Source organism: Cyanistes caeruleus, chromosome 3 (assembly GCF_971803275.1).
Source record: "Cyanistes caeruleus chromosome 3, bCyaCae1.hap1.1, whole genome shotgun sequence".
Lineage (NCBI taxonomy): Eukaryota > Metazoa > Chordata > Aves > Passeriformes > Paridae > Cyanistes > Cyanistes caeruleus.
The window spans coordinates 24,127,504-24,181,599 of record NC_141703.1 but is presented as its reverse complement, the minus strand read 5'-3'; the positions used below and the strand labels follow the sequence as shown (position 1 = coordinate 24,181,599).

The 54,096-nt window shown below is 41.9% G+C and overlaps 1 protein-coding gene across 3 annotated transcripts; it reads left to right on the top strand.

Annotated features, from left to right (window-relative positions):
* The first annotated feature begins 4,014 nt into the window (after positions 1-4,014).
* IRS2 (insulin receptor substrate 2) lies at positions 4,015-33,012 on the top strand. 3 transcript variants are annotated; one of them, XM_086880168.1, is made up of 2 exons: positions 4,015-8,033; positions 30,571-33,012. In XM_086880168.1, exons 1-2 carry the CDS (start codon positions 4,529-4,531, stop codon positions 30,573-30,575), a joined length of 3,510 nt encoding a protein of 1,169 aa, XP_086736294.1. In that variant the 5' UTR covers positions 4,015-4,528; the 3' UTR covers positions 30,576-33,012. The 3 variants fall into 3 exon arrangements, with proteins under 3 accessions (XP_086736294.1, XP_023804294.2, XP_086736293.1); XM_023948526.2 differs by lacking the exon at positions 30,571-33,012 and adding an exon at positions 9,228-10,323 and having other exon boundaries at positions 4,095-8,033; XM_086880167.1 differs by lacking the exon at positions 30,571-33,012 and adding an exon at positions 9,944-10,154 and having other exon boundaries at positions 4,189-8,033.
* The last annotated feature ends 21,084 nt before the right edge of the window (positions 33,013-54,096 follow it).

Here is a 54,096-nt window from a genome sequence, read left to right as displayed (position 1 = left end):
GATGTTGAAAGACATTTCAAAATTATATTTAGAATAAGAACAAAGGAAAAATGTATTTTTAAAGGATGTCACAAATTTTGAAATTCAACCTACTCATGCATCCAGTCCTTCAGAAAGTGTATTTTGAGTAACTGGCAGTGACTTTGGGCAGTATTTAAATATAGCTACATATTCATAGGGCCTCATGGTTCAGTCCCCCTAATGGGAGGTGGAGGGGAGAGGGACAGGGAAAAAACAACCAAAAACCCCAAGTGGACCCTGTGTGTGCTGGGTTTGGAGAATCAAGCTTCCAGATGTAACTAAAACAAATTGCATGCACCTAGAAGTAATAAATTCTATAATTTAACTATTATTCAGAAAAACAGCCTTCCCAAGCAAAATTCACCAATGGCTTGAGAAGTTCATTGCCTACAAAACAGTGTTGTTGGCCAGTGTTGAGCTATATGCATGTAGTTCAGTAATGAAAACATGAAGTTTAAATACATTGATACATAAATGAAATCATCACAAATTTTTTTATTTTTTTTTTTTTATACAGCTAAGGAACCTCAAGTATTTGAAGCATGGAAATGTGCAATCAGTAGGGCTCTGCGCCGTCAAAACTGCTGTATCTAAACTTCATTGCCAAAAGCAGGGTCTATAATTTTCTAAGCATGCCTCTGTCATTTTAGGGTGGACATAACTGATAGCCAATGCCCCTCACATAGATAGTATATTTTGATAAATCTGACCATTACCCAACACAGTTTATTTTTCTTGGAGGAAAAAGGAGATGGCTGAAGCCTGGAATGCTGGCAAAAGCATAGTTTAGCAGGCAGGAAAGATGCTAATATTAGAACTATTTGGTCGGTGGTACTTAAATGTTAGCAAAGCATTCCCAGTCAAGGTCTCAAACTGGAAGGTGGATGTGGTGAAGTAGAGTTGGGGTAGGGTAATATGACAGAAGAAGAAGAATGGGAGGGTAAAACAGGATAATTTTTTCTTTCATGATGATGAAATTGTTCTATAGAGATGATTTAAGCACATCCTCTAGCAAATCTGTTGTGTTAGTAAAGATTCTGTCACCCCTATGTTGTGCCTGAAGTTGTTTGATGGAAAAAGGGTGCATGTGTTGTTCTTAACCATCCTAATTCACAGCCCTCTGTATCTCTGAAAACCCACTTATTTCAGAAATTAAACATTGCTACCCAATGCACAGGAATAGCTAAATCATAAGACATGCCAGCCTGTAGGACCAGTGAATTTTAGCTGTAAGGTGGAATGGACTAGTGGTACTAGTGCATTTATTTCAATTAAATATCCCGTAATTACATTGAAATGGCTGTGAAAATTTTTCAGAAGCAATATAGTGTTGAAAAACAATTCAGAGGAGTTCAGAGAAAACTCTGAATAAGGCAGATCATCTATGTAAACTAGGTTCATTTATTCCAGAGTGTTGGTCATTAAATAATTTACTTTTTAATATGAATTTTACACATGCCTGAGTCCCACTTCTTGTGTTCAGTACCCCAATTATGCACTAAAAAACAAACCCCAAACATAACTATGGAAAAATAATGTTTGTTATGAATCAACTACTGCTAAAAATGAGCTGCTAAATATATATCAATGCCAATATAGAAATAAAAACCGCATCCTTGGATTCTAGTTTATCCTAATGTTTATGTCACAGAAATTGTTTGCAAACAAAGCTGTGCTGCTATAGCCAGTATATTGAATGTCTATTTACCACATGGTCAAGAATGTCATATGTGACAATGTTGAAGAGATGAAATAATATTTATCGTTTTTACATTTCAGACCTAAGAATGCTTGCTCAAATTTACCAAAATATTTCATATATGTCTGGGGAAAATATTTTCAAATTCCCAAGGTATAGGCCCAGAACACCCAAAGCAAGAAACTTTTAGTTAGATAACTAATTCCTTTATATCTTTGGTAGTGTGGATACAGGACATAGCTTGACCTGCTACAATCATAGCTAGAAAATCAACTATTCCTGAGTTTTCATATGACGCTGTCCTTGCTGATATTTCTTATCCAATCATTACATATAACCTAAGTTTACAATTACCAATTCTGTGCATTTTTCCAGATACAGGAATCAAAGCACGTTGCCAGGACAGTAAAGATTGTCAGCATCATTTTCTGTGAAGGATCACACAGGTACAGAGAGGTCACAGGTACCCTGCCTAAGGTTACACTCTTTTCTTGCTTCTGTGGAGAGGTTGGTGCCTCTGATCTCAAATTACTTCTCTAACTCCGTTGAACCCCCCCCTAAAATTTAATAAACCTCGGTAACTAGTACCTAGTGTTAATGTTATTATTTTCCCATAAGATGATGGGAGAGGTCTTCCTTCATAAGATGCTTTACTGCAGCATACCGGTATTTACAGTGAGGTGGTCTTTTCCAACCACGCTCCCCTCCCCGCTGTTAGAGCTGAAAATTCTGAATGCGTTACTCTGACCCAAACGGGGGAGAATTTCGTGCAGGAGGGAGCTGAGCAGCAGCAGCAGCGGTTCATGCGGGCTGCGGGCTCCGTCGGGAGCACGGGGAGAGCTCGGCCACGGCCCCGCACGGCGGCAGCTGGAGGCGCCGCATCTCTTTCGCCTTTTTTTTCCCCCTCGCTTGTTTGTTTGCGGTGTTGTTTTTGTGGGTTTTTTTCCCCCTCGTCTTTACTCGCAAACCTGGCTGTTTCGGCGTAGGCCGACAAATGAAAGCGTGTCCGACGGCACTCCAGGAAGAATCGGGAAAACACGGAGGGATGTTTACGTGACCCCAGCCTCACTTTTCTCCCCGGGCATGTGCAAAGGGAGGCTTCCCCAGCCGCTCCCGAGGCGGGCGGAGATGCGGCTGAGGTTAGGACAGGCTGGACGGTGTCAGTACAGCCTCTTCCCTGCATCCCTCGACTTTTGCTATCGTCGCTGCTCTCCCCGCGCCACTCTCGGTGAGCGCCGCGACCGCCCTCATCGGGGGGCGAGAGCCCGGCATCCCCGCCAGGAAGCCCCCTCCTGGGCCCCTGCGCTCCCCCTTCCTTCCCCCGCTCCCGCCTCGCACAGGAAAATGCGGGCTGGACAGACCCCCGCCCCTCCTGCCGCCCACCCCGCCCGGGGCCCCTCCGCCGTTCACCTCCCTCCGGTGGCGGGGAGAGAAAGGCGCTCATTGATCCCGGGGCGCGGCCCGCCCGGTGACGAGCGTGCGGGTCCCTGTAAACAAGCTCGACACCTCGCACCCCCCGCCTCCGTCCTTCCCCGCCCCGCGGAGCCCCCGCACGGAGCCCCCGCTGAGGGAGCGGCAGCGGGAGGAGCAGGGAGGCGGGGGCCCCTGGGGAGGCGGTGGGCCCCGGGGACGCTCTGCCCCCGCCGCCGCTTGTTCCGTAATCCCCGCGCCGCGATCCCCCAGCGGGGCCGGGATCGTTTCCAGAGGAAACGCGGACGCTGCCCTTATTCGCCACTAAAGCGAAGCGCCCGGATACATTAATGCAGTTTAATTAAGACGGACTAACAGCGGCGGCCGCTGCCCCCCGGCCCTCCCGGGGTGGCATTTCCCGGCGCGGCGGGGAGCGGGCGCTGCGGGCGGGGGCGGCGTGGGCGCAGTGACACACCGGGCGGAGGAGCGCGGGGCCGCCGCGCGTGTGCGGGCACGGCTGACGCACGCGCGCGTGTGCGCGGGGGCGTGCGGGGGGCGCCCGGCGCTCACGCACGGCCGGAAGCTCCGCCCGGCGGGTCCGCAGCACCTGATATGGCCTCGGCGAGCTCCGCCGGCGCCCCGCCGTGTCCCGAGAGATGGCGAGGGGCAGCGCCGGGGCTCGCCGCATGTGCCGGGCGTCCCCGTCGTGCCCGCGTCCCCGGGCCGCTCCGCGCCGTGCGCGCCGAAGGCACCGGGAGCGGCGACTCCCGCTGCGCCCGAGGGGGGCCGGAGGCTGTGGGCGGGAACGCGGAGGGGCGGGAAGGGGGTGGGGGGCGAGGCTCCCGCCGTCCAACGGCGTCGCGCCGCCTCGCCTCCGAGAGCCCGCCCCGCAGCCCCATTGAGGGCCGCGGCCGTCCTTCGCGCTGCCCGGCGGCCAATGCGGGGCGGTGCCGGCGGCGGCGGCGCCCCGCCCCGTCTCGGTGTGTGAGCGCCTCGGTGAGGCGGCGGTCACGTGTTGTTTTGCTCTTTAGTTGGGGCACTCGGTGCGCGATGTGTTACTTACGGCGAAACTCCCGCCGGCGCCGGCAGCAGCAGCGGCAGCAGCAGCGGTCGGGGAGCCTTAGCGGCGTCGCCGGTGCTCAAGCCGGGGAGGACGCCGGGCGGCCGCCGGCAGCACCCGCTGCCTAGAGGTGACAGCGGAGGATCCCGCTGCGGCTCCGGGCACCGCGCTCTTCTACGAAGGAATAACTTTATTTTACCTGCTTCCCTCCATCCTTCCTTTTTTTTTCCTTTTTTTTTTTTTTTTTTTTCTCCCCGCGGCGCTCGGGCTCCGGATCCCCTCAGCGTCGGCGACAGCAGCGAGAGGAGCCGGGCGGCGCTCCCGCCGCGGGGCTGGGGATGGCGAGCCCCGCTGTGCTGGGGCTGCTGCCCCCCCTGAGCTCCCCGCCCGGCCCCAACCTCAACAACAACAACAACAACAACCAGGGCGTCAGGAAGTGCGGCTACCTGCGCAAGCAGAAGCACGGCCACAAGCGCTTCTTCGTGCTGCGCGGCCCGGGCGGCGGCGGGGAGGAGGCGGGGGGCGCCCGGCTGGAGTACTACGAGAGCGAGAAGAAATGGAGGAACAAGTCCGGGGCGCCCAAGCGGGTGATCGCCCTGGACTCCTGCCTCAACATCAACAAGCGGGCGGACGCCAAGCACAAGTACCTCATCGCCCTCTACACCAAGGACGAGTACTTCGCTGTGGCTGCCGAGAACGAGCAGGAGCAGGAGGGCTGGTACAGGGCTCTCACCGACCTGCTCAACGAGGGCAAGGCGGCCTGCCAGGGGTCCCCCTACCGCCACCTCGCCTCCCCCTTCTCCGCCTCCTGCGGCGCGGCCGCCGCCTCCCTGGCCGCCGCCGGCGAAGACCTTAACTACGGGCTGATCACGCCCGCCACCGCTGCCTACCGAGAGGTCTGGCAGGTGACGCTGAAGCCCAAGGGCTTGGGGCAGAGTAAAAACCTCACCGGCGTCCACCGGCTCTGCCTCTCGGCCCGCACCATTGGGTTCGTGCGCCTCAATTGCGAGCTGCCCTCGGTCACGCTGCAGCTGATGAACATCCGCCGCTGCGGCCACTCCGACAGCTTCTTCTTCATCGAGGTGGGGCGCTCGGCCGCCACCGGTCCCGGCGAGCTCTGGATGCAAGCGGACGACTCGGTGGTGGCCCAGAACATCCACGAGACCATCCTGGAGGCCATGAAGGCGCTGAAGGAGCTGTCCGAGTTCCGGCCCCGCAGCAAGAGCCAGTCCTCTTCCTCCTCTTCCTCCGGCGGGGCCGGCGGGCCCGGCGGCAGCGGCGCCTCCGCCACCCACCCCATCACCGTGCCCGGTCGCCGGCACCACCACCTGGTCAACCTGCCTCCCAGCCAGACCGGCCTCCTCCGCCGTTCCCGCACCGACAGCCTCGCCGCCGGCGCCGGCACCAAGTGCACGCCGTGCCGGGTGAGAACGGCCAGCGAGGGCGACGGCTGCCGGGTGGGCTCTGCGGCCGGCAGCCCCATGAGCCCGGGCCCCGTGCGGACCCCCCTGAGCCGCTCGCACACGCTCAGCGGCGGCGGGGGGCGGCAGGCGGGGAAGCTGCTCCCGGTTCTGGCCGGCGGTGGCGGGCTGCAGAGCAGCCGTTCCATGTCCATGCCCGCCTCCCACTCGCCCCCCTCCGCCACCAGCCCCATCAGCCTCTCCTCCAGTAGCGGCCTCGGCTCCGAGACTGCCCATCCGCATCACCCGCAGCGCCCGTCCAGCGGCAGCGCCTCCGTGTCCGGCTCCCCCAGCGACGCCGGCTTTATGTCCTTCGATGAGTACGGCTCCAGCCCAGGCGGCGACCTCCGGCCCTTCTCCTCCTCCTCCACTGCCAGCAATCGCAGCAACACCCCCGAGTCGGTGGCCGAGACTCCCCCGGTGCGGGACCCGGGGGGCGGCACCGACCTCTACGGCTACATGGCGATGGAGCGGCCCCCGAGTGGCCGCCTCTGCTACCGGCCCTGTCCCGACGCTGCCAGCGACAGGTGCCATCGGAAGCGGACCTACTCCCTGACCACGCCGTGCCGGCAGCGACCCGCCGCGCCGCAGGTTTCCTCCGCCTCCCTTGACGAGTACACGCTGATGCGCGCCACCTTCGCCGGCAGCGCCGGCCGCCTCTTCCCCTCCTGCCAAACAGGGGCTTCCCCCAAAGTGACCTACACCCCCTACCCCGAGGACTACGGGGACATCGAGATCGGGTCTCACCGCAGCTCCGGCAGCAGCAGCACCAATCTGGGCCCGCCGGCAGTGGGGGGAGGAGGGGGAGATGATGACGGCTACATGCCCATGACCCCCGGTGTGGCCGCGTCCTTAGGGCAGGGAAGCCGGGGCAGCGATGATTACATGCCCATGAGCCCCACCAGCGTGTCTGCCCCCAAGCAGATCCTGCAGCCCCGGGCAGGGGTGGGTAGTGGGTCCCCGGGGAACGGGAGCAGCTACAAGACCAGCTCGCCTGGGGAGAGCTCCCCTGACGATAGCGGGTACATGCGGATGTGGTGCGGCTCCAAGCTGTCAATGGAGAGCTCAGATGGAAGGCTGAGTAACGGCGACTATATCAATATGTCCCCTCGAGACCCCCAGAACGGGCCCCACGCTCCCTCCCTCACCCCCCCAGACTTCTTTTTTGCCCCTTCAGGGCACGGGTCCAGTGAGCCCCCAAAGCCCAGCTGCTATTCATACAGCTCCTTACCCCGCTCCTACAAGAGCCAGGGCTTGGCAAAGGACAGTGACCAGTATGTGTTCATGAACTCCCCGGGGAGGATGATCCCGGAGGAGGCGGTGTGTGGAGCGAGCCAGCTGCCTGCAGGCACCTTCGCCCCCTCCAGCCACACGGTGCCTTCGCCCCTGCGGCACAGCCGGACCGAGAGCTTCCTTAGCCAGCGGTGCCAGCGGGTGGCCCGGCCCAGCCGCCTTTCTTTGGAGACCTTGCGGACGATGCTGCCCAGCATGAACGAGCACCCTCTGCCGCCTGAGCCCAAGAGCCCTGGTGAATACATCAACATTGACTTCGGGGATGCTGCTGTGTATTCTCCCCCCTCGCTGCCTGCCGACAGCCCAGCCTCCTCCCTGGGCTCAGGCACGGGGCAGAGGCGCTCCCCTCTCTCCGACTACATGAACATTGACTTCGGGTCGCAGTCACCCTCCCAGTCGGGCACGGTCTCAGTGGGCTCCTTGGAAGCTCTCTCTCCGGGTTCTTCCTCCAGCACCAGCCAGCCCAATGGGTGCTACCTGAAGGCGGCTGTGGGGGTTGCTTGTTCGTCCAGCCCATCGGATGGTGGTGATTACACCGAGATGACCTTTGGCATGGCCACTACCCCACCTCAGCCCATCGTTCAGAAACCAGAAAGTGCCCGGGTCACCAGCCCCACATCCGGCGTGAAGAGGCTCACCCTTTCTGGGGTGGAGGCTTTCATTCTCTCCAGCCCTCCCCCAGACCCGAATCGGGGGGCCAAAGTAATCCGGGCAGATCCCCAGGGGCGGAGGAGGCACAGCTCAGAAACTTTCTCCTCCACCACCACTGTGACCCCAGTGTCCCCCTCCTTCGCACACAACCCCAAACGACACAACTCAGCCTCGGTGGAGAACGTGTCCCTCAGGAAAAGCGAAGGCCTGGAGGAGGAGCAGGGTAGCAGTCCCATGTGCCGGGAGACCTCGGCTGGCTTCCAGAATGGCCTCAACTACATCGCCATTGATGTGGTGGATGGGTCCCTGGCAAACTGTGACAAATCCAGGTTGAAAGCTAGGCACCTCCTGAATGGGGGCATCAATGGAGTAGAGATGAGCACCTATGCCAGCATAGACTTCCTGTCTCACAACCTGAAAGAAGCCAGTGCTGTGAAAGGTGAGTAGCTACATCTGACAGAGCCTGCTGTGTGTTTGTGCTTTGTGTGTTGTTGTGTAGAGCACTGTGTCTCTTCGCTTCCTTAAAAATCACTTTTACCCCTTTTTATGTAATAAGCAGTCTTGGAGGAACTTGGTGGCTCTTTGTATGAGGAAGAAGGTTGAATTTTTTCAGTACTTCTGTGTCGTTATTATGTGTTTATACTTCTGGGTACCGCACGAGAAGTTGCTGTTTACTCGGTTTCTATGTTTGGGCTGTATTCAAGAGTTTTCTTAAGTAAGATTTTGGAAAGTGTTTGGAAAATTTGACCTAAATAGTTTATGTTAATGCAACTTCTAGATGCTATTTAAAAGTGTAAAATGATTGAGTTAAGACCAAGATTGTTTGACTGGGAACATCAGATTACAGAAACAATCCTTGGCTCTCTAGCTGAGAAGGTCTGTAATATCAAATTGAGAAGGATAAAATTAATATCATGGTTTTGAAATACCTTATCTCTTGCAAAAGTTTGACAGTAAGCCATAGTGAGCATGGAATGTGAATTTAAAAATCGGTAATTCTTTCCAGAAGTCACTATGTGCTTGAGCTGCTGTGTGGCATATTTCACTTAAGCCTGTGTTGGTGTGTAACAATGTTCCGGTTGATGGCTCATGGGTTGCAAGTGTTGTGTGACAAACCGAAGAAGTCTGAAATTTAGGGTGAGAGAGAATTTTGCTTTTCAGTAGGTAGCTGTTCCTTTAATTAGGTGCTGGTTATGCTGAGAAAAAAAGGAAAGAAACAAATACCTTTCCTTCTTTCCCAAAACAGTACTCCCCCTTCTCTCAGTGAGCTAGGGCTTGTACACAGCTGGAGGCTGGTTGAGGAGGGCACGGAACACCCAGTCTGTCAAGGAGGAAAAGTCAATAATGAGATGCTTGTAAGGATGCTCTTGGATTTATGACAGACACGGTAGTCAAGCACTTATGCATAGATAGCTGTAATATGTGTTCATGGGTATAGCTGGGTGAAACGACAAGCCATGTAGTAGTTGCTTGGAGAAGAATAGGTATTGCTTCTCTATTCACAGTGCCGGTAGAGGCGTTGATAACAAGTGAGCAGCAAAAGCTTATTTGAGCTACTTGCAATTTTCTTTTTCCTTGTGTTTCCTTAGTAGCTAGTTGATTTTGAAGAAGAAAATATTTTCTCTTTTGATAGGAAGTACAGGAAGATGGAAAAGATGAGAGATCCACCGTTTGCAGAGCAAGCTTTGAACCTAATTAAGACGAGAGGATTGTTGAATGCAATGTCAGAGTTTGAAAAGACGAAGGCTTATTCTGAATGACTGGAAGGGTTGAGGGCCGAGCCTTATTTGTCTCTTTAATTCTAGTTTTGCTGGGGTCGCTTTCAGGACCCTTGTGTCTTGCCCGAGCCCGGTGCGGATGCTGCAGCCCCCGCTCTCCTTGCCCGGCCTTGGGGTGGCGGTCCTGGGCGCCAGCAGACGATCACGCCCCTTTGCTTTGCAAACGGATTTTTCGCAGAAACGAGGAACTTGTCTTGAGCCACCTCCAGCCCCAATTACAGATGAAGCCCGGTGTTGGGAAAGAGCTATTTCCACAGCATTCCCCAAACTGCTGACCCTGGGCTGGGAAAGGGGGGCTGGGGGGAGGGGTTACCGGGAAAACCCGGCACGGAGCGCGGCAGGCGGCACGCGGGAATGGGAGCGGTCAGATAAGGAGAGGGAAACGAGCGCTGGCCTTCCCATCCTGTAAACAAAAGGATAACGCGGAGAACGCAGCCGTGTTAGTGTTACAGCATTACAGCGGAGAGGGCTCGGCGCTGCTGCTGCGTGTGTTTGTCCAAGGACGGTTATAGGCTTGCCTTATTTTAATATTTAATCTGCATGTGTGTTTGTTTTTCCTCTTTCCCGTAAGCTTCTAAACGCAGATCACATGGAGGAATGGTGCGGGGAGGCTCGTTGGGATTGACCCTATCTGTAGGAGGTGGGCTGTCTTCTCCAGCACCTCGCTTCTCTGAGAAGGGTGCCAGCCTGTAGGGTGCACTCAGAGGTACGGGATGCAGGGATGGATGGATGGATGGATGGAACCAGAGTAAGGTCAAGGTAGTAAGGAAGAACTTCACACCACCAGCATCCTCAGCCAGCAGTGGGTTGGGTACCAAAAATGGGGTGGGCATCAGGTTAATTGCACTTGTGGCCTCCCAACTGGGGAAGTCACAGCATGGGGAAGGCAAAATACATCATAAAGGACTTCGTTGGTGTAAGTTTAATCAAATAATAAACTTCTGCAAATTTCCTAGTTTCCCTTCTGGTTTTCATTGGGATTTCACACTGAAGTTTGTTTATGGAAGGTCTTCTGCCGCTACTTAAAAAGATCACCCAAAATTTTGGTAATGTATTTGAGTTTCAAACATTGTGATTTGGGACACTACTAAGAATTTAATATTTTACTGAGAAACATATTCTGTTTAAAGAAAACTGTATTTTGCTCATAGACAAGATTATTTCAACAGTAGTAATTTTTGTAGATTTGAAAAAGGCTAATTGTGTAAAAATTACTGATTTGCACAAGGGAGAGATTATATAATCAGCCTTGTTTGTTTAGTTCACACTTCTTTCAAACTTAGATTTTAACTACATTAGAAAAGTGAGAAATTTTACTTCAAGAGTGGTTTCTAGTAATTCTAAAACGATGGAGAACCCACTTTTGTTTAATATTTAGAACAGGAGACTCTGAGATACAGAGTATACAAACAAGCTCCTTGTAATTACCTTCTCAGAAAATTAATATTTTGGTTAGTGCAAAATACATGTAAAAAAACATGTATTGAGTTCTTCTTTAAGGATTTTGATTAGTGCAAAATACATGTAAAAAATCAGTTTGAGTTCTTCCTTAAAGTCTATGGCAGCGGTTGTATTTTCATGTGGATAAATGTTTTAGGGGAAATTATTTATATAATTTAAAGGTGGCTGGATTTCACATGTAGTGTGTTTCTCTGCTGTCAGTAACTTGCCTCTGCTTTAGGGAGTGCTTTGCTTTTGGAAATCTCTGCCCATATTATCCTGTCATGGCAAGAGCAAGGAGTGCATCCACAGCTGCTGTCGAAACAGAACAGTTAAAAGGTTGCTTGAAATTATTGCTTCATTTAGTTTTACTGTGTTTTAAAAGTGTGCAAATATTTAGGAGTTGGGGAAACAATTGCCTTCATCCGATATGTAAATAAAATAATACTGTTTATTGGTGGGTTAAAATGTGTTGCTTGCTAATAACAAGCCTTTGTTCTTAAATTATGACCGCTTTTTTGCTTAGAAACATATGGACCGTGTATGGATTTCATTATTTATGGAGATGTTTACACTCATTTTTCTCATAAAGTGTGAATTATTTATTCCAGTATATTTATGACAGATTCCGCACAACAATGATGTGACTTTTTATGGTGGACCATAGTTCTGAAGTCAAAGTTGAAGTCAAATAGAAGTTTTGTTTCTGTCTCAATGGAGTTAAGATTTTACCCTTTGTGTGTAGTCCTGGACTTATTAATTAAGATTACCATTAAGTTTACTGGGTGTATAATAGGGAATTTTCCTTAATCTGAATCACCAGATTGGGTTATCTTTAATTTTGTTTTCTTTTCCATTCACAGAGTGCTCTGTAGTCCTAACTTGTAAATGTTTCTAGTAGTTGGTCTGGTTTTCTAAAATTGAACAGATGCTATGTGTAATAATGCAAAAAACCTTGAGGGTTCTTTCCCTCCTGTGTCAGTTTCTTTTGCCTTGATTTGTTTGGAGAAGCCATCAGCTGTAATGCATCTACTTAAAATCATAATAAGGTGATTTTTTGGTAATAGTGATCCACCCCTTGCACTCGCCTTGTCAATTAGCTTTTAGTTTTGTGAGGGTTTTATGTTTGCACCTAAACAATAAAAAAGCCTGTTTTAAGAAATCTCTTCCTCTGTCTTTCTAACGGCGTTTTAGATTGTGGAAGACATAAACTTTGTTTCCTTTTGCTTTGGGATTACTTTACACAATGAGTGATATTATTAAGTTGTTTTTTTTGACCTCCTCTTCATATGCCAACTACCAAAAAGTTTTGGTTCTCAGAGCAGCATGAGAATGTTTGTCTCTTTAAAAAAATTAGTGCTCATTTTAAAACGACTTATTTAAAGTATTAAAAGAACTGTATGATGTGTTAGAAGTCTATGCACTTCTAAAGTCTCTTTTGAATAAATCCATTGTAGTAGTTTATATTACTGTTAAGTTCTGTAAGAACATCAGACTAACAGCAGAAAGAACTGAGCTACTTTTAATAACTTATATAGCTTGAGTTTTTAACTCACACTTAGAATTAAAAATTTGAGGTTTTCTTTAGACATCTCAAAAATCATTTACTATCTTCAGATGGCACTTTGCAGGTGACCTAACGAAAATGGTTATATCTGAACCTAGCAGTGCCACTAATGAAACACAAAATGTAAACTGAAATTATCTAGGGTTAAATGAAGCTTTTAATATCTTAATTTGTGTTGATTGTAAGGCTGTCAGCTTGTTACAAGCAGATAGAATATCATGACATCTATTAGACTTTTTTTTTTTTCTTTAGATGATGTTTAGCTATATTGCTCAAAGAAAGAATGTCATGGTTACTTGGAGTCATTTAAGATAAATTGTTATAGACCAAATTGAATGGTGGGCTTGTTCTAAAATGAACCAGTACAGTCATTGCTCTAGGCAGAGGAAATGCTTAGGTTGATTATTGCTTCTGATTACTTGATTTCTTTCAAGATAGCTACATAGACTGACGTTTGTTTGCAAGTAAGAAGAATAAAGGAGTGTTTGAACAGAAAGAGTATTAGGGCATGTTTTATATGGTGGGGTTGGTTTGTCTTTTTTTTTTTTGTCTGTTTGTTTTTTGAAAGGAGAGACTAGCATGGGTTTCTTAACACTTGATTTGCTCTTATTTTTAAAATAGTGTTAATTACACTGGAATGCTGAAGTGGTTTATAAGCTAAAACACAGCAAGCATCCACTGAAAAATTTAGCCAGTTACTGTATGAAATCTAACTTCCCTACCTATTCATCAGTTAAATGGCAGCATAATTACATCCAGGTATTTTCTGTCTATAAGTTTTTCTCTGAAAGCACCATTAATATGTTTCTTGTTAAAGTAATAAACATCTAAAAAAAGAGTTTATATCTCTGTTTTTTTTCCTTCTGAATTTGTTGAAATATAGTATACTTTTTATACTGGTTGTCCATATGTTTTTTTTTCTTTTTGTCTGTGTTCATTGTGTTAGTCATGATGTAGCAAATTTTGTGGAAGTTTTAACATTAAGTTGATGCACTATGTGTAATAGCAATTTAAAGTGTGTATGTTGACTGATTTTTTTAAGTTAGGATGGGTAATTATGAGGGTTTCACAACTCTCTGGGTTTTTTTGTAGCTTCTTACAATATTTGCTTAGAAGTGATCTGTGTATGCATGGAAATTAGTATTATCCCTTGATTTTTTATATACTTGAGATGCTGTAGTGACCTCCAAGGTTCAGATGTGTTTTCTTTGTGTCTGTTGTCTGGCATGTAGTTATTTTTAAAGTTTTGTGTGTATGTGTGTAGGGGGTCAAGAGTGACAGCTTTGAAAAGCCAAGTTCAGCTCAATAGTCCCCTTATTGCCGGTTGTTGAAAATGCTGGCTCTCCTGCAGCAGAGTTCTCAAAGGAAAATTTGTTTGTTTGTTTTGTTGTTTTGGTTTTTTGTTTTTTTACACTTCTGTTTATGTCAACTGCCTTTAGCTATCTAGCATGTGGGCTTCTTGGATTAGTCAGTCTGCCAGGGCTCTAGAGAACCAGCAGCAGCAAACAGAACCAGCAAAGGTGACTGCTCCCATGGTCTTTTAAATGCCGGTTATAAAGTAGCATGCATTTTCCCCTGCATCTCTGTCAGCTTTGGAGGAAGCCAGGATTGCTGGTTTGGATTATATTTGCAGTTTCCACACTAATACAGGCAGAATGAATCCCTCAGTTGCAGAGCTGTGTTTGTAGTTAGCGCAAGCTTTTAAGTCTTGGGAATTACGAGCTTGATGCAAACCACAGAAAAATCAATGCAAAGATTGCTTACATCTTTACAGAGGGTCACCTAAAAGTATTTATTGGTGTTTTAAAGTGCTAACATGTCTAGTAACATTTGAAGCTGGCTCAGAGACAGCAGTAGTTCATAATCTCTGTGTAGTCAGTTAAACAGTAATGAGTAACTTTCCTGAAGAGTAGCTAAGTGCCTACTTATTTCCATGGAGTTATGCTATTGCTTGGTAGCTCAGGTGACAAATTCAATACTAAACTGGGACTGTTTAGGAAGGATTTTCAATTTGATCATGAGAAATCCCTTTAGAAATTAATTCAAAAGACCAAGTACAATATTTGGAGTTCTGTTACTATTCTTGCTTTAAAAAATACTTCAAAACATTTATCAATTTTTGACCACCCCAAATATATAGCTGTATCAAAAGTAGTAATTTTTAAAAAAATCAAGTTCTTGCTCACAGGGTAATTGGACTCTGGAAAGAAGCTTGTTACAAGTGAACAGTGGCGAGATACTTTCCAAAAGAAACGTCTTTGATGCTAGGGTGGTTTTTTTTTTGTTTGTTTTCAAATCTAGAATTGTCCATCTCAGTTAAATAAAAGTTACTTCAGAGTGTGTTCTTTGTCTCAGTATATCAATCACAAAAATAGTTTGGAAAAAACAACCCAAGTCACAAGCCTAAGCCCCCACCTCTGATGGTGACATCTACACTGCAGAAGAGTAATGTAATAGCTTTATTGCATAGATTAGGAATGATTCAGTGTTTTGTTTACATTATTTGTCAATCTCTTCAGCATCCTAGAGGAGAACACTTCCTTCCTGGCAGATGGCAGCCCCAGGGCCATGCACCTGCCATTACAAGCAGTACACAGTAGTAATCTACCCCAGCATTGCTGTTGACAAGAGGCTAATGATTGGAGACTGTCTGCCTGACAGCCTAAACAAAATGGGAACATATTTGTCCTTCAGCGAGGGTCTGAGAGATCTTAGGTAGGACAGTCAGAATAGTCTGCTGAAAAATTATAATGGGACTTAGTTCAGACCTCTTTGGTAGTGTTTGTAGTATGAGCCACTTGTAAGATAATGATGCTTCAAAAAGCAAACGGCGTCTCAAAGAAGGGATTTTCTGTTTCCCTGGCAGAGCGATAGCTGTATTAATAGCTCAGTGTCGATGGGAGGAAGGCTCGCGTGACTGCGCTGGCTGTGCCGCTGTCCTCTGCGGCCGCCTGCCCTCGCTGGGAGCAGCGGGTCGGATGCACTCGCGCTGGCAAATGGGGCCTTGAGCGCTGTTAGAAAGTCAGAATGCCTCTTTAATTGTTTGAGTGGTGTGTTTGGTGTTTACATAATGCATTCCCGTTTCAATAATTTGATTTGTGATTTTGTGTTTTCATTATGACATTGAACCACAGTCTCTTATTTTATTTTTTGTTCATTTCTCTTACGCATATGTGTGCGTTTGCTTTTCTTCTATGAAATTAGTGTGGGCGATGTTTCTAGGGGACACTACCCAAGGCAAGGGTATCTTTGAACTAGGCCAGGATGTTCTTTGCTAAATTTAAAAACTACCCAAATATTACCCAGAGTTTGTAGGGTATTAAGCAGGATTACATGACGCACGGATTAGACATTGTTGAGCAGCTTGTTTTTGTTTGAAGGGGTCAGAAATGGAGGCACTGGGGCTCTAGTGTGATGCCAAAATAGCAAACTTGCTGATAATCACAAACAGCAGAAGTTTCTTAGAAACAGTAGAGCACTTCACAGAATTTTCCAACTTATCTCCAAGTGATGCTTTAGTAAAATTTGTTTGATACGTGCTGTGATGATGAACGTAAGATAAAAAACTCACTGCTCTGTTGAGTTTCAATTTACAAGTCTGTTTAACAGATACTTTAAAGTAAGTACTAAGAACACCACTGTAAGTTCAACTCGAGGCAGAGGACTTTGATTCTCTTCAGTCAAAGACAAATCAATAAATCATTCCAGTAACAGTGGGGAAATCATGTCAATGAAACAAGATCTAAGCTGGTTTAGATTTGTCTCTTACATTGTGTCCTCTAAGGCAGTATAGTATTTTAAAAAGTGTTTATGACAGTCATGATGTCTACCTCATTAAATTGAGTGGCATTGTCAGGGTAAGGTAGAGAATCAGAATTATGAAGACATTTTTTCTGTTTTGGGTTAGGTTGGTTTGTTGGTATTTTTTTTATTGTTTGTGATTTTTTTTGTTCGTTGATTTGGTTTTGCTTTGAATCTAGGCTTTTTCCCACCAGAAATCACAATATTGATAGAACAAGACAACAGTCTTTTGGGGCCAGGTTAGGCTTAACTCTTATGTAGAAAGCAGAAGAAAGTGTTGAATAATTGCTCAAGAGCAAGAAAACAAAAATGTTCTTGGTTTAGTTTGCCTTTACTGATGGAGATGATTTAGGCTATAGAAACTTAAAATAACTGGCAATGTAACATTTTAGCATTATTTAAAAGAATAAGAGTAGAATTGACAAATGGATGATGCAAACCTCACCAGCTTTCCAGTTAATGCAAAACTTTTACAGCACCAAATTGACTGCATCAGATACTCTGGTCTCTCTCATGCTTGAATTACTGAGAATTTATGGAGTGAATTTCTTATGTAGTCTTTTTACTCATTCCTCTGGTAGTGATTTTTAAAAAAACTCCAGTGAGTTGTTTTTAGTTTACTTCAAAAGGCGAATGAAAATCAGGTGATGTGTCTGACCAAAATTTTCACTTATACCTAAAAAGACTTCTTGCGATAGAATAATGAGATTTGGAACTGGAAGGAGGAGCTAAAGTTCTTCTGAAAGTCAGTTGCACTCAGCTGTGTTGTAACATCATTTATTTTTACGTCATAAACATTTGGTAAAGTTTATAGGAGAGTGGACTTGCATCTTCTACAACAGCTTTCATTCCTGAGAAATTAGTTCTGCCAAAATTAATGAAATATAACTATAATACTACTTTAACATAACAAAAAGTTATACTTACATATACTTACAATCCTGTGCAGAAATGGTAAAGATTTGTTGTGGTGATTACAGTGAAAATTGTTTGTGAACTATGAAAAGTTACTTAGTTTAAAATTATTTGCAATTGGTTAGTTTTAGTCCAGCGTAAAAGGTCAAACATTTATGTTTGGAGTCAATCTTGTGTAACAATACAAAGTTACATAATTTTCTGAATGTTGAAGTTACAGAATTGGTGCTCATGACTTTATCAATAGTTATAGAAAATTAACTATGTGGAGGAACATTAGAAATATATATATATAATATATCTATATCTGACCCTGATGCACAGAATACTTGAAAGAATTGGCCATAAACTTTAAACTGTTAGTACTTACTGTTTTACAGTCCCAATACTCTAGCAGTTGCTGTCACAAATACAGGGGAGATTCTTAATATGCTCTAATGAGTGCTAGGATAGTATAGCTTTCTTTTGGATATCTATAGAAAGGTGACTTCTTACTCAGTTCTGGTTTAATCTTCAAATGTCAAATGCAAATTCAGTAAAAATGAGCTTTTAACTTTAACCTTGATTGATGTATTTTCATAGCAATGGTAGATTGTGTGGGTTCTAATAAATATATAAATTGATGATACTTGGATGTTGAATGTTAACCAATAGGATGATTTCCAGATACAAATTCACTGATGTATTTTAGCACTGTAAGTGGTTTCTAGTTTAGGCCCTCTCTTCCCTTGTATTAGTCCTTCCCTGCCATTAGTGTGACTATTCAAGGGACAGTAAACTGAAAGGTTTGTAAGACATGGTAACATGAGATAGTATATCTGCTATTAAAAAAAAAAATAAAATCAGAACTTGATAGTAGTGAAATATTATTGATTTTTAGGAGAAGTCAGATTCAGCCCTCAGGAAGGAAACTGATGGACATTTATTTTAGTACCTGTACACTTGACTGTGTGAGGAAGTTGAAACAACAGCTTAGGTCTTGCAGCTTGAGTGAGCACCATGGAACTGGTGTTCATCTCTGGAATGCAGAGAGCAGGACCGTGCTGTGAATGAACTGTGGAGAATGTTTGGATGCCAGGCTGCTGTTTGATGCAGCTGTTGTGAGGGGTCATTTAGAGAGTCTGAAATTATTCCTTAAATCTTGGGTCTGCTTCATCAGTCACAAACATGGCAAGCTTTAATTGCCATACTGGCCATGTGCATGCTATGCTGTCATATTAAGAGAAAATGCTGCAATATTTTTTCTTCCTCTCACTCCTCAGTAGATGTTATAAATTTTCTGTGTTCTCATACATTGGCTGTTGTCACTTTTACAGGGTGACAACATTTCAACCATACTTTTTTAAAAGCACATACTGAGGGTTATTTCCATAATACTTTGTGTCATGTAGATTTGGGCTGGTATTCACTTACTTTGCTTAAGTATTCTACTCTACTTTGCTAAAAAAGAGTATTGATTTAGTGCAGTTTATGCTGTATGCTTAATAAAGCATAGGAGAAACAGAATTAAGGGTTTATAATAAAAAAAAAGAAAAGAAGAAGAGGTGCTGGGACTTCAGAACATATTCATAGGAAATAGTGAATTATTTTGAGAAGTGATGCACAGGAGACATCTTTAAATCTGCCCCTACTGGAATGAAGTGTGTGCATCCTGTTCTTAGTTGGGTGTCTTAACCCCTTTATCAAGCACTCATTTTTGCCTGTCTTCATGAGGGATTTTCCAGTTTGTTTTCTGTGGGTTGCCTGAGCAGCTGACACTTCACTCTACTCTGAAGACAAAATTCTATTAAGTTCTGCTGAAGAAGTTAAAACTGTGGACAAAGAAGTTTTTTATTGAATCTGTATGTTAATTTTTTTTCAATCTTAATTTTATTTTTTACCACCTAAACCAACTGTTTTATTGGGCTGTTAAGTGGCTTTATCTTATTCATTAGTATAGCTATGTTGTGTTTGTGTATACTTGAATAAGATCTTGATTTTTCTTCTGTAGTTAAACATTTTGGTATGTCTCAAAATATATTAACTCATTATTTAAATCAGATACACATTATTTTCTTACTCAGTGTAAGAATTAGCTTTGTTTGTGCTTACATAAAAGCCTGTTGTCTCATATATGATAATTGTAAATCAATTCAGGAGCAAGAGGAACTTGTGTAAATTCTGTGATTTATTTTAGGAAAAACGTTGAAAATAAGTGGTATGGGATATAGTATACAGTGGCTATGACTGTAGTGGTTGGAATGAACAGCCTTACTGTCTGTCCTTTAAGTTTGAAATTCTGATTCTTCATCGAATCACGTGCTGCTGGAGGTTTTTTCCTAGTAGGTGTATTTTTCTTGGTGTATATGGTGACAATATTCTTCACCTTCCCTATTTCTGGAATGTGGTAACTTTTAATTTGGCAGAGATTTCCAAGATTTTTTTGTAGCAGTGGTGAGATATTAATAGGGAAGCTCAGAACCATTTCTCCTCTCTGTCGTGGATTGTCTCAGGTCCTTTTTTTTGGCCATTTGTAACCACATAATGTCTTTCTGGAATAGTAATAATTAATTGCTTCAATTAATTTTTCAAGGTATTTTAGCTAAAAATAGCTACTGGAGATAAGGACCTCTAATACAGTCCACAGACTATTTTGTACTGTAATTTGAAAAGCTTTGATGTAGAGAAACCAGTCATTTACAGCCTGCTCATTATGGGTTTATTTCATATATCTTTTTGTGGGCATGGTTCCATGATTTTGTCCAAGGCTTATTCCTGCTCTAAAGGAATGTGTATCTATGATCTCTTGTCTCAAATGTAGATTGAATCTGAATTTTTTTTTTTTTTTTTTTTTACGATGATTACTGGAGAGGCTGAGGCATCAAAACGAAAGACACTCAAAATTGCTGTATCTTTTATTAGAGCCTCAGGTTGCTTTATTTTTTCCAATTTGTAAACAAGCGTCTTGTGTTTGCTGTAGAAATGTTTTGGTAGGATTGTTTAGCCCCGATGGGATGGGATTATTTGCAAGCTGAGAGAGGATATTCCAGAGGAGGCAATTTATCTGTGCTTTTCTTAATAGGTTTTGTGAAATTCAGCTGTGCTGGGATCCTGTTTTGGTCTGATGGACATGACTCTAATTAAAAGAGAGAGGCTATAGGTTAACCACAGGACATGAGAATCTTAAAGGACCTTCAAGTATGTGTCATGTGTGAAGCTGCTTAGTGTCCTCTGTGTTGCAGATTGCAACTCAAGTGTCTCCAGCTTGTCCTAAGGGTCTGTGTTCCTGGTTTAGATTTCTAGGTATGTGGCGGTTCTTTTTCACCTAGCCAATGCTGTTGCACTTTGTGCACAACTGTAGTAATAACTGTGCAATCCCTACATTTGCACCTTAGGAGCCTACCAAAAGACTCCTCTTCAAAGAAGGATCTGTCTTCTGTAAGCAGTCATTAAAAGGATACAGGTGCCTTTTAAATATTGAAGATGCTAGTCAAAGCCAGACTTGGAGATGGCACAAAACCACCTCCCTTGACCATAGGGGCAGCCTATATGCTTGGCATTAATAGAACATCTAACTTCCAGAAATCTGCAGCTTGTGAAATCATCCTTGCTGTGATGAGTCTTATTTTATGCAGAAGGACTTGAAATGAGACTAATTTTTGTATGTGGATCAGCTGGCATAGTTACGTATTCCTGCTTGACCTGGACTGTGCTTTAGTTAGTTGATGATATATTGTACTTGTTCAGTAAATGTGAAATTAAAAGGGATTTGTGTTCTCTCTAGCTGTGCAGCTTCTGCACTGTTGTCTGAAGACTTTCCAATATATTTCCTGGTCAATCACAATATGTGACTTATACAACAGTATCAGGGCCTTAGCACTTGCAAGCAAACTTGGGCTTTAAAGGTGCAGATGCCTTGGGGGAAGTACTGGTGTTCTGCAAAGCATTTCTTCATGGCAGTGCCTGCCATCTTTCTGTTCTTCTAGAGCAGCATTGTAACTTTATAAAGTCTCAGCTACTGCATTGTATCCTACAGGAAGTCACAGTTCCTTAGTATGATATCTTGGGGTGTTCATCACACGTAATTGAGATGTCCTAAGCAGCTTTTAAAGAACTGGAATGCTGACAGTAGGAGAAAATTCATGCAGGTCTCGATGTGTTGGAAAACCTCCCTGAAATTTAGGGGATCTCTCTGCTAAGCATCTTGGGACTAAAGCCAAACTCTAAAGTATTCCATCTTAAGTGACAAAGGTGTGTATTATCTGTTTTATAGAAGCAATCCTGGCAACATAATACAATTTCAGAAAAATGAGAATGTCAGTTCTGTAGTTGTGTGGTCAGACATATTGCTATAAGTAAAATGTATTTCTAAAAAATGCTGTATTGGTACTGGTGAGCCTTTTTTAGAAAATTAAATGTAATTGGTTGCTTATAAATATATTTGTTGGCAACAAATACGGGGAGCCATAGAACAAAACAAAGACACCTGTGTAAGAGCACTTGGGAGAGGAGGAAAAAACTGGTGAAACAGTATAGTACACCTCTGTTTCTGTAAATATTTACTGAGAACTCTTATAATTATGGAAGAAAGTGCATCTTGCACTAGTAAGAGGGAGCTAGTAATGTTGAAAGTAATTGACACTAATTTTTTTGATCTTTTTAAAGAAATCCCTTTGAAGCTTTGAGAAAAGTGCTGTGAAAGCACAGTGTGCTCTGAGAGCATAGTATTTTTCATACTTTAATAGGTTGCACTTTTTTGGTTTTTTTCTTGTTTTTTCATGAGGGAGGTAATATTTCTACTGCACTCTCATGGCTGAAAAAACAAATGAAATAAGTGCTGTTTTCTAAACTGAGATAGATTCCTTGTCTCACAGTCTTGGTCCTGAGGGTGGATGAACTTGGTGCTTTGCATTCATCCTTATGTTTCTTAAAACAGCAAAGCTTTAGCATCTGTTTGGTTTTGTAGAGCAAATCATTCTGGGCTTGCTTCACTTTCTTTGAAGTAAACTATTAGATGGGGAGGATTCAGGATGCATCCAGTGGAGCTAGCAACAATTGCATTCATTCAGTATAATCTGTGTTTCTTGCTTGAGAGAGAAAGTAAAATATGAGTAAGAGAGAGGACATAATTATATGCTTTCTGCTTTCACAAATTACTTTATGACCAGCATCCAGTTTCGAAACTGGTGTTCTCAGAAGATAAGTTTTAAGCACCTAAATTATTTTTCTGAACAGTTCACTAAGCTTTTTGCCTCTGCTTTCCAACAGAGTATTAGTTAGCCTCTGGGAGTGATAAGTAGATGATATTTATCATGTCCATGTAACAAAAATACCTCTTTTCCTTTCATGTCTTAATACAATACCAGCTTCTGTTTGCAATAAAATCCATATCAACTGCAGAAAGAAATGCTAATTCGTCTCTAGATTAAAATCAGAGTAAGAAGTTACAGATCTCCCTGTTTGAAAAATGCAACGTAAAAATATTTTTTAATTTTTTCTAGCATTCGTTAGCAAAGTATGTGATACAAAGGAGAATAGAAGAAAAATTTTTAATAACAAATCCACAAGTACCATTCTTTGAGACATCATTTTGGTTTGAGTACTGAGACTGTTGAAGGAATAATGAGAAATGTCTGCTGGGGGATTGGGTTAGAGTGGCTGTTTTTGAGGCAACTTTGTGGTCTTCTGCAGAGTGAAAAGTATTAAGGCTGAAAGAGATGGAGGTGTTGAAATCAAAAGGGATGGGGCATCCTGCTAAATTTGTGATTCTGGCTTTCAGAAAGTATACACTGTGCCAAGGGCTGCTAGTCTACAATACCAAGAAACTAAGAAGAGCTTGTCTCATGGTCTTTAACAAGCTGGCTTATCCTTATAGGTAAATCATTTACAAGTAAAGAGAACTTTGGGTAGTATCTCCATTTGCAAAATCCGTATCTTGGATTTGTATGCAGCTGCTTTTGACCCACTGTCAGAGAGAGGAAACTGGATTAGGTGGCTATAACCTGATTCAGGGCAGCACTTCAGTACTGTATTGCTCACTTCACTAAATGGTTTCAGGGAGTGGTGATGTATTTTCATCACGGAACATGATGAAACTTCTTGCTTAGCTTCATCTTTTCCCCACTTCTCTCTTACAGATTGTGACAGATTCACATTGACAAAGGTGAGAAAGCTGTAGGGAGAAGGTTGCCTTCCTGTGCATGCCAGGTTGTTCCTCTTATGCCTCCCCTGCTTCCTTTTTCTCTCAGTTCTCTCCCTGTGTATCTCTTGTGCAAGATGATGTACTTCTCTGGATGTATCTCCTAACCTGAAAGTCCAAATTCTGCAACAGCCAGCTAACATCTAGCGTGTGACCATCCAGTGTGTTTAGGTGGCAGGTGCGATACCTTAGTGAATGTATGTCATGCCAGTTGTTTTTTGTCTCCTTGGTAAGCTGTCTGAACATCAGTTTACAAAACAGGAGGGTGGTGACTGTGAAAGTTGAGGAGAGCCTTGTGTTTTAAAACATGCTGCTCTCTGGAAGGTAAATGTCTTTCTCTAGGATGCTCTTGTAAATCCGAAGCCTCTTTTGACACTAGATGCCTAAGCCCATTTGGCAGTGATGGAGGCAGGGATTAGTCTTTGAAAGAGTGCCTGGATGTAGTGTTTCTGTTCCACTCTCCACAATATTTATGAGACAAGAGTACTTACCCAGGACTGACCAGTGTCCAGCACCCTTCTGGCTGAGAAAAGATCTCAGTCACCTTTTCCCCCTCACCAGCTTATGGCATGTCTTAACCATATATTGTTTTGTAGAGTTGTCTTGTTCTTTCTGACTGCATTTGTTTTCATGGAATACTTCGATACCCGCTGTAATGGAAAGGGGACTGAACTTGACTTCCCACAACGTACATGAGTCTTTATCCCTGTTTCTATGAATATTAAAGTTTCTAATGTATTTCTTCAGTTTAACCAGTGGAAAAGATTGTTTTTTATCCCAAGTAGGAGAGGGAAAAAACATACTTTTGAGCTCTTTGTGAACACTCTAATGTTGTGTTTTCAGGCATGTGTTTTCAGCCTAGTGGCTCAGGAGCAGTTCTTGAACTTAGGTATTTGTCCATTGTTACCTAGAATGGCAGTCAAGCGCTCACTTGTGGCTCTGAACCAGAAGTCCAGCTGTACTTTTTCTTTTTTCTTTTCCGCCTCACTATTACCTGCTGGAAATAGTACAACTAACTTTGATGGCATTTCATTTGGCAGTTGTGTGAGAATATCAAGCTCTGCTTCACAAGAGTTCTTCTTCCTTGTCAAAACTTACTGACCTTGTTAATGACTACTGATATAAATTAGAAGAGGCGCATATATGCCTTAGACATCCCAGCTGACCAAACTTCCCTGCAATTGTAAAGGTGTGTAAAATGATATCATCTCTGTTCCTAAAACGAATACCAAGTTGTGTACTTCACAGAGTTTGAGGTCTTTCAGAACTCTTGTTCATCAGAGCCCAATATAAAACAGGGCAGAAAAATTGTTGCTTAAAAGTCACTGTTTCTTTCCCTTGACTAAGGAGTTGGAATGGCTGGCTCCTCATAAGGTGAGTAGGTCAGAAATGCAGAGGTACACACAGGGTTTGGTAGAATTTAGCTGAGTATTGCCTAGTATGTGGTTTTGGGGCAGGCATGCTGATTCAGTTGTTGTTGTGTCTCTGGAGATGGGGTTGGTAGGTAGCTCAGTGTGTTAGTCACTGATCCCTTCCACCCTTGCTCTTCATCACTTGGAAGGGTGAGCACGTTGTTTTGCAAAAATTCTGTCTCTTAAGAAACTTCCAGTCTCACTTTGTGTGCAAAGTGGTATTGCTGGAGTTCCCACACTGCTGGCAGGCTGTACCTGGGAACAGCTGTGCTCTCTCTTTGCTGTAGTGAGCGGAGCTGTAAATTCATGCCAGCAGCCACACTGAGGACATGTGTGTGCTGTTGGGTCTTGAATCTGCACTAGTATGGGAATAGTGTGATGGTCATAAGGTGGGAGGCAATTTCACATGTGTGACAATGGTCATCAACCAGGAGCATGACTTCTTGTTCCATGTTGGTAAATGCTGTGTGTGTTCTGTGCAGTGCCTCTGACTGTCTGCCACAGAGAAATCTCTCCAGTGGCAAATTTTCTATGTATCTTCCACACCTGCTTCTGCCTATGTGTTTCTGTCCTTCTTACAAGCTCCCAGTGGAAAGGCAGAAGGACTAAACATTTTTGTTTTCTAGCATTTTGTTTACTCAGAGAAAGCTGCTTGATTTTGTTTCATGCAGTGCTTCTGAATGGTTGTATACCCGGCTTGCAAGAGAGAGGCTAATTGAAATGTTTCAGAGAGTACTGTGTTGAGGGGTTTCTGTCTAATTTATTTTATCCTTAAGAATGGGATTAAATCCCATCTATACAAACTTGTTTAATAGTACACATTGGCTCTAGCTCTGAAATTAAGAGATATAATTGCAGCTGTATTAAATTAATCCTGGGAAAAACAAGCATGTCTAGTTTTTTAATTTTAAATTAGAAATGCCTATATTTATTATAGTTGATATGGAAAATGTATTTCTGGACCAGCACTATAAATTCATTATAATTACATTTGTAAATTTAATCCTTTTATTTTCCACGTAATTACATTTTAATGTTTAGATATTAGTACTACAAAATGTATAAGAACCTTGACAAAATTACATGAAACACAAATGATATCAAATTCTGAGTCACCTAAGCATAGCCCACATTCTCATGTGTATTTCTTCTGTAGACTCAACTGTTTAAACTCCAGCGCAAGATCATAGGTAAAATAAGTATTTATCATGTAAATGTATGGCATCAAATACAAATAATTTTGTTTCTTAGTACCTTTGGTTAAAAGTTAATGCTCATTAGAAATTATGGGGGATTTGTGCATGACAGCAGATGAACATTGTAACCTCTTGACAGAATGCTTGGGCATATAAACCCAAAAGGTATTTGCAGGTACTGACATGCAACATCTTTTTCCAGATAATCTAGCAGGGTTTTTTTCCCACTTTAAAAGTTAATCTTTCCCCCTGGTTATATTAATGCACTTCAGAGTGATACTATTCTAACCATTTGACACAAGAGTTAAAAGTACTGTGAAGCTCATTTTAATATAGATTACTGTGGATGCAAAATCCCTACTTCACCACAGTAAAGAAATTTAATGATTTTTTTTTATCATTATTATTTGTCACGAAGGATCTATGTTGACCAGATGCTTGCTTTTTTAAATTCATAAAACAAGAGGCATATCTGAACATCATGTATTGTTTCTTAGTGGAATAACATATCATAAGAGCCTAGTTGCTTGGTGCAGGGTGTTTCCAATTACGATCAACCATGAATTGTTTAAAAAAGAAAAATAATGTGGCTTTTTCATTTCATGGTTTAACTTGTTTTTCTCATCAAATGTGGAAACATTTTAGTTAGGATGGATACTATTCATGAGCTTTGTAAACTTTTAGAGCACACTACTTCATGTTTTCCTGCAAAGTGTTGCTAAAGTGAGTATCTTAAGCTGATTGAAACCTATTCCTCTGACAGTGTCTGTGCTCAGATTTATTTGGTAAGAGTAGTCCTGCTAAGTGGAGCATAGGTTCCCTGGAATTCCTCGTGGAAGGCATAGCTCAGCACATGAGTTATTCTGTTATCTTTAGCAGGGTTACCTATGATGTTCAGTATTCATTGTATTGCCTAATGAGAGTTGGAGCCAGGTCAGGATTTGGTTCCTGACATGTGCACTTCCCGGTAACATCCTGGGCAGCAGTCAGGCTGCACCTGCATTTGGATGCTTGGCCAAGTTTGTGACCTTGTGATGCGTGTGCATCCTGTGATGCAGTAAGGAAGCCCTCGGCTTGGACCACTCTGGTTGCTGTCAGTGCCTGCTCAGCAGGAGTTTATCACCATCAGGCCTGTGCTGTTCCTTCCCACCCCCAGCCCCACTCCCTGCTCCACTTGCTGGCAGACACAGACTGCTGTGGGCGTGGGGACAGTGCTGCCAAGGCTCCAACCTGTGTGGGTTCCTTTGACCCATGTCCTGCCAGGAGCTCAGCCACCAATGCCCGGTGCTGGAGAAGGCTAAAGGGCTGGGAGGGCAGTGTAACCTGCTGGTGGAGGGTACACTGGCCCTTTCTGGGTGGCCAGCAGCTTTGCCCGGGGTCATACATCTCCCCTGAGGTGTCTGTGTACCAAAGATGCCTCTCTGTGAATGGGATTCAGTTCCTTGGGTTGTGCTGTCTAATGGCCTGGCCTGATGCCTGCAGATGTACGTGTTGGTAACCTCCAGTTCGGTTTTATCAATGGGATGGCTCTTCCAGGAAAAGTTAGTTAGCAGAATCACAGCCTTAATCGATTTGGCACACAACATGGGGAGGAGAAACAAAGGGATAAAACCACTGAGTGGTTTGCCTGGAGTCAGGGTAGAAGCCTGCAGCAGAGCTGGGGGTTCTGTGTCCGATGCCTGACGTGCTCTGGCAGTCACACTGCCAGTGGAATAAATTTACTGATTATGAATAACCAGCAACGTGTTTTGCCACAAGCCACATGAATAAATCTTTCTGCCTGCATGCTTGTTAGCGGATGAGAATTGTTTTTAGAAATTATTAAAAAATTGTATTTGATGCTTACTGACTTTGAAAATTAATAAGCAGAGTAGACCTTCTTTAATTGACTTACCACTGTATTCTCTTCACAGTATATTTAGCAAGTCTATGAGTGTTTGGTAGTTTCCTAGCAGTTTGTCTGTGTGTTCATTCTCTGATTTATTCCCCGAGAAGTGCTGGTAGAATCAGATGACTTAAGTAGTTTTGGAAACTCGGCAACGATTGTGGATGCTTTTCGTAATAAAGCCCAAAACCAAGAGGAAACCTCAGTATTGACACAGTGCTGGACTTTGTATTTTGATTAGTGCATGCCCATGGGGAATGGAGCTACCAAAGAATATGTTCCTGTTCTGTAAGAATTTTGACTTCCTGGGTAAAGGTGGTGTATACTGCTGTGGCTTTCTGTGTGAGTGGAATGTTGACGTGAGGCTTGAAATAAATAAAATATACTAATCACTGAGGTAAAAATAAACATGGTATTGATTTTTTGTTTGTTTGTTTGTTTGATTAGTTTTTGTTTTTGCTTTGGCATGGTACTTGGAAATTGAAATTTTTTTTCAGCTTCCTCTGAAGCTGACATTGCTATTACATGGGTCAAGTGGTAACAGTAGTTATTTTTTTCCTGTATTGATTCAAAGCTCATTCAAAACATGATTCAAAGCTTATTGAACTCAGAGGAAATAGTTTTGTTATTGAAGATTATGTTTGGGGTGTTTTTTTGAGTTATAGGTCATCATTATAGACTCATTGGATGATGTCTTTATTGCATCATGAAGTCTTAGGCTTGTGCCCACAACCATGTTATCTGCCTACAAAACCATGCAAACTAAGTCTGGAAGTGCTTTGAAGCATCAGCCACTTCACCTCCTCCAGTTTAATTCTGACTGCTGTACTGTAAGAAAAACATCAGGTATACTCAGTTGCTAATAATCTTCCCTCATATCTGCACTAGACTGTCATACTTCTGGAACCATACCTCTTTGCATTTTCCACCAATTTCTCTGTCTGAAGATGAGGATTTAATTTTTTTTAAAATTTATTTTATTTTTATTTTTTTAAAATATTTTATTTGGCTTTCATTTGCATTCTCACTTTGGGGAATGTAAATTTAGTTGTCATGTTAGTTTCCATTTGAAGGAGGAAAGCAATTACACAGAGTTAGCATGTACCTTTGAACGCTGGCTTGTTTGACTACGTGATGCATCTATGCTGCTTCCCTGAACAAAAATGGGAACAAAGTGGTTTAAGTGTTTCTTCCTCAAATGAGGAATTGCTGCTCCCATCTGAGAGCTGTCCATCCTGCCCCATGTTCAACCATACAGCCCTTCAGGATGGTGTTGGCAGCTTTGGAGCTCCCCCCCAGATGCATTCTAAGCCAGTTCAAGTTCTTATTTAAAACACCTGTCCAGAACAAACAATAAAAGCTCATTTACTGAAGATTGAATGGATAGATTTGACTTAGTTTCTGATCAGAAAAGTTGCAGCAAATAAGTGGCAGTGGGTGGGGTGAATGAGGCACTTTCCTTTTGGTCTTGCCAAACTATTAATTCATCTCAAGATGTAGCATGAAATAAAATCCCAAGTAATATCCTATGTATTTGATCATATAGTGGCTCCAGTAGGACTAATGCCGTAAGTAAACCTGAGCTGTCAGAGATTCAAAGCAATTTAGCAAGACTTAAATATATGCCAAGATGCATCAGACTTTGTTTTTGTGTAAACTTGAAGGAAAAGGCTTTGTGTTGTTTTATCAGAGGCTTGTATGGATTGAAACTTGCACAGATATGCACTGGGCTTACTTTGATATCCATGTTTTGTGTCTAATTTATTTTAGTTTTATGGCTCCAAAGGAATTAAAATAGGAATACTGACTTCTTGTATCAATACAGTCAAAGCTATAGACTTTTCTAAGTAACATTGTTCCCAAAATGTTCCAAATAACTTGTTTTTAGAGAAACTCATGTAATGCATCATCTAATTAAAATTTTCATTTTACTTGTAAACTTGGGGACAACATACAACAAAGGAAATTGGTATAAATATTAAATTCTGATTTTTAATGGCCATGTTATCAAATTATTTTAATGCTGTAAGTTAATAAATAATAATGTCCTTTTGTGGGGCAGGCACATGTTATCCAATAATTCTTTGCAGTGTAGAAACACTAAAGGAGTCAACTGCAGTCTTTAAAATAGAATGGGTCATTGTAATCAGTTTCTATTTTACTGCATAATTCACCTTGACTGTTTAAAGTATCTTTGTAGTCAGTAATTGGGAGAAGACTCCTTTTGCATACCTACTCATTTTTTTACTTCTGGAATAATAGTTGTTTAGTAAGTCAAATAACTAAATTACAAGAAGGTTCTTTCTACACTTTGCTTATGTTTTTAGTAGACTTCTTCCCTAAATAAGGTAACTTGTTTTTTCTCAAACTTGTTTTTAATGTCTGGAAATGGAAAGCTTTTTGTAATATCCAGCTGACAAAAAGAGAGTTAAGCTTTACCTATTTTCTCCAACGCCTTTTCCTTTCCATTGATGCAAGAAAACGGTCACGACTTGAGTGGGGGGATTTTACATCTGGTTTTCCAACCCATTCTGTGTCCTGCAGTTTGCTGACCTGAAGAGCTTTAGCTGAAAGGTTCTGAAAAAAGGGAGTGGTGTTGCATTGGGGAACACTCCCTTTTATTGCCTTTGCAATACCTTCTGGTGTATACAAATTTGAAAGCAATTATTGAACAGCTGCTTTTTTTTCCACATGAAAACCTATTCTGAATAATCTCTCTGTGGTATTTTTTGTGTTGTCTGTATCATATATGAATGAAAAATTTTTTGCAGCTTTGATTGACTTTCTTTCATTTTTCTTTTCAGAGTGAAGGAATTAGTTTTCTCGTCATGACCTCAAACAACAGAGTACAACATTCAAAGAAGCTGCTCGGCATATACCTTTTTGCTTATTTGGGTTTTTTTTGGGTTTTGTTTTTGGTAACTGAAGCTGCTTAACGTTTACTTTTTATTGTTGTTGTTTTTACTGTTGGTCCTAACAGTTGTTTAACTATTGTGGGCTAAACTGTACAACAAATCTGGGAGGAAGGGAAGGCAACCTGCCTAACTCATTACCTGTCCATGGCATCTATGTTATCATTTTGCTGCTGTTTCGACAGAAGTTGGAGATGCTCTTTAAATTGTAGGAACTGTTCTGCCGGCCTCTTTAACTAATGGCCAATGCCTTCATTTTCTTTTTCTTCAAAGACAAACTGTATTTATTCTCTGGCATATTAGGGGATTCTGTAACACCTGCTGAAGCAGCAAGATCTGGTATTTACTGGCATAATTTCAAGCCTACGACAGTACTACCTCAGTTCAAAGTAAAGCCGGATTTGCAGCGTTGGTGTACGACAGGAACTCCTTTATCTCTGTGCTGAGTTTCTCAAGAACGGTCGCCAGCCTTACTGAACTTGCAACTTGTACAGCTGCTGCTGCTGCTGGGTTTTGAATCACTAGCTGCAGGGTTTACTTCTCAGACAAAGCCTGAGTAGGGCACTGAAAAGTCTAAAATGGGATGAAACTCTGTGAATCAGACATGGACAGAGGATTCAGAGTAGTTAAAAAGTGTAAAATGTGTAACTGAAGCAACGTAAGTTAAAAACATCAATCTGTATTAGGGGTATCTCTGTACCTTTGACACACTTGTTTAATCCTCTCTATGTAGGTGTTCATGTAGGTACTTCAGATTGCAAAAGCCTTTTCTTCTATTTACAAGCTCACTTTTGTCAGCTAACTGTTCTTAGCTGCATTTCTTGTAACCAAAAATCCACATAAGCATGCTAGGAATGCAGGGATGATAATGGGTATCGGGCAGATTCAAGAGCTAATGTTAACACAGTATTATCTTGCCATCTATAAAGTCCTGATATTTGCCTTTTACCAGGAAAGCACCATTGTAGCTGCAGGCACTATTACAGGGAAGAACCATTGCAGTCACTTATCCTGAGTTCTTTTCAAGGCTAACTGTGCATCACATTTCCAGTGGCCTGAAAATCTGAGTAGTGTGGCAGCTACTGTCACAAAAGTCACATACAACTGTTGCACCAGACTAGCAGAATGTCATTGCCACCTTGCTTCTCCTTTGATTGAAGTGTTTGTGTACATTTTAAGGGTACCCCGCCAGTGCCTGCTCTGATAGACATGCAAGTATTACTAAGTTATAAGTTATGTGAAGCTCTTTCATTTTCTTCCTTTTTTTTTTTTTTTTTTTCTTTAATCATTGTGCTTGGTGGAACCCGTACTTCACTACTGACAATGCATTATCTTCTTTTGGGATTTTTTTTTTTTTTCTTGGGAAGACAAGAGTCAACATCTTACAAATACAATGAACGGCAATGCAGTCTTCCTGCTTACATGCTGAATTTTAGAACTGAGGATTGTATTACAAGACAAAGATGAATGTAAACTAATTCCCTTCCTACTCCATGGCACACTTTATTTTTCAGTGTAATTTTTGGGGTCTTAAATCACAGCAATGCATAGGTTAATAAAATATTACATCTAAAATCAATTTAAATATTTGATCTGATTGAGTTTTTCTCTAATACTAATGTTATAAATGGTTCTAAAACATTCTAAAATGCTGCTTGTTAAAGTCTGGAACTAAAAAACATGCATACCTTTGACATTTTCTGTCTGACCCCTCCCCACCCCCACCAGCACTGAGTGTGGTACCTGCTGAATTCAGTGTTTTGAACGCCTCTATTTTCAAATATCCCTCTGTATCAATTAAGAAATCATGCCACTAAAACAAATGGCTAAACTGCATACAGCAACTTAAAAAAAAAACCAACTTGGAAAAATAATAAAATATTCTCTATCCTGTATATTTCACAAAGGCATATGCAATACTTACATTCTTAATTTAGTTTACAGAATGGAACCAAAATGTATAAATGTTATGTTTGCTAAAACTTCACAATGTATATTGGGTCTTTGTACATTTTGCCTGACTTACCTTAAATTTAAAATATTTTTTGCTATATAACCTTAATAGTTACTAAGCAGTGTTTTCTTTTTGGGTACGTATTGTTTCTGGATATCAAGATGTTAAATATATTTCTTGCTATTGTGATATGACAAGAGACTTAACTTATCTTGCTGTGTCTTCCAATGTACACGCTGTATATAAGGATAAATGTGATGCTGCTGGAGACCAGAATAAATGGAACTAGAGTAGTGTATTGTATTTAGTCTGTATTGATCATGGATGCTCTCCTTAATAGCCATATGCAATAAAATACGTTATTTATGAAAGGAGCAAAAGTATTTGTGTGCCTCTTTTCTGTAGGGGTGAAGGGGATTTTTCTGGTTGCTTACATAAAATCGGTTTATTCTCTCTTTCAAATGGAAAGATGCTTTCTGTGAATAAATCTTACTGCACATACTTGCTTTCCTTTTAACTCCTGAAACGTCATGAAATAATTTTAAATCTCATTTAAGGATAAAACAATTGGTTTTATACAAGTGAAGTTTGTGTATTTGAGGAAATAACTAGAAGCACAGATCATCTTAATTTTTAATTCCAGTTTCAAAAGGGAGTGGAAGACTGTGGGAGTCCTTCTGGCAGCCTATTTAGTGAGGACAGACTTGCCCTGTGGAAGCTGTACAGTCACACTGGCACAAGGAGAGTGGGGACCTAATGCTATTTGTAGTTATTTCCTGCTGCTGGTTTGCATGCAGGGAGCCTGGGCTGCAGTATGAGACACCACAGGTTCAGTGTAGTCTGTTTTGGTCAGTAGGAATGCCTATTACACCTGACAGTAGACCTTTTTTCAATGTTCCTTGCACCCAGGAAAGTGATGGGTGTGGCTCAGGCTCCTGACAGGGAATGTGGCAATGAGGGGCAGGGGACAACAACAGTAGCTTCATAAAAAGCTTGATGTCTGTTTTGCAGCAGTCTTGGAGAGAACTCCTTTGCTTAAGCTCAAGAGTGTCTGAGCGACATATCTTTGATCAGATGCAAGGACTGCTGGTGCAAGGAGGAGACAAGACTCACTGTCTTTCATGTTCAAACTCATTTGAAGTCCTGCCTTGGGATATGTATGTTATATTCTTCTGGCCACATCTGCCACTAAGTGGTTGCCTGATGTTTTGGGGATGGTTCAAGAGCTATACTTGTACACGATGGCTTTTAAAGGACAAAATCTGGCTCACTGTGGTGAAATCCTTCCTCTGAAAGTGGCTTGAATGGAAAAGAGCAGTTCTCTTTCTTGCAGCAGTAGGATAATCCTGTGGCTATAGGAGTGTCCATATAAGCCACAAAGTGCAGAAATAAATGTAAATATTCCTCAAGAGCAGACGTTCATTTTCTTCTGTCATCTGTCCTGATCTTCTTGTCTGTGGGCTTTTCTAGGGGTCAGAAAATGGGACACTGTGAGTTTCATAGTGCCTACATCCTTGGCAAGAAAAATCAGTTGTTTCAGTCTTTGAAATTGCTCTGGAGAAACAGCTTTGCAAAAGAACTTCTTCATTTTTCTGCTGTCAACAGGGTATGAGAGTGGTACCTTATCACAGAGAGGAAGAATGTCTTTGACAAGACACCTGGAAATCCAGTATCAGATTCTCTGGAAGGTACAATTTCTGATAAGCCCAAAAAAAGAGAAACCTCTGGATACTTGCTTCTCTCAGCAGTTTGATGTGATGTAGGATGCTTTGAAACAGAGTAACATTTCCACTTACTTGGAAGTGGTGCTCTTCAGTCATTTTCCAGTGACTGCATTTCCCAAGGATAAGGAGTCCATGGCTTCCAGCCTCCTTGAGAACCTGCATTTGCTCTTTGTGGTACATGGTTCAGAGGAGGATTGATACATGTCCAGGTGTCATCCCAGCTTGCTTTCCATTCTCAAACACCATGGGGATATAAAAGGGTTTAGGTCCTTGCTGCACTCACTGTAAGTAGTGTTAGTGTGCTGGGGTTTGCTTTCGGGAGAGTCATTGCTGAATAGTGTAAAGGGAACAAATTTGGCTGGAGGTGAAAACCTTAATGCTCTGTGGGAGGCAAATCACTGACCAAATCTTTAAGTATATGACTAAAGCTTCAGTCTGCTTCAGATGGTGAAGTTTCTCCACCTTGAGAAACTTCAGCTTCAGCCAGCTTTTGCAGGGATCAAAAAAGAAATAGGGACAGAAAATGTCATCATTCATTTATGAAAAGATAGATCCTAGTTGGGCTTTTTTTTTAACTTTTTTTTTTAACTTTTTTTTTTTTATATATTATATTTTTATCATTGTGATGTGTCCTATCTATATATCAGAATGAACATACATTTTATAATGTTCAGTCTAGGGATGGGGAAACCATGGCCTGTGGGATGGATATGGCACATAACATTGCTTCACATGAGCTATGGCCTAATTTTTTTGCATTTTATTAGGCAACATAGTGTCATGTGTTGAATGCACGGCTGCCAAAAGTTTTTGAGAACTCCATTTGATCTTCAGTATTTCTTTAAAGGGCCTCCTTGTGTTTTCTCTTTTCATGTTCTCTTTTCCCCTGCACTAAAAGTGGGTAATAAACACAATGGTAACAATGCATCAGTAAGTGCTAAACTGAATGTAGGTGTGTCTAGAAGGTGAGGAGCGCTACTGCTAAAATATGAGCTCTTATGTAAGAAGAGGATGTAAACATCAGGCTGTGTTTACATGTCTCAAATGGAGGAGGCAGAAGGTGGAATTAGACACACCTTGAAACATCCATTAATATGAATATGAGGAGGGACTAGATAAAGACACAGCATTCCCTTAGTTGGAAATATGCTTTTTGCAGATGGACCAGTTAAATTTAACTCCCACATTTGACAGCAGTTAAAAATTAGTATTTTATTCTACCTCAACCTTTAAAATTTCTGCCACTGCTCATTAAAGTAGTTTTCCTTCTCATTAAATAATGAACCTGTCTGAAAATGTGGGTGCACTGAACAATTCATTCATTGGTGTGAGTAAGCTATATTGCAGAGCTGAACATCCAGGCCTACTGTTTTACCTCAGACAAACTTCAACATGTGTTCAAGTAAAAGGGTCCAGACTTGGATCTTGTAATATGACTTAGATTTCTCTCTGCAAAAAGTGAACTTCTGTGTTGCCATGTTCAAAACTTCCCTGTTGTGTTGTAATTCAAAATATTAGATCAATTGATGAAACTTATAAGGGATGAATTAGCTACGTCTCCACTAGACTATTCTTGTGTAAAAGTCTGACCTTAAAAGTGTAGAGTTAATATATGCTCTTATGCTGCTAATTACTTAAAAAAGATTCCTTTCACCAAGGCATAATGGCTTTTTGAACAAGTACACTAAACTACTGTGGAAAGGTGTTCTGCCACCCCCTATAAGGTCTCCAAGGCACAATATAATTATCTTATGCTACAATATATTACAACTCTATTTGACAGAGCAGTTACTCCTAGGGGAAAAAGTAATTTCTGTATCATTGACCCTTTCCTGGCAATTTAGCTGATTTAGATGCAGATGTTGAAGAGGGAGGACCATCCTGCAAAATGACAAGAAAGTGCAGGGACAGGGGGTGTATTATGCCTTTACTTGAGCTGTGTGATAAACATAGGTGAAGGTGTCATGGGTATACACTTCAACAAGCTACCTAGATAAAGGGAAAATAAGGAATACAAGGCAACAAAGTTGCCATATCTGTTATTTTACTTAATTCAATCCAATCCAGAGGTAACTATGAGGTATTTACCCCTTCCCTGTGGAGCAGTGATTGCCTTAAATTATCTCACACTTGGGATCAGGTATTGTGATGACACAGACACTGGGGTGTAAGTTCACATCGGTCAGCTACAACATGACCAGTAGCCCTTTTACTGCTGCCAATTTGTAGTTTAAATATCACAAGCTGTTGCACAAAGATAAACTCTGGAGCCCTGGTCCCAGTGGCCACAGATTAGGAATATGTCACCACTGCATTCATGGTGATTTACTGCAGCTGCAGCTCTGATTCAGAGTCATTTGGGAGGTTGTTTATGTATTTCTGATACATTTTTTTTTAAACCTTATGTCTTCTAAAAGCTGTTCTGCATTGTGGGATAAGATTGCCTTTGAGCAGTACTTCAGGAAATGTAATTGTAGTCAGTTATTTATCATGTCTATCAAGCTGTTCCATATCAATATCTTGGTTCTTAAGTGGGATACATGAAGAATATTTTTTTTTTTTTCTAGAAGGCCAAACCTCACAAAGACTGCCCATTTTCTCAAGGCTAAACTGCTTTTAAATGACTTTTTGTTTAAAATTCTGTTTCAATGTGTCAATGGAAGCAGAGTGGAATTTTCATGACTGGTCTATGCCTTTATCCAATGAATCAATAAAGCAATCCAGTATTTATTTCAGCTGCAGATAAATGAATGTTTCTCTAAAGGTTTCATAAGAGTAAAGGTTAAATTTTAATCTTATTTATCTAAGAACAAGTATTAAAGTGTTTCTACTTTGAGTAGAGTCTTTTCTTAGTAACAGACTTGACAGAAGTGGAATAATGTTTTCCTTCTTTGCCTGTGATGCATCATGTTTAATATCCCAGTGCTGGGTTCTATATTATTTAAATCAAATACTGGTTTTACTATTTCACAGGAAAGACCTTCACTGTGTAAACATTTCATTTTTTTATTGACTATGCCTGTGTTTCTCAGATGGTAACAGACCCCAGCATTTTTCTGTTCTAAGGGAATAAAAAACAAAGGAAGTTTCTAATTTGGCAGCTGTAGTCCATTGCTTTTCAAACCAGAGAAGAGGCACCACAAAAAAAATCAAGACAGCATAATTTTCATTTTGGAAACTTGCTCTTTTGTTTTTGGACAATCACATTTATGTGATGTACCTGGAGTACACCATTGCCAGGTTATTTCCATGATCCTTGCTCTCCATTTACAGGCATGCAGATTAGGAGAAACATCCAGGAGCCATGGACAGAAGAACCTCATTTATGCTTGGACTTCTCTTTATGCTTTCCAGCCACTGAACTCCCTGCTCTATGAAAAATTATACATTCCAGAAATTCTGTTGTTCTACACTGTGATTGTCCTCAGCTTGATATATAAAGCAGTGATATACCATCTCAGTTTGAGGTGCATCATCACTGTGTGTGAAGTTCTCCCACACTGTTCAGAAAAATGCTCTGGTTCTCCTTGTGCAGCAGCAGCACAAGGATATCAACAGATACTCTTGACAAAACCCTACTTGTTACTATGCACGAAATCTCATGCTTTGTGTGCATTCACATACAGTTTGTCAGATATCAATGTATTTGGAGGATGTTGCTTGGTTGTCCTGTTTTGCTAATGAATGGGTGACTATTTGACTTGTCCTCGAGCACAGATCTACAAGGTGGTATCTCTGAATGTTCCCTTAATGATAATTCAAGTGACCCTGCAGCTTTTGTCAGCCATCAGACTTCATCTTCCTGTCCCAGAGCCCAAAGCACTGGTTCTGCCCCTCTCTTAGTGTGTCTATGTAAATCATCACATGGATCTGTGGAACTGAGATGTAGTGAAGGCAAGAGCTCTGCAGAGCCCTTTTGAACCCATGTCTCACTACACTAATCTGCAAGGAGGCTTTGGAAGGACTCGAGCAAAAGAAAAGTGTGATGTTTTGTATCTCCTTTAACATTTCAGGTTTTTCAGGAGCCTTACAAGGGAAGAAATAACCCCTCCAGCTGAGTGCAGAGCTGTGTGCATCATTAAACAGGAAACCTTTATGGTGGTGGCTGTGGGAGCGGTGTGACGCTGTGTGCAGCATCCCCGGCAGCTGGGACCGGGCAAACTAATGGGATACTAATGGGATGGATGGATGGATGGATGGATGATGGATGGATGGATGGATGGATGGATGATGGATGGATGGATGGATGGATGATGGATGGATGGATGGATGGATGGATGATGGATGGATGGATGGATGGATGATGGATGGATGGATGGATGGATGGATGGATGGATGGATGTATAATGGATGGATGGATGGATGGATGATGGATGGATGATGGATGGATGGATGGATGGATGGATGGATGGATGATGGATGGATGGATGATGGATGGATGGATGGATGGATGGATGGATGGATGATGGATGGATGGATGGATGGATGGATGGATGGATGATGGATGGATGTATAATGGATGGATGGATGGATGGATGATGGATGGATGGATGATGGATGGATGGATGGATGGATGGATGGATGGATGATGGATGGATGGATGGATGGATGGATGGATGGATGGATGCATCATCTGCCAGCTCCACTCAAGCTGCTCCCGCTCCAACCAGCCACACCACCTGGGGATGTCACAAAACATCTGACTCAGCCTCGGCAGGAACCGCTGCCGTGCTCTCCCCGATGGGAGGGCAGGACTGGGGCTCTGGAGGTGTTTTAGCACCTTCCTGAGAGGCAGCTGCTGAGGGAGGTGGCCCCAGGCATCCTCCGGGCCGGCTCCACTCCCAGCTTCCCGCTGGTCCCTGCGCTGTGCCATCTCTCACATTGTGTCTGCCTCATTGACAGCGCTAAAGAGGCTTTGTCAGCTGCTTTGCTCTGCTTTCAGGGATCCCCTGCCTGATTGCCATGCATGCCTTCTTGGCGAGAAGCCAGCGTTTTGTTTACCTCTTAAAAGAACATTCATTAATATGTTTTTCCTGTTCAAATTTAGTCGTGTGTCCTTTACCCTGCATAGGCAATTTTTCTCTTCTAGTGCTGTTTATTTATTCTGTTGGCCGGGGAATATGGGAGGTTTGTTTTTATCATTAATATATTGGTGAGCTCAGTAATTGTTTGCAAAATGAACCACATATCATTTGTGGTAAAAGGTTTGTTTTGTTTGTTTGTTTGTTTAAATTTTTTAAGCTTCTGAACCAAGTTTGGCTAGCAGTTAGTTTTATGCAGCCCCACTGAAGTCAAATCAATTCCTTAGTTATAACTGAGCATCATACTCAAGCTGCTGTAGTTTCTCTCAAGCCTTGTATAAATGGTGTATTTATGTGAAATATCCAGGATTGCCAGCACCAGTGGCCCTGCAAAAGGACTAGATGCAATGTGAATGTTAGCAAATTAAGCCCCATAACTGCCAGGTTAAGATAACCTGACAAATTTAAAGAAGCAATGCTGAAGATATTGATCTGCATTAATATTACACAACTGCCAAAAGTGGAGGTGCTGTTTTAGCAGAGAAATCAGATTCAGGTTTTTTGATGGTGTACACAGGTGCATCAAGCAAAGTGGTGAGAAAGTAGTCATTTCACAGCTTTCACTGCACTATTCTACAGTGTGTAACTTTGTTGGGTTTTTTTTTTTGTATTTTTAAATGATGAGACAACAATGAAGTTAGTGGAGTGCCTTCCCTTCTTGTTACATGCATCAAATGATTTTTCAAGGTTTCTGTGGTCAGTTTGTGTATCCTTGATGGGCTGTGAAATGAGAAGATGCTAAAGAATGACTCTGCTCTCAGTGCACTCTGCTCCCTTCACTTTGTTTTTAGGGAAGGGAAGAGTGCCTGGGGCAGTGAGACAGGTAGGGAGCAGTAACCTGTGTCTGCCTAGGCTCTGAGAGCCCTCCAGGTAGAGGGGAATCAGGGAGGCCAGATGTCCAACATATTGCAGAGGTTTACAATGGTCCTCATGTAATTATTTAAGCATAGGAGTTCATAAAAGCAAGAAGAATAGCACAAGCTTTTTCATTCCTCAGTCCTGGAGCTTAATTAAGTTTGTCCTACAAACTGTCATTTTGGGATGAAATTATTTTAATCATTTAATCAAATGCATTCAAGGTCAGATCGAGAGAAGGAACTAATGAATACATTCTGAAAGAAGGACACTTCCTGTTCAATGCCACTCTGTCAGGGAATAGCTGAGATTAATTTCCTTTTCCTATAAAGCCATAGCACTGAGGCTTAAAAGATTTATGTTAAAAAAAAAAAAATCTCCTCATTTCAGGATGGAAAAAATGTGATTGATTGGCTCCCTCAAAGAAAGGAAGTCCTTGTCTAATTAACAACCCCATTTGCTTTCTTCTAAGGTAAAGCATTAGGCAATGATGCGTAATGATCTTTTGTTCCATGTTCTTTTTCCAATTCTGCTAGACCAGTGGGTCAGGGTGAGCAATGCAACATTTTCCACTGGCCTCATGACCACAGCGAGGAGGATTTTGAATGCCAGCTTCCATGCTCACTCCTCAAAAGAGAGACATGTTCCAAAAAACTGTAAGATCTCTGTCATCATGAATACCTATGTTTCAAGACTAAAAATCTGTTTCCTTGGTAACTAGACTTGTTAGGCTGGTCTGCTCATACCATGCATGCAGAGGCCACCACATACCATACAAAGCTTATTGAGCCATTTAGCAAAAAACACGTAATGCAGTAGAATTTTGTACTAATTTTAAAGAACTCCTGAGACTCAAAAGATAAACTTTCTCTGCTGCTTGCCTTGTGCTGTATAAAAATCTCCTATGATGCCAGAAGGTGTCATGATGGAGGATGGCAACAGTGACTTTGTGAAAGCCGTTCTTCTCTGGACTCGCCTCTCCATCACAATTCCTTCCTGGATTCCTCCCAAGCATGGTCAGCTGTGACACCCATTTACTGTATTCTTTCTGTCTATGAATGCTGCTGTTATGGAAGACATTTTAAACGTGGCTATTTGTGGCATATCTCTGTGCTGTCGTCACATAGCTGTGTGATGGGCATTAACTTGGATATCCCTGACTGGCAATTTGACTCCCCACACCCAGACAATGTACATTCATAGCATCTTGGTTGCCTGCCATTTAGCCCATCTGTTGGATTGACTCTTTGCCCATTTAAAAGTCAGTCAGACAGGGGTGTAGGTGCCAAGAAATGTGAATTGAGAAGGGGAGTCTGCATAACGCTGCTGGCAGAGCATCTTCAGTAAGAGCCTCCTCCTTTGTGGCAGCCATCACTGCCAGATGCCTCCCTACAGTGGGTTACAACTGCTGACATTTGCGTACCGAGAAAGGGATACACGAAGCACAGAAAAGGAGGGAAGAGTTTCCAGGCCAGCCTTGGCAACTTGCAAGGCAAGCTGTGCTCTTGCAGGTACTCAGTTCACAGCGCAAGCAAGAGACGCATGGAGATTGCAGAGTATTAAAAAGTTACTCAGTAGGAAAGAGAGAACACCTTTAGTGTGCTGAGGTGAACCTGAAATAGCCCATCACACTGAAGGAAAGAGCCAAGGACCCAGCAGAGGTAGTTGCAGAAGCCCAGTAAAGGTATTTTTCCTCCTCTTCTGCAAGAGGAGACCTATATGAGATTGCTAGCCCTGCCTGGGGAGTGTTTCTGAAGGTAGGGTTGGGATCCAAAAATCCCTTAAAGTCATCTCTCTCTCTTAGCCACAGTTGGGTTGTGCAGTAAATTAACTCATCTGTGTGTAAAATTTAGAATCCAAATCTGGAGAGTGTCAGGCACAAGCATGTTTGCAATAATGTCCATAAATGGATGTTTCACTTTGAATTTGGCTCACCAGAATTACTTTGCCTGTGATACTAATTTGTGTGTCTGTCTTCTTTGCCTGGACAGCCCTTCATTCCTGCTGAATAGCCATTAATGCTGCTGCCCTTTATACCAGAAGCACAGGTAGCCTCTTTCTAATGATAATCATCATTATAGTACCTGAATATAGCAGAGAAATATCTCCAGTCTGTCAGCGGCTGTGCTTCAGCAGTGGATTGCAAGCTAACTAGTATTTAATGGGAAATTTTCTTTTCTGATCAAACCTAAAACATAAATAGATGTATGAAGCCAGTCTGAACTTCAGATTGTTTTAGATAACTCTATAAATTGATGAAAAGAATTATCCCAAGCCAGGTGAGCAGCTCTGTTTGAATTCAAGTACTTTATTATGTTTCCAGACTTTTTTTCAGTTTGTTGTTTGGGTTTTTTGTTTCTTTCTTGTGTCAGACAAAGATATGGCTTTCCCAGTTACCTTTATGAAGTAGAGTATGGCACAAAGAGCCCATAATTAATTCAGAGATGGTTCATGTCTTCTCATGAACCTGAGGAAGAAGTCTGTGGAAGGCACTGAAAGCAAAGAATTGCCCAGTGTTTTTATTTGAGGGTCTGTGTTTTTATTTGAGGGAGCTTTCAGGCACCAGACAAAATTATTTTTGTGATCATCCAACTCCTTTTCCATCTTCTGTTATTCTCTCTTCCTGATGTCTTTTGCCCAGTGTCTAATCCCAAGCAGAGAACCCCAACCCAGAGAAGCCCAGCGAGCCTGGGCTAATGTTCCGAGCAAGTAGCTCACCAAAAGTGATGTCTGATGCTGTGCTCCTCTTTCCCTGATGTCAGCAAGTAACGCTGAGGAATCTGGTGTTCAACATGTCATCTCTGAGCCAAGAATTAGGGACCACTGCCTGAGGGGACAAGAAGCAGATTTAGTGTGCCTACTTGTCAGTTAATAGTCAGCCTTATGTTGTACAGTAACGACTCCACTTGCTCACTACAAGGGAAGATAACAACCAGTTAGAATACAGGAAGAATTCCAAACAAGAGCAACAATTCTCCCCCTATCCCCTATTTACATCACTGTTAGGCAGCTTGCTGCAGTTCTAAACACACATGGTATCAAGTAGTACCAAAATTGTTAGGTGCTGATGCATGTGTAGCTTTTGCAGCACCAGTCTGCTGCTCTGTGGTGTGCTAGCCACATGACCCACCTTCTGTGCCTCTTTCCCCACCCCTACCCCCTCTGATCTGACACCCTTCATCTGTTAGATCAAGGTAGCCTGCACAGTCCTCTGCCTGCGTGGTGAAGATGCATGATGGGGAAGTGAGTGCCCTTGCTTGTCCCCAGCCATGTCACTGATCCATATTCCAGGAGGGTGTTGTGAGGGGCTAGGATGAGTCTGGAAAAGGACCAGAGCTTTAGGGATACAGAGACTGGTGGGGATAAGTTAAGACATATATCCAGAAAAAGGAGACAAGCAGAAAGCCAGGTTGGAAGGAAGGGGTTCAGTAAGCCACAGGCTGAGAGAAAAGAAAAGAGAATTCTAGGGATAAAAAAGGAGGAGACAGGAAGAAGAAGTGCTAGATGTGCAGGTCTCATGGTGCTACTTTCTTTGTCTCTCTCCCAGAGTGGTCTGCTGGGAAAATCCTGTTGTTTAGAAAGCAGAGGTGTTAAATACTTTGTGCAAGGTGCTGCACCTGGGTTGGGGCAATCACAGATAGGAGCACAGACTGGGAGAAGTCACTCAAAACAGACCTGTGAAACTAAAACTTGGGATTTCACATAGATGAAAAGCTGGCAATGAACCAAAAATGCTCTTAGAGCCCAGAAAGCCAATTGCGTCCTGGGCTGCACCCAAAGCAGCGTGGCCAGTGGGTTGAGGGAGGTGATTCAAATGGCAGTGTGTAAATCCAGGCAGTCCAATCCAGGTAGTTGATTGTCTATAGATCAATCCATCCTGGGAAAATAAAGAAGCACAGAAGAATGATCAGCATCACATAGGAAATACTTAATATTTTTTCTGACTGGTACTAGGAAATATGAAAGTTGCAAGAATTGAAAAAAAATTAAAATACCCCCTGAGAGTTAAAGTGCTGCAGCCTGATAATAGTTCCAGTGAATTAATGCAGCCTTTTAAAATAACACAGCCTAATTCCTCACTCTCCTTCCATGTACTCTACAGAAACTCTTGCCAGCAGACTGCCTCTTTTTGGTCACAGAAAAATATTGGGTTTTTTTCCCCCTTATTAAAAGCTATCCAGAACTCAGCTGAGAAAAACATATATTATTTAAACTGTTTGTTAAAATCAGATTAATTCTTTTGGCATTTATTTTTCACTAGGTCTTTTTCAGCCAGAGGCTGTGAGGGTCCTAACCTAGGTCCCTTTTCCATTTTTGATCATGTGTTGTTATCCAGTGTTTGTAAAATGCATCCTTTTGAGTTCTAGTGGATATCTAATGGATACTCAGCATTAGCATAGTTTAAACCATTTATAAACCCATTTAATATATGTTTTGTATATTTTGTTTGTGAAGCTTTACGCTGTCACTTTTATAAATATCCTGTGTAAGTAACAGCCTCTTAACACGTTTACAGCACGTTGCTGTGGAGGATGTACTTCCAAAACAGGTCAGTGAATTTGGAGGCTACAGCAGGAAGGAAGGACTCTGATGGCACAGTCCTTCCCACCCAAGTTAAACCAGCAGACAGCACTGCCACTGGAATAGGCAGGCCTCCATTCTCTTCACCCCTGTGCATATTTAGAATCATGGAGTGGTTTGGATTGGAGAAAACATTAAAGATCATCTTGTCCAACACCCTGCCATGGGTTTCCCCCTTGAATTTATGCAATCCCTGGTGCCACCTGAGGTGCCACCTGCAGCTGCACAGTGCACTGGGCAGGGAAACCCTCCCAGGAGAAAGCTGTGTCTGGAAAAGGGGTTTGGATATCTCAAATATGGGTCTGGTCCTTACTCTGTTCCACTGCAGCAACACGGACCTTTTGAATGCCAGAAAAAGGGAGAAGGGCAATGTTGAATCAGAAAAAAAATGTGATTGCTTCTTTTGGCCTCACTGTTGGACCAAAGTGTTTATAAAATTAAAGTCTCTGAGTGGTTAAACCATGAATAAAATCTTATTCTGGCTGAGAATTTTCTCTGGTCAAAGGTGAGCAGCATCCATTCCATCAGGCTCCTGGAATACAGGCAATAAATCTATTCATTTTTTACTGGGTTTTTTGTGACACTTTGGATATTAATGCTTGACTGCAGCAAGTCTTTTCCAGTCTGAGTTGTTCTCCCTTTGCTTGTACTCCAAACTTAGGTATTAGGGTCTGACACGTTTTTGCACTTTTGGGGGGGCTTTCATTGTCTCTATGACAACAAATGCCCTTCAGCAGTCACCGATGGGGTCTTGAGTGCCTCCAGGCACGAAGCCTACCCTGTGGTGCTCTTGCATGTGTGTAGTTAGCAGGAGACAACCTGCGAGCAGTAGGAATGCCAGCTGCCCTTCGGAAAGGTGATCTGGCTGCTCCTTCTTCCCGCAGGCTTCCAATCCAAAAGGCAGATGAGGTTAATGTAGCAGTCTGCAATAAAAGACACTTTTTCAGGTACTTGTGTGGGGATGTCTCAAGCACTCATGGCTTTACCAGAGGCATTTATGTGTGCAAGCACAGCTTTTGCCCCACACTTAGACTACAGCTGTTTGCACAATGCGTCTGAGTGAGGTAACCAATGTATGAAGCAAGGTCCAGCATGACCGGCAGTCCTCAGTGAAAATATGTGCAGTTCAGCACAAAAATTTAAGTGTTCCAAACATTGCACAATCTCTCAATTAAAAAAAAAAAAAATTAAAAAAAATCAATCCAGATAGATTTAGGGAGGGACTGTGGGTTTTATTGGCTGTGTAAGGGCTTCAGAAAGTCGCAAAGGGAGTCTCCATTCACAAGAGGGCCAAGGGTCTTTTGTGGCAGACAGCCCCCAACAAAACCAGGCTGAGTGATGGGCAAGAGGGTGGCCTGGTGCAGCTCAGCTGAAGCACAAGCATCTCAGGAGTTTGGAGGAGATATGTTGGAAGGCTAATGATCTTGGGATTCTGTAGACAGCTCTGGGTGGACTGTACAGCAATGGGAGACTGTTTGTGGCCTCTATCCTTCTTAAATAAGACCAACATATGGATATTTGAGGTTGGAGGAACACACTTCTATTGATATGCAAAAATAGTATCACTGGATAAAAATACAAGTTCTTTTATCAAACAGACTGGTCAATATTGTGGTTGTGAAATGCTGAGGATATATAAGTACCAATGAAACATCAGGAAATAAAAGTGCTTTCTCATCTTTACATCCTTTTCCACCCCTTTAAAAAACATTTTTTATTTGCTTTCTTTTATAGGGTAATACATTTCTTCCTTCCTTCTTGCTTCCCCTTTGCTCCCCCAACCTTTTGTTTTCCTATATTTGTGTTGGGAAACATCTCCTTTATTGTCAGTATCGCTTTCATTTGTAATTCTACTTTGTTTTGCAAAATAACTCAGGAATTCTTGATCCAAAGGCATTTGTTTGAAAGCATTTTAGTAAAGTCTGTAAGAAGAAAGACATCTATTCTTTGGCTCTTCATTTTTTTTATAATTTTTCTTCTCTCCTTGCTTTTGCCAATGACTACTAATTTGTCCACTTATAATCCAAGGAAAAACCCACTTTTACATTTTACATAAAAGCCAGTGTTGTTTTCTGTCCCTTGCAAGATGCCACATGTGCAATTCCCTTCCTGCCTGGAGGTCTGAAATCACCACAACAATGCCTTCTGCATCAAGGGCTCAGGGGTGCCTCTGCAGCAAAACACTTGAACAAACCCTTAAAGTTAAGCCTCTGCATAGGCTTATTGAAGGAGGTGAAGAGGTATGAATGTACCTTGAAATGCACAAAAATACCTTGAGTTCTTTGGTGCATTTGGGTGATTTGCATTCAAAAGTGAACTGATTAAATTTTTACATCAGAATTTCATCACAATATGAAATTTTTTACACGGTTGCTTTTCACTTCAAATGTCATTTCCATTGATAGCAAAATCATTTGACTTTTCACAGGAAGAAAAACAACAAGCTTCTCAAAGCAAAGCCTCCAACGGGAATATTTTTTTTTTTTTTAATTCTTACAAAACATGAAAAATTACACAAATTTTAGCTGGACTCTGTCTTTTTTTTTACTCAGGAAGAAAAAATGTGAAGACCATTGGCCCTAGGTCTGAATTAAAAAAAATACATGAAAATTAAGAGAAAAAACTATGTGGAGTTTTGTCTTTTGTTTCTCCTGCTTTGTGGTATACAAACCAGCCTGAAGGTTTTGAAGATTAGATATGGTGACTCCTGAGTCAGAGTCCACTCCCCCATGTTCAGCATGACTGAATTTGACATTCAGGTTTGTTCAGACTGCTCTGTTTTTTGGAAGGTGAGTTTGCAATCCCTGCTCTCCGGGGCTATAAATGACTGTGTAAGCTGTAAAGTACTGGAAAACCCACCTGAAGTATCTATTTCTTTTTACTTGGCACAGTCAGATATGTGTCAGGGATTGCTGTACATCCCTAGAGGTGCTTCCAACATCACCATGTAGATTAGAGTATCTTGAAATCTGATAAAATTTCCAAGGAATGGCCATGGCTAATAAAGAACTGTAAATATTTGCATCAGACAAATGCACTTGAAAAAAGATAACCTGTTTCTGACGCAGGGAATTAATCAGGAAGTCTTCACGCAAGGAGTCTGAAAGATCAGGCCCTGTGTTATTTGCATTAAGATGTTGGTATGTTGTTTTCTAGGATGAAGTGTAGGATTTATATAAACTTTATCTTCCCCTTGATGAGGATCAGCCAATTCAAACAACCTATATAAGTGTTTTCCATGTTAAAGAGGACTGTGTTTACATCTTGAGCAGCTGTTACTGTGGTTTGGTCCTGTACAAACCCATAGCAAACCCTCTTTAATTTTACATCTGTTACCATGTTTCCAGTCTTGGACACATTGGTGGTTTTATCTGTCACCACAAGGCCCAGGCAATTTGGTCAGGGAAGGAATATTCCTGCCTAGTGGGACCACCAGGTTTTGGGAAGTGCTGTTGTGCTTCCTCTGCCACCTTCCAGAGTGGATGACTTAGACAGTGCTTTTGAGATCAGGGACCCAGGGTTAGGGACTCATAATCAGTAATTTCAAACAAGTTTCTGACTACCCTTATCAACTACACCAAGTTTCCTGATAGAACATCAGGGTCCTTATTTCTCCCTGAAGAATGAAATGTTAAATTTCATTCTTTGGTGTTTTTTTCCTTCCGTATACAAATCCCTCCTTGGGTAACTCTGATAGCTTTAGTACTTTAAACAAACACAAACATAAGGAAGAACACAGATCTTTATAGCTTACTCATTTTGCAATTCATATGGCCCTGACAAGAATTTTTTTGCTTTAAAATTTGGAGCCTGAATGTTAATGCACTTTATCTTGCCTTGCTAGTTCAAGCCAGGTCTGATGAAAGCCACCTTTGAGTTGATTTTTTGTTTGCGTTAAATGCCTGTTTGAACTTTGGTGTGGGTGGCTGACCTTTAGAATCAAAAGCTATACTGGTGCAATGCAGCTAGAAGCACTAAAACAAGTGTTCTGACAGTAAAATAAAAAGTGACTGGCTGGGCTGAGGTACACCTGTCATGTTAATGTTGCCAGGACAACTCGGTGCTCACATGATGTTTTGTTGTTGTTTTTCCTTTCCCCCCATAAATCTCAGTTATATAAATTTGCCAGGGGGATTTACATCTACAACTCCGGCTTCAGAGGCACCTCACATGATATTTAGAGCAACTCTAGTTCCTTTTCTCTAGAATGCAAGATCAAGAGAGAGCTTACACATTAAAAATGAAAAACTAAATCAAACAGGAGTATTTTATTCTTTAAAGTAAACAGAGCAAAGGCTATCGGTGTCAGACACAGCAGCAGCCAGGTGTGTGCTGACAAAAGAGGTTGAAGGAATTTTTCCTAACAGAGGAAATTATTGGGGTTTATTTACATTTTCCAGAGAGGAAAAGATCATCTTGCTGGGTGCAGGATACTACTACTACTACTAAATCAGAAGGAAAACTTGTTTGCAGGAAAAACATTGAAGTTATCCAGCTTTTTGGCCCTTTTTGGCAAAACTACTGATCAGTCTATGTTCAAAGAGGTCAGTAGAAAATCAGGTAATTCTCTCAGGATCCAGTCCCATGGCAGTGCTTTGAGGAAGGACTCCCTGGTTTGTCATGAATAAGCTGTAGGTGAGGAACTCTGGACTTATGCACAATTTTGCCAGTAGGTGAAGATTTTTTGCATAGTCATGTTAAAGCAATTTTCTGGCACTGCTGCTGTTTACCTTGCTTCTGCATGAAAATAGAACTCTGGTTTGTTTCTTAGGCTGCCTGGATTCTGTCATTTTTTTCTATTTCCTAATGCCAGGCTAAATTACTTTGTGTTTGATTACTCTTTGCTCCCTCAAGCATTAACTCCAATGAATGGAGTACAAAAATTGAGCATGCCATTGAAAACCATAGTCTCCTCTATGAACATGGCAAAAAATCAAAAAGAACTGTATTTTCAAATATGTAACAAATAGAGATTTCAGTAACATATCAATGACAACATGTTGTCCCTGGAGTCTCAGATTTCAGGGTTTTTACTCCTTTTTCCTTTGTAAGTGTGTTAGTCTTGAAAAGAAACTGGTCTATCCTTATTTTGAATCATGTAGGTATTGCAGAGAAGACAAATCCTGCCTCAATAGCAGCACTGCAGTGATTTGGCAATGGCATCCTGCTATTTTTTCTTGCTTTGGAGTCACGTGCAACAAGTACTGCTGGGTTAAATAAAGTTCAGGAGGAGTTGAAGGAAGTGCATGTTGTGTGCTGGAAGTTCTGGGAGGAGGAGTCTCTGAAAGATGACATGAAACTCTTTCATACATACAGTTGCCTCTCAGTTTTAAAAATGATATCACACAATGGAAATCTTTACAGCTTCATTGCATTTCCTGCTCCAAAGTCCAGCCTGGCAAGGCTAGGGTGCAGCCCCTTGTCCCTACCTGTTGAAGTGCCAATAGAACAGACACACATCTGTGAAAATAACATCACACAGTGGAGTTTTTCTTACTAATGATGATCCATTTCTGTCTTATATACAAGAAGCCTGACTGCAAGAGAATAACTATTATTGGTTGCAATGGTTATCTTATTAGTTCTGCTTTTTTTCAAAGAGTAGCAAATTTTCCTGACATAGCTCAGCCAAATTAATAAATTCTGCTACCCTTGGAGAAACAAATTTCATTCTTGTCCTTCTCCACTTTTCTTTTTGTGCCCTGTTTCTCCCACACATCTCATTTATTTTCCCACTCACAAGCATAATTCCCTTCCTCTTTAAGCTAATTCCATCATTTGAGGAAGGAAACCCCAAACACACAACCCCACATTTCTGTTTCCACTGAATATTTGTATCATTTTGATGAATGGAATTCACTAAACTTCTTGGTTGTCCCTCTGTGCTGCCGGACAGCCAGCACAGCTGGCACAAGGTAAAGTGACCAGTGTCCAGTCCACCATGACAAAGGTGTGTAGGCTTTCTCCTTTCCTGTAGCAAAACAGGTATTTGCCTCATCCCTTTTTGTGGAACAAAAAATACTCCAAAAACTTCATCCCAGTGACATTCTCCAGTAATATTTTTCTTATTATCAAAATCAGTTTAAAAGTTTTTTATTTTCCTATTCCTCTGCCTGTTCCCACTCTCCGCAATGTTTCTCCTTGTTTCTTAGCTGTGCTGATACAACTGAGATTGTAGAGATGTGTCCCAAGCTGGATCACTGAAATCATCAAAATCACTTTTCAGAAGTAGTTTTTATTAAAAAAAAAAGAAACCTCACCTCTGATCCTTCTGGTGATTGATCAGAGTGCAGCCCAAAGAGCCCAAGGCAGCCCTGCAGCCCTTTCAGTCAGCAGAGCTGGGAGGGCACTGAGCTGCAGCTCTGAACCAGCTGGATTTGCAAAGGGAGCCAAATGCCCAGGAACAGGGAAGCAAGAAACTGTTTTACACTGCTTCGCCATTAAAGAAAACAAATGTCTAAGTTATGTGGATTTAGGTTTTGTTTCCAGTAAAGGAACATGCAGGGAACGTGACCAGGTAATGTTCAGCAGCAGATGAAGCAGAACTTCTAACCACTGATGTAAGTATAAATTTTTACAGTGAAAACAAAAGGTGAAGGACATCAAGGTGACAGCTGTGTTTTCAGCTTTGATCATATAAATTGAGCACTGTGCCAGCTGGGAATAGTTCAGCCTTTCCTGGGATCCAGCTTTAACAAAGAAGCAATTTTGCTGTGGGAACTCGTAGTCCTTATTTGTTACACCTGACTGACCCATTCTTAAAAATATATATAATGAAGAACATTTTCTAGGTTTGGAATGAAAGAAATGCTCATCATCATGGCTGTGCTTTCTTGGCAAAGGGAATGCAGAGTCCAGTATAATATTCTGCAAAGTCCAGGTTAAGGAAACCTACTATTTCCTATTAGATCTTTGTTTAGTGTTATGTCCACCCTCAATCAACAATACCTAATGAGTGCCTCATGCTGTAATTTATAGGCTTGTATAAAATACCATTGTCATCTTAGACTTCTCCATGGGATACAGGCTTTTTGTTTTTAAAAAATGTGTACACTGAGAACTGGGTTCTTTGAGTACAAGTAAGGAGAGAACATTGTCTCCCCAGGGTGTAAAGACTTGTTTATATATTACGTACATAGTGCCTAGCAAGTTTCTGTTCATGGGGAGAGGACTTCACCTGAAAGGGACCTTATTAACTCCCCAAGTTAAGTGGGGAGGGCAAATAACTCTTCAGTGTCCCAATTATTATCCTGATTAAATTCCAGATCACAGGTATCTGTGACAGGGTAAAGGTTTGAGCTTGAATGAGAGCTGAACAGTAGCCTGCTTTCAACAATATTTTCTTCTGAGAGCAAAAGACAGTAGTTCTGTCCTAAGAAGAGTGTTCATGGGAGCATTTTAGCACTATTTGAAACAAAGAAGTAAAATGTCTTTGAGTGGATCTAAAGTATGGACACATACAATCATTATTCCCTATTTTATTTCTTGAAATTTGAATTTAAACCAAATAATCATGTGCCTCTATTTGAACTACAGTAAACAGCTGTTTTCCATAACTTTCTGCGTCTATTTATGTATCTGTTTTTTAAGTCTGTCTTGAGATGAAGTTGATGATTTGGGGGGTAACTAAAACACAAAAGCAGTTTTTGTTATGGTTGTGATGATCCTTAAATCCTAGATTGTTTGTTTCTTTTCTGTGTCAACGCCACAGTGAACATATCTTGAAGAACTGAAAAGTTAGTGTTCCTTCCTTAATTTATAAAAATTATTTGAAATCTTGAACACCAGCCATAAATAAAATCTCTTTTTTATTAAGTAGTGTTAACCAGCATTTCAAAGCCTTTCATTGATACAAGAGAGCGTTCATGCTGAACTTTAGATGTAACTGGAAAAAAAGATATTTCAAAGATCATAGATGGATAATATGGATCATAGATGAACCATATTATCATAGCAGGAGAATAAATTATTTTTTTTTAAATCTCAAATGCATTAAATAAGCGAATAAAGAGCAATCCATCACAGGCCAGCTGTTATTAGCATATATTACAGTGATATGGAACATAGACCTGTAATTGAGTGAATAAGAAACAAAAAGGAAGTTGTAGAAATTGCTGCAGGTGCATGATATTTAGGATGCATTCTACCTAACTTAACCTCAGTTCAGCCTCAGAGTTTCAAGAAGGTTTTAGGGCCTGTGCAGATGGGATTCTAATCAGGAATGCAGGTTCAGTGCCAGAGGGGATAGAAGTCTCCTTTGTTTACAATCAGAGCTGCTTTCTGACCTTCAGCCATTGAAAGCTTTCATTCAGCTTTAAAAATATGAATGTTCTCACTACTGATGTTTTCCAGGCTTCTTATTTCTTGTTGCCATGACTAAAGCTAAGCTAGGCACACGCTTTCACAATTGCTGCTCATGCTTTGCTAAGCTGGTTCCAATGTTGTTATCTCAGACGCTTTCTAATGCTCTGGTTCTGTGATTCTATCTTACACTATTCAATATACTAAGGTCTATTACAAGAATCAAGATTAAATTTTTGATCTGAACCTCAGCAAAATCCTCCTGGAAAGCTTCTGTGGAGTTTAGAATTCAGTTTCTTTCGGTTTAAACAGGTCTGTCTAGCTCTTTCTTGTACAAAACAAGAGCTTCCAAGGAGTCATAATAAAGTTTGAGATTTTTATGAATGATAGAACCACAGATGTGACATTATATAAGCTAATATAGATGAGAGATGCATACTCTAGTGCTTTAGGTTCAGTGTTAGGTAGGTAGAATTCAGAAAAAAACCCAGTGTCTATGAGGCTATTTCATCTGTCTTACAAGTTTTTGGAATATTTCTTTGTCTGTTTCCTAAGATGTGTATGGTCTGCCACTTTGAACTGTTGTAGGCATTCTGGGGCTATGAAGACTTATTTTTCAAGCCTCAAAAAGCTTGCAAGTCATCACCAAAAGCTAACAAACGTATAAAGTATGTGCTATCAGAACTTCAAAGCAAGGAGGAAAAAAAAGCAGGTGCAACTGTGGAGTTCACAGGAGGTTTATTTTCCTAATGCTTCTGTTTTAACAAGGAGAGGGCATAAAACACCAAGGCTGTAGCCACTGACAGAGATCTCTGTTTCTGCAACAGAGTTACCAGGTCAGACAGCCCTGTGCAGAAATGCAATAGAAATGCAGTAGAATCAACATTTTTGTGTAAGGCAAATGTGATACTAACCATGTGGC

Coding starts and splice junctions, on each gene's coding strand:
- IRS2 (XM_086880167.1), top strand. CDS start 4,529: ATGGCGAGCCCCGCTGTGCTGGGGCTGCTGCCCCCCCTGAGCTCCCCG. Junction 8,034..9,943: donor AGAAGCCAGTGCTGTGAAAG/GTGAGTAGCTAC, acceptor CTTTCCCGTAAG/CTTCTAAACGCAGATCACAT.